The 72089-nt window shown below is 37.2% G+C and overlaps 3 protein-coding genes across 3 annotated transcripts; all 3 read right to left on the reverse strand.

Moving 5' to 3' along the window:
* Positions 1 to 5102: 5102 nt before the first annotated feature.
* On the reverse strand, positions 5103 to 6062 carry LOC103680350 (olfactory receptor 2L2-like). The gene has a single exon (XM_008709888.1). The coding sequence runs from the start codon at positions 6060 to 6062 to the stop codon at positions 5103 to 5105; it is 960 nt and encodes a 319-aa protein (XP_008708110.1).
* Positions 6063 to 23200: 17138 nt separating this feature from the next.
* On the reverse strand, positions 23201 to 25075 carry LOC103680352 (olfactory receptor 2AJ1-like). The gene has a single exon (XM_008709889.2). It carries the CDS (start codon positions 24946 to 24948, stop codon positions 23980 to 23982), a length of 969 nt encoding a protein of 322 aa, XP_008708111.1. The 5' UTR covers positions 24949 to 25075; the 3' UTR covers positions 23201 to 23979.
* A 40301-nt stretch (positions 25076 to 65376) lies between these two features.
* Positions 65377 to 66976, reverse strand: LOC103680327 (olfactory receptor 2M5-like). Its single transcript, XM_008709868.2, is given in 1 exon segment — positions 65377 to 66976. A coding segment is annotated over 1 exon segment (939 nt). The 5' UTR covers positions 66682 to 66976; the 3' UTR covers positions 65377 to 65742.
* Between the last annotated feature and the right edge of the window lie 5113 nt (positions 66977 to 72089).

The raw sequence follows: 72089 nt of genomic DNA on the forward strand, positions 1-72089 counted from the left end.
ATATGGTTGGTTTGATCTTCTAAGCACACCACCACAAGTTTCTCTGTATCAGCAATAAGGCTGTTTTAGTTCCCTATTCATATGTTCACTGGCATAGAACTTTTTTTTTTTTTTAAAGATTTTATTTATTTATTTGACAGAGATAGAGACAGCCAGCGAGAGAGGGAACACAAGCAGGGGGAGTGGGAGAGGAAGAAGCAGGCTCATAGCGGAAGAGCCTGATGTGGGGCTCGATCCCACAACGTCGGGATCACGCCCTGAGCCGAAGGCAGATGCTTAACCGCTGTGCCACCCAGGCGCCCCTGGCATAGAACTTTTAATTTCCTTCAATAACTTTTTGTTTGAATTTACAATTTTTTTTGTTTCAAGAAGCCTAACTTTTGGGGCGCCTGGGTGGCACAGCGGTTAAACATCTGCCTTCGGCTCAGGGCGTGATCCCGGCAATCTGGGATCGAGCCCCATGTCAGGCTCTTCCTCTATGAGCCTGCTTCTTCTTCTCCCACTCCCCCTGCTTGTGTTCCCTCTCTCGCTGGCTGTCTCTATCTCTGTCAAATAAATAAATAAAATCTTTAAAAAAAAAGAAGCCTAACTTTTGGCTTCTCTTGGTTTTCAGTACACCTTCCTTACTAAGCTTAATAATTTCTAGCTCTTGATTTAAAGTGAGAGACATGTGACTCTTCTTTTCACTTGAACACTTAGTGGCCATCATAGGATTATTAATTAGCCTAATTTCAATATTGTCATGTCTCAGGGAATGGTAGGCTCACAGAGAGAGAGATAGGGAACAGATGGCTTTGGAGTAGTCAGAACACACACAACATTTATCAATTAAGTTCACTGTCTTATATAGGTGTCATTTATCACACACCAAAACAATTACAATAGTAATAATAAAATCATTAGTAACAGATTAGTATGACAAATATAATAAAGAAAAGTTTTTAAAGACTCTGATAATTACCAAACTGTGACACAGAGATGCAAAATGAGGTAATACTGTTTGAAAAAATGGTGCCAATAGACTTGTTTGATGCCAGATTTCCACAAACCTTCAATTTGTAGAAAATGCAATATGTGAAGTGCAACAAAGTGAAGTACAGTAAACTAAAGTATCTTACACTCCAAATGCCACTTAGGAAGGATAAACCAAGGAGAAAGTAGTAGGTACTCACCATGATTGTATTGCTATGCCTGATTTATAATGCAGTTTAGTAGGCTAGGGATCTCAAGTGCTTCCTATGTCCGTACTGAAATCTTCATTAGGTGTATCTAAGCAAATATTTTCTGAGTGCCTATTATGTGTCAAGCATTTACCACACCTGAGGATACTACCATAATGAAGAGAAATCTGGTCACCACACTTGGGGAGATTGTATTTTAGCATTACATACAGAAAGTAAACAACTAAGCAAATACATTTTAGTGTGATAAGTACTGTGAAAGAAAGAGTTGAAGTTTTCTGATAAAGAAATGCACCTGTTTTAGGTGAAGTGACCAGGAAATCTTTCTTAGAAAGCATGTGAGCTGGAGGATAACCAAAGGAAGAGAAGGAATGGATTGCCTTCCCATGCAGAGGCATGGCAGTGTGTGATCCGGGCAGAATAAAGAATCAGCTTCATGGCCCCAAAGAAAGGACCATGTGTCTTATGCCAAGTGAGTGGAAGGAATCATAACATTGTTGGGTTTTTCATCAGTTTTCAGCAATATTTAATTAACCTCTTAGGCTTTTTGAAACTCGTGTTTCCTCATCTGGGAAGTAAAAATAACAAAAGTAATAATGGTTAATGATACTATACTCTGATCATATGCTAGTGTTGTCCTCAATGTTTGACAATAAGTTCTCATTTATTATTCATTTTTTGTCATTTTCCATATTATTTAAAGAAAAGAAAAGCTTAAGTGGTGTAAATCACTTATCCAATGACATAGAGCTCTTAACTACAGAGGTAGGATTTGAACAAATGCAGTTTGGCTCCAGAGCCCAAAGTGCCTAACACTCCCCAAATTCCTGCCTCACAGGTGGACTTTAAGACTAAATGAGGTAATGCATATAAAACACTAAGGACAGTGCCTGGTAATAGGTAAACATTCAGTAAATGTAAACAATTATTTTTTATTATAATAATATTTTTTATTATATTATGTTAGTCACCATACAGTACATCCCCGGTTTTTTATGTAAAGTTCCATAATTCATTAGTTGTGTATAACACCCAGTGCACCATGCAATATGTGCCCTCCTTACTACCCATCACTAGCCTATCCCATTCCTCCACCCCCTCCCCTCTGAAGCCCTCAGTTTGTTTGTCAGAGTCCATAGTCTCTCATGCTTCAATCCCCCTTCTGATTATTCCCCTTTTCTTTATCCCTTTCTTCCCCTACTGCTCTTCCTAGTTCTTATGTCCATAGATGAGAGAAACCATATGATAATTGTCTTTCTATTCTTGACTTATTTCACTTAGCATTATCTCTTCCAATGCTGTCCATGTTGCAGAAAATGTTGAAAAATCATTCTTTTTGATAGCTGAGTGGTATTCCATTGTATATATGGACCACATCTTCTTAATCCAGTCATCTGTTGAAGGGCAAAGCTGTGATCACAAAGACAGCACGGTACTGGCACAAAAACAGACACATAGACCAATGGAACAGAAGAGAGAACCCAGAAATGGACCCTTGGCTCTTTAGGCAACTAATCTTTCATAAAGCAGGAAAAAACATCCAGTGAAAAAAGACAGTCTCTTCAATAAATGGTGCTGGGAAAATTGGACAGCTACCCGAAAAAGAATGAATCTTGACCACTCTCTCACACCATGCACAATGATAAACTGCAAATGGATGAAAGACCTGGATGTGAGACAGGAATCCATCAAAATCCTAGAGGAGAACATAGGCAGCTACCTCTATGACATCGGCCACAGCAACATTTTTCATGACACGTCTCCTAAAGCAAAAGAAACAAAAGAAAAAAATGAACTTGTGGGACTTCATCAAGATAAATAGCTTCTGCACAGCCAAGGAAACAGTCAAAAAAACTAAGAGGCAGCCCACAGAATGGTAGAAGATATTTGCAAATGACACTACAGATAAAAGACTGGCATCCAAGATCTACAAAGAACTCCTCAAATTCAATACATGAGAAACAAATAAACAAATCATAAAATGGGCATAAGATATGAACAGACACTTTACCAATGAAGACATACAAATGGCTTACAGACACATGAAAAAATGTAAACAATTATTAATATGCAATATCCTCACTATACTTTGTCAGTACCTGAGAAGTACATCGATATTAAATTTAGTTCCACTTTGTTTAGGACACTCAAAAATTATCACAAATAATGATACACTGTTTTCCAAAGTGGCTGTACCAACTTGCATTCCCACCATCAGTGGAAGAGGGATCCCCTTTCTCCACATCCTCTCCAACAATTGTTGTTTCCTGCCTTGTCAATTTTTGCCATTTAACTGGCGTAAGGTGGTATCTCAGTGTGGTTTTGATTTGAATTTCCCTGATGGCTAATGATTTTGAACATTTTTTCATGTGTCTCCCATTCCATGGGCTGCCTCTTAGTTTTTTTGACTGTTTCCTTGGCTGTGCAGAAGGCTTTTATCTTGATGAAGTCCCACAAGTTCATTTTATCTTTTGTTTCTCTTGCCTTTGGAGATGTGTCATGAATAAGGTTGCTGTGGCCGATGTCGTAGCTGCCTATGTTCTCCTCTAGGATTTTGATGGATTCCTGTCTCACATCGAGGTCTTTCATCCATTTGGAGTTTATCTTTGTGTATGGTGTGAGAGAGTGGTCAAGTTTCATTCTTTTGCATGTAGCTGTCCAATTTTCCCAGCACCATTTAACATCTTGCTTTTAAAATAAATTATAAGAAGCACAACAATTACTCAATGAGTAAAAAAATAATTTAGATTCCTATTGCTGCTAATTTATATGGAAAGATGTAAAGGAGAAGATAGGGTAGCATTAAAAAGGATAAGAAAAAATTTGGAAAAGGAGACAGAGACTGGCTTTGCCAATCAAGTTCAGTAATGGATCCACTAATCAAATACATATTGCAAGCATTTTGCAAGGTACAGGCCATACAGAAGGAGGCATTAGTTCTGGACAGAGATAACTATTACCCAGGCATCCTGGTAGGGAACTGGGGAGGTTGGACAGGATGAGAGGTATTGAATTAAGATCTGTGAAGGGAGTTCATGCAAAGATCATGGACACAAGTGACTTTCTATGCAGAAATAACAGTCTATGTAAAGGTGCAGAGTTTGAAGAGAACATGACACTTGGAGATGATACATGTTGCTGGGCAATGCTGGAGATCAAGCAGAGGGTGGAATTTGTGGGTAGACTTACTAAGACATGTCACACAAGACTTGTCACATAGGAGAATCTGTAACTTAACCCATAGGTATTGGGAAGCCCCTGATGAATGATGAACCCCTGACCCCACAGAAATATCACACTGTTAAGATTGTGGATAAATCATAATGAAGCAATGGGTCAGAGCTGGAACATTTGTTTATGATTATTGTTAGAGTTTAGGGAAAGAAACAGAGAGGGGATAAAAATATCCATGATATTTGGGAGGTTAATGGACATGGTTTATGTGTTACCAGATGGGCAAAAGTGATGATTGTTATGAAGTGCTTGTTTTTGCTTTATTCATTGGCTCAAAAACCTGGAATTAATAGACATTTGGAGGTTTGTTACTAGTGGAATCTAAAGGGAGATGTGATCTCAGAAAAACCTCTGTATTTTCTTCGCGAGCACACTATAATTTTTGTATACTTTTTGCTACATCTAAAAGAAGGAAGAAGGGTTTTCCATTCCAAGTGACACAAATGAAACAAGAGGAGGGGATTAGGTGAAAGCTCATAGTCACATAGAGAATCAGTTGTGATTTTGACCTCTTAAAAATGGTATAGTTGTTTTCCTCTCTGCTCTGAGAATTCATTGGTTTTGTTACTTAAAACTGATATTATCAGGAGATAAGAATAAGGGAGAGGAAATGGGGGCACAGAGAGTCCCATTTTTTCCTCAGACCCTGCTGCCTCCCAGGGATATTTGAACTTTGAAGTTTTCTTTCTAGTCACTGAAACATGGAAACCTATTTTGAATGGGGCACTTCCTCAGTACCTTCTTCATTGAGCCCACAACCTCCCTGTTCCTTAGACTGTAGATTAGAGGGTTCAGCATTGGAGTGAGGATGGTATCAAACATAAAGAGAGCCTGGTTCAGGATGGGGGTGTGGGAAGATCCAGGCCTCATGTATATCAACATGGCTGGGCCGTAGTAAAAGATGACCACAGTCAGATGGGAGGAGCAGGTAGCCAGGGCCTTGCTCCTTCCCTCACGGGAGTTTATTTGCAGGACCTGCAGGAAGATGAGGATGTAGGAAGTCAGGATGAAGCTTATGGGGAGAAGAACCACAATAATGCTGGTCACTACTACTCCTTTCTCATAGGCCGAGATGTCCTCACAAGATAGCTTCAAGATGGCCTTGACCTCACAGAAGAAATGGTGGAGTTCCCGGGGGCCACAGAGGGGAAAGTGCATGGCATAGGCTGTGTGGACCAAGGATGACAAAGTCCCTCCCATCCAGGATCCAATGGCCATTTTCTGGGAGACCTGGTGGCTGATAATAATTGGGTACTTGAGAGGATTGCAGATGGCCACATAGCGGTCATAAGCCATGAAGGTTAAGAGTAGGCACTCAGCAATACCTAAAGTCAAAGTGAAGAAGATCTGGGCCCCACAACCAATCAGGGAAATCTTCCTTTTTCCTGAGAAAAAATTAACCAGCATTTTTGGCACTATGCTAGAGATGAAAGCCAGGTCAATGAGAGAGAGTTGGCTAAGCAGGAAATACATGGAGGTGTGGAGGTGGGGATCTGCCCAGATGAGGAGGATCAAAGTGGTGTTTCCTGTGATAGCGATGGTGTAGATTAGGAGGACAACAGAGACAAGGAAGCCAGTATGTCTCATACCAGGAAAAAGGCCCAGGAGAATGAAGTCTGTGCTCAATGTCTCATTTCCTGTCTGCATGCTTTCTCTTTACCAGCTTCACCTGAAAGACAGTGGTGGCTTTCATAACACATATATATGTAACAGGCCCATACTATATAGTAATTGATTGCATAATATGAACCATTTCTGAGGGGAAGTGAAAACAGAATTTCCCTACTTCATAAAGATGCTTAAGTCACAGGACAGGAATTAAACAGAGCATGGAAATGACACAAATTTTTTTCCATCAGTGCTCCAACCCTTTCTATATTTACTTCTTCTAGTTCATCTTTAATTCTCCTCTTTCGATAATCTAAAGAATTCTTAAATTCATGCAGGTGTTTTTGCTTGTTTGTTTGTTTGTTTTTCATATTAACAGTTGCAGTCAAAACAATTTTGGCATAGCATAAGAATGCTTTGATAAAATATTTTTTGTGATTCAGGTATAATATGTCACATGAAGTAAACTATATTTTGGGAAACCCCAATATCATCTATTTAACTTGTTGAAGTTCCTTCAGAACGTGGACCATTGAGTGCTCCAACACACACTCAAGCCTCAATAACATTCAATAAATGGGTTTTGTTAGTCTCCCTTCACCATCTGTATTCAGAGAATCAACAAACAGCAAGCTTAAATTTGATGTCTTTAATAAGGGTGAGAAAAGAACATATCTTTTTTTTTCTTCCTTTTTTTTTTTCATTTAATTATATTTGGTAGACGATGTTACAGGACCTTACCATATACAACATACTTAATGGACAACTTGATAGGTTATGCTAGTTTCACCACAAGTGTAGCTATCATCTGTAATCATACAAAGCTATTTCAATACCATTGACTATAGTCTCTATGCTGTACCTGGAAGCCTGTACCTCCCACTCCCCTTCACACATTTTTTCCCATCCCTGCCACCCTCTTCCCCTCCAGCCACGACCAGTTTCTTCTATGTATTTATGGATCCGTTTCAACTTTGTTTTGTTTTTTCATCTGTTTTATTTTTTAGATTCAACATATAAGTGATAGTATATGACATATGTCATTCTCTGTCTGACTTATTTTAGTTAGCATAATACCTTCCAGGTTCAACCATGTCATAAATGGCAATATGACAAGAAAAATAAGTAAGACACCCAGATTGGTATGGAAAAAGTAAAACTGCCACTATTGCAAATGACATAATACTATACATAAAAACAACTAAAGACTCTACCAGGAAACTATTAAAAGTAATAAATGTATTCAGTAAAGTTTCAGAATACAAAATTAATAAACAGAAATCTTGCATCTCTCTGCACTAATAACAAAGCACCTGGAAGAGAAATTAAGAAAACAATTACATTTAGAATATCACCAAAAATGAATAAAATACCTAGGAGTAAATTTAACCAAGGAATTGAAAGAAATATATACTAAAAATTATAGAACATTGTTGAAAGAAATTGAAGAAGAAATAAAAAATGGAAAGATAGTCCATGCTCATGGACAGGAAGAATTAATATTCATAAATGCCCATACTACACAAAGCAATTTACAGATTCAGTGCAAGCCCTCTCAAAATACCAATAGCATTTTTCACAAAACTAGAATAAATAATGTTAAAATTGGTAAGGAATCATAAAAGACCCCAAAGAGCCAAAGCAATCCTGAGAAATGACAAAGAGAAAGTTATCACAACCCCACATTTCAAAATATACTACAAAGATATAATAATCAAAACAATGTGGTTCTAGCACATAAATAGACACTTAGATTAATGGAACAGGATGGAGAGGCCAGAAATAACCCCACACTTATATTGTTAATTAATCTATGAGAAAGGAGGTAAGGATATGCAATGGGAAAGAAACACTCTACCAGATAAGTGGGTCTAAAAAAACTGGACATCCAAATGCATTGGAGCACTTTCTTACACAATACATGAAAATAAACTAAAAATGAATTAAAGACTTGAATTAGTGACCCCAAACCATAAAACACCTAGAAGAAAACATAGGTAGTAATTTCAATGACATTGGTCTTAGCAACATTATTCTAGATGTGTCTCCTCAAGCAAAGGAAACAAAAACAAAAATAAACTTCTGGGACTACACCAAAATAAAAATATATTGCACAGTGAAGAGAATCATTAATGAAACAAAAATGCAACCTAGTGATGGGGAAAATTACTTCTACATTATATGTCTTATAAGACATAAATACTTAAAATATATAAAGAACTTACATGACTTAACACCAAAACAAACAAACAAACAAACAAATAAATAAATAAATAATAAAATAGGCCAATACCTGCACATATAATAGTGAAACTTGCAAATCTCAGGACACTATATCATCCTTGAAAGGTCTGTCCAACAAGATCTAAAAATTGTAAATATTTATGCCCCTAACATGGGAGCAGTCAGTTATATAAATCAATGCTGACAAAATTAAAGAAACACATTGATAATAATGCAATAATAATAGGGGACTTAACACACCAGTCACAAAAATGGACAGATCATCTAAGTAGAAGATCGACAAGGAAAGAAGGGCTTTGAATGACACACTGGACCAGATGGACTTCACAGATATACACAGAGCATTCCATCCTAAAGCAACAGAATACACATTCTTCTCAAGTGCTAATGAAACATTCTCCAGAATAGGTTACATTCTGGGTCACAAATTAGGTCTCGAATGGTACAAAAATACTGGGATCATTCTGTGCATATTTTCAGACCAAAATGTTTTGAAACTTGAACTCAGTCATAAGAGGAAATTTGGAAAGAACTCAAATACAAGGAGGCTAAAGACAATCCTACTAAATAATAAATGGGTCAACCAGGAAATTAAAGAAGAATTTTTTTTAAAATCATGGAAACAAATAAAAATAAAAACACAACTGTTTAAAACCTTTGGGATGAAGTAAAGGCAGTCTGAAAAGGGACATATATAGTAACGCAAACCTTTCTCAGAAACAAGAAAGGTCTCAAAAACACAACCTAACCTTACACCTAAAGGAGCTGGAGAAAAAACAGCAAATAAAGCCTAAAACAAGCAGGAGAAAGAAATAATAAAAATCAGCAGAAATCAATGAAATAGAAACAACAACAACAACAAAAACAAAAAACCTGTAGAACAGATCAACAAAAGTAGGAGATAGCTATTTGAAAGAATTAATAAGATTGATAAACATCTGGCCTGAATTATCAAAAAGAGAGAGGCAGAGAGAGAGAGAGAGGGAGAGAAAGGACCCAAATTAATAAAATCATGAATGAAAGAGGAGACATCACAACCAACACCATAAAATACAATTATAAGAACATATTATGAGCAGCCATGTGCCAACAAATTACATAATCTGGAAGAAAATGATGCATGCCTAGAGACATATAAACTACCAAAACTGAAACAGGAAGAAATAGAAAATCTGAACAGACCCACAACCAACAATGAAATTGAAGCAGTAATTAAAAAAATCTCTCAACAAACAAGAGTCCAGGGCCAGATGGCTTCCCAGCAGAATTCTACCAAGCATTTAAAGAATTAATATCTATTCCTCTGAAGCTGTTTCAAAAAATGGAAATGGAAGCACAACTTCTACTCATTCTATGAGGTCAGCATTAACTTGATCCCCAAACCAAAGACCCAATCAAAAAGGAGAATTACAGACCAATATCCATGATGAACATGGATGCCAAAATGCTCACCAAGACACTACCCAATAGGATCCAATGGTACATAAGAAGGATTATTCACCACCACCAAGTGGAATATATTCCTGGGCTGCAATGGTGGTTCAACATCCATAAATCAATCAATGTGATACACTACATTACTAAAAGAAAGGACAAGAATCATATGATCTTCTTAATTGATGCAGAAAAAAAAATTGGCAAAGTACAACATCCTTTCCTGATTAAAACTCTTCAAAGTATAAGGATAGAGGGAACATACCTCAATATCGTAAAATCCATCTATGAAAAGCCCACAGTGAATATCATTCTAAATGGGGAAAAACTGAAAGCTTTTCCCCTAAGGTCAGGAACATGACAAGGATGTCTACTTTCACCACTGTTGTTCAACATATTACTAGAAGTCCTAGCCTCAGGAATCAGACAACAAAAAGAAATAAAATACATCTGAATTGACAAAGAAGTGAAACTCTCACTCTTTGCAGAAGACATGATAATCTATGTAAAAAAGCCCAAAGACTCCACCCCAATATTGCTAGAACTCATACAGGAATTCAGCAAAGTGGCAGGATATAAAATCAATGCACAGAAATCAGTTGCATTTCTACACACTAACAATGAGACAGAAGAAAGAGAAATTAAGGAGTTGATCCCATTTACAATTGCTCCAAAATCCATGAGATACCTAGGAATAAACAGAATCAAAAAGGTAAAGGATCTGTACTCAGGAAACTATAGAACACTCATGAAGTAAATTGAGGAAGACACAAAGAAATGGGAAAAAAAGTTCCTTGCTCATGGATTAGAAGAACAAACATTGTTAAAATGTCTATTCTACCTGTAGCAATCTATACATTCAATGCAATACCTATCAAAATATCATCAATTCTTCTCACAGAGCTGGAACAAATTATCTAAAATATCTGTGGAACCAGAAAAGACCCTGAATCCCCAGGGGAATGATGGAAAAGAAAACCAAAACTGGGGATATCACAATGCCTGACTTCAAGCTGTATTACAAAGTTATGATCATCAAGACAGCATGATTCTGGCACAAAAACAGACACATAGGTCAATGGAACAGGATATAGAACACAGAAATGGACCCTTAACTCTATGGCCAACTAATCTTCAACAAAGCAAGAAAGAATATCCAATGGGAAAAAAGGAAAGAAAAGTCTCTTCAACAAATGGTGTTGGGAAAAGTGGACAGCCACATGCAGAAGAATGAAACTGGGCAATTTTCTTACACCATACACTAAAATAGACTCAAAATGGATAAAAGACCTAAATCTAAGACAACAATCTATTAAAATCTTAGCAACCTCTGTGACCTCAGCCACAGTAACTTCTTGCTAGACACATCTCCAAAGGCAAAGGAAACAAAGGCAAAAATGAACTATTGGGACTTCATCAAGATAAAAAGCTTTTGCACAGCAAAGGAAACAGTCAACAAAACCAAAGACAACTGAGAGAATGGGAGAAGATATTTGAAAATGTCTCATCAGATAAAGGGCTAGTATTCAAAATCTACAAAGGCCTTATGAAACTCAATATTCAAAGAACAAACAAACCAATTAAGAAATGGACAGAAGACACAGACGTTTCTGCAAGAACACATAGAAATGATCAACATACATCTGAAAAAATGCTCAACATCACTGGGAATAAGGTAACTACAAATCAAAACCACAATGAGATACCATCTCACACTGATCATAATGGGGAAAAAAAATTAACCAGTTCAGGAAACAACAGATATTGGCGAGTATGTGGAGAAGGGGGAACCCTCTTACACTGCTGGTGTGAATGCAAACTGGTGCAGCCACTCTAGAAAATAGTATGGAAATTCCTCAGAAAGTTGAAAATAGAATTACTATTTTCTGGGCAATCACTATGGCCCAGCAATTTTACTACTAGGTATTTACCCTAAAGATATAAAGGTAGGGACAGCTGAAGGGACAGCTGCACCCCAATATTTATGACAGCAATGTCTACAATATCCAAACTATGGAAAGAGATCGTATGCCCATCAACAGATCAATGGGTAAAGAAGTTTGGAAATGGAATACTACTCAGCCATCAAAAATGAAATCTTGCCATTTGGAATGACATGGATGGAACTCGAGGGTATTATGTTAAGTGAAATAAGTCAATCAGAGAAAGACAATTATATGCTTTCACTCATATGTGGAATTTAAGAAACAAACCAGGGGATCAGAGGGAAAGGGAGGGAAAAATAAAACAAGATGAAATCAGAGAGGGAGACAAACCATAAGAGACTCTTAATCATAGGAAACAAACTGAGGGTTCCTAGAGGGGAGGGGTTGGGGGATGGGGTAACTGGATGATGGACATTAAGGAGGGCACATGATGTAATGAGCACTGGACATTATATAAGACTGTTGAATCACTGATCTCTACCTTGGAAATGAATAATATATTTTATGTTAGTCAATCTAATTTAAACAAAAGCAAACAAACAAATGTTTAGTAGAATTATCCTGGGTGAGAACCCAAATAGGTATTTTCCAAAGAAACTGTACATATGGCCAACAGATACATGAGAAGATGCTTATCATCCTTACCATCAGGGAAAAGCAAATCAAATCCAAAATGACTTATCACCTTACACTTATCAGAATGTCTAGCATAAAAAAGAAAAAAATAACAAGTGTTGGCAAGATTGTGAAGGAAAAGGAACCCTCATGCTGTATTGGCAGGAATGTAACTTCTTGGTCCAGCCAGTGTGGAAGACACTATAAAGGTCCCTTAAAAAGTGAATAGAAATACCATGCTATCCACTAATCTCACTATGGAGTGTTACCAGAAATTGAAAACACTAAATTGAAAATATATGTGCACCCCTATTATTATTGCAGCATTATTTATAATAGCCAAGATATGGAAGCAACCTAAATGTCCATTAATAGATACAAGGATAAAGAAGATGTGGTTACCCAGCCATCAAAAGGACACCATTTAAAATGGGTATTAAGGACGGCACGTATTGCATGGTGCACTGGGTGTTATATGCAAGTAATGAATCATGGAACTTTACATAAAAAACTAGGGATGTACTGTGTGGTGACTAACATAATATAATAAAAAATATTATTAAAAAAATAAAGTTGCTTTACATCCTCACTGTATTTAAAGTCAACTTAGATTAATTTTTATTTCACTTACACAGAGAGAAATATAAATTACCTCAAGGATTTTATGGCTTCTACTCAACTGACCTTTGCATCTATGCCAGCTTGATCCACCAGAAAAAGGACTATGGGCATCCAAGAGAAGTATCTCTGTCAGTTTTTGGAGTATTTCATGCAGACAAAATTTTTATCAAGCCTCTGTGAACATCAGTAACTTCTGCACTGCAGTCAGAAGAGTCCCTTAGCCAGCAGGGGTCTTTCTACTGTTTTTTTCTACTCTTTCTACTTGGCTTCTTGAACCCCTTTGCTCTCTAATTCATGACTCTCAGATGTTACTGTGAAGTAGAACTACATGGTATACTTGCTAAAATGAAGATTCCAGGCCCTACACCCAGATAATTGAATGCTTAGGTCTAGGATGAGACACTGAAATCTACATCTCCAAGAAGAGCTCAAAGGATTCTGATGTTGGTGACACTGACCACATGTCCTGGCCAAGTTCTGGAGCCCTTAGTTAGAAATGACATCTGTGCACTGTGTTACATTATTTTCTTAGCCACACAGACACGTGAATTAATTGTCTTCCATACCTCTCTTAGTCATAACTAACCAAATTGGCTGACATCTTTGGATAATTTTGGATAACTATAGAGCTCTGAACATGTGACCCCCAACAGTAGTGGAATAATTGCCATTGTTCTGTGTCATGTCAGATTGATTGACTGAAGTCTATAAATCTGATAAAATACTTTATACATCCTGCTGTACATATATTTCATAGATGCCAAGTGATTAATATGTTCTGTATTTTCTGTTTAAGATTAAACATTTATTATTTTCAGTAGTGTTTGATTCTGAGTTAAATATAGCCATCAAGATGAATACCAGCTTGATTTCTTTGCATGAAAACTTAAGAAATGATCTATTCCAAAACAATTTATTTCTTCAGTGAGCCATCTTAATAAACTAAGTAAAACTAGTTGCTTGATGTAATTCAATAGTTTTTTCACAATTACAAACTTTCTAATCAGTAGGAACGTTGGATCATGGTATGAATTTTACTACTCCTTTCTATAAACCTACCTAACCCAACCATAGTGTGCGTGCATGTGTGTGTGACTTGAAGATCACAGAAGTGGCCAATGATGTATTGAGGAGAGAAAGAGTTTGCTCTTTTCCCCATGTTCCCACTAACACTGCAAAAAAATTAAAAGAAAACAAGTTATCAAGTTCAGGAAAAAATCTGCCAATACTACTGACATTTATTAACCAAATTATGTATGAACAGGCAGGCTCACAAGAAATGTCTTGGGACCTGATCTTTGAGCTAATTAAATCATTGTCCTCCTAGATGTTCTCACTACATCTCACATAAAAAATTCACTTTGGGGGAAAAATCAGATAAGAGAGGCAGGCTATGTCATCCAGAAAGCCAGTGTTGGGCAAAGAGAATCCGAAGCTTACAGCTGGATATGGCCTGGCTGGGCAGCTTAGTTTAGACTCTCATATCTAAAGGCAAAGGATGCCTACCATCCTGCCTTCTGCCTGAGTGGAGGATGAAAACTTAAAACATTTTTTAAGCTAATCCACATATTTGGGTTACATTGAACTTTAGTTATAGAAGTCAATTTATACTATTTACTATATTAAAAAACAAGACAGTATTTTCACCAATAAAATCAATTCCAATTTTGTCATTTTGTCACTATTTAGATAGTGGCTATCCATTGTTCCTTAAGCAAAACATTTAAAAACTACTGGTATAGAACCTAAGATTTCCTCTAGTGAAATATTCTACAATCTTAAGATAATTCAGTGTCAAACCTAATTAATTAAATACTTTCACGTTTCAGCTGGTAACCTTGTTGATTTTTTTTTCTCTTTGTTCTAAGTTTACCATTATTTTGGTATTGTGACATCACATTTCTTTTTTTAAATTTTTTTTAAATTTAAATAATCAAATCAAAAAAATGGGCAGAAGATATGACTTTTGCAATGAAGACATACAAACGGCTAACAGACACATGAAAAAATGTTCAAAATCATTAGCCATTAGGGAATTTCAAATCAAAACCACACTGAGATACCACCTTATGCCAGTGGGAATGGCAAAAATTGACAAGGCAGTAAACAACAAATGTTGGAGAGGATGTGGAGAAAGGGAATCCCTCTTACATTGTTGGTGGGAATGCAAGTTGGTACAGCCACTCTGGAAAACAGTCTGAAGGTCCCTTAAAAAGTTAAAAATTGAGCTATCCCTATGATCCAGCCATTGCACTACTGGGTATTTACCCCAAAGATACAGACATAGTGAAGAGAAGGGCCATATGCACCCCAATGTTCATAGCAGCATTGTCCACAATAGCTAAATCATGGAAGGAGCCGAGATGCCCTTCAACAGATGACTGAATTAAGATGTGGTCCATATATACAATGGAATGTTACTCAGCCATCAAAAAGAACAATTTCTCAACATTTGCTGCAACATGGATGGCACTGGAGGAGATAATGTTAAGCGAAATAAGTCAAGCAGAGAAAGACAATTATCATATGGTTTCACTCATTTATGGAACATAAGAAGTAGGAAGATCAGTAGGGGAAGAAAGGGAAGAAGAAAGGGGGGGTAAACAGAAGGGGGAATGAACCATGAGAGACGATGGAATATGGGAAACAAACTGAGGGCTTCAGAGGGGAGGAGGGTGGGGGAATGGGATAGGCTGGTGATGGGTATTAAGGAGGGCATGTATTGCATGGTGCACTGGGTGTTATACATAAGTAATGAATCATGGAACTTTGCATCTAAAACTAGGAATGTACTGTATGGTGACTAACATAATAAAAATATTATAAAAATTAAAAATTATTAGTAATATTTTAAATAAATAAATAAATAAATAATAAATATTAAATTCCATTAGCCAACATATCCTCAGTTTCAGGCGTAGTGTTCAATAATTTATCAGTTGCATAAAGCACCCAGGGCTCATCACATCACGTACCCTCCCCAATGTCCATCCTCTTACCACCTCCCCTTTAGCAACCTTCAGTTTGTTTACTATAGTTAAGGTTCTCTCATGGTTTTTCTCCCTCTCTGATGACTTCCCATTTAGTTTTCTCTCCCTTATCCTATGACCCTCTGCACTGTCTCTTATAATTCACATATAAATGAAACCATACAGTAATTTAAAAAAAATTGAAATATGATTTCAGACCAGTGTATGAGATACCACCTTTCACATGTCTGACATCACATCTCAATGTTTTTTTTTTTTTAATTGACACATGAGTTGGTTGATAGTGTAAATGAAATCTAATATGTCATACCTTTACTCTGATCCTTGGAGCACAGACTCTTCAGGAAAATATATCTCTTCCTTTTTAGATTCCAAACTGGATGGAGTGGCAAGATGAGGAACAAAAATTCTAGTGTTACTGCTCAGTGAGCCACATGGATGGAGCATGAATATCCTTGGAATACTGGCTGGCTAGATCAAATATGATACTTCCAGGAACAAGCAAAGACATATTGTATGATGACTCTTCTCCAAGGGGCAGTAAAGAAGTGGGAATTCAGATATCTACCCAGCTAAAATTTTTTGTTTGTAATTTATTTTGTTGGTCTATTAAAGTATAGTCCAACTCACTCACCGGATGATAACGTTTACACTCATTTTAATTGTACAGTGTAGTTGGCATAACAGAAGTACATGCTTTAGTTCAAGGAGGGATTGATAGAGATCTACTTGAGAGAAATAAGCACTTACAAGATGAGGCTTAGTCTATATATATAATTGAACACATATATAACCTGACAGTTTCCAAACATTATCTAGTTGGAACAGCCATTACAACTCCTGGAATAGAGGTAACAAATATATATTTTTTTGTCTTTACATTATAGATGCAGAAATTTATATTCAAGAAATTAAGTGAGCTGATGGTCAAAAAACAGATACTGGAATATATTGAATCTCGGTCAAGTGTATCTTATTCTTAGACTACAGTCACCTGTGCAGGCAAGATGATAGAACTACAGTTATTTTTATCCTCTGTTGAAATCAAATGTCTCTATAATGAACACCAAAATACCTTTTGATCCACAAAAGGAAATTAGATATCTTGGCTTATTCAGGCAGATAAAGAGAATACCAAGAAAAAACTTAGAGAACTGGGAATAAAATTTTTATTCCTAGTTCATTTCTAAACATGTGGTTTGGCATTAAATAAATGTTTGTAGTAGGGGGCTGGTGAATGTAAGTGAAATTCCAAGATAAGGGTAGAGTGTGAAAAGGAAGCATGGATGGCTTTTGTCCAAAGGTATCACAGCAGAATATATCTGTGAGCAATTAGCTAAATCTAGAGGATGGAAGGTGTGGTTATCCTGCACCTCACAAACAAAGTACCCATAGATCATAGTCTTATCTTAAAAAATAACCAAAAATTCTTCCAGGACAATGGAAATGTTGATGAAGGAAATGCAGAAGATAGGCTGGAAAGAAATTGCTAAGAAGAGCAAAGCAGGATATGGGATAGAAAAAGCAGAGATGAAAAGGAATTAGGACCAAACATTTGGAATGTGTTTTGTTTGTGGGAATGTTTCACATAAGCATGGGTTATTTTCTGTAGATGACAGAAAAGTATGTACAGACGTGTTTAAGACATTGTTTTTTGAAACGAAATTATGTAGATTCCCATCTCTTTGTGTGTGTGTGTGTGTGTGTGTGTGTATAAACAGGCATGTATATTTGAAATGATTCATTTACTCATATTTACGTTAGATGGTCTTCCAAGCCTTTATATTCCAGTAAGTTATTTGGCGCTCACTGTTTAACAAAAAAAGAACAACAAAAATTTTTGTATACCGTGTTTGACTGGAGAAGATTAATGTTTTTCATTTAGCATTATAAAACCAAAGACCGTTTTTTAAAAACATTTTTGTAAAACACTTACATGTAGTGGATTCTGTCTTTAACTACAGAAGTACATTGATTCTTTTAAATATTTTTAAACCTGGGCAAGCAAATTTGACTTTCACTAGATGTAGAGTTTTCTATTTCTTTGCATTTCAGGATTTTTTACTCTCTGTGGAAGAAGTGGGAGCATTCCAATTATATGAAAGGTAGATCAAAGGAACAACTGTTACAAGCCCAGCTCAGAATGATATCAGATAGTAAAAAATTCTTTATAGAAAATGTATACAGGGAGACTCTTTCTGCTCTCCATGGGTTATAGATGTAATATAATACTCAATGAGGTCAAAATAGAAAACAAAAAAAATTCTAATACTAGTATGAATTTTCAAGAAGTATCCCTACCAATACTGTCATTTGTGCTCAGTCTTGCCTGAAATCCTTAGGTTTCTTTTATGGTATTCATTGCAGCTCTAGCATTGGTGGCATTTGAGTGCCTGGCCTGGCCTTCATGAAGATCACATATTTGACTTCTCCTTGAGGCTAATCATTGCACTGTGACCCACCAACATTAAATAATAAGATTATGGATTAAACAGAGAACTTCTGTCATCAAATCCTTGTTAGAAACTGAAAAAGAACCCAGCCTCTTAGAAGAAGGATCTAAAAAAAAAAATCCAATTAGTGCCTTAATTATTTTGAACTCAGAATTGAGAGTTGCTGTGCTGTTCCTCCCACAGCCAGTGTCACTTGGTAAAAATAGCCCAGATTATTCCTGTGATTTATTTTCTGGAAAATTGTCTCCCCATTCCAATTGTAGAAATAATCTGAGGATTATGAAAACACAGGGATCTCAGGACAAGTGAATCTAAAATGCCAGGGATTGGTACATGTATTCCTTTGAATTACTGTTTTGTTTTGTTTTGTTTTGTTTTGTTTTGTTTTGTTTTGTTTTGTTTTGTTTTGTTTTTGGTGGGGGGATACCCAGTAGTGCAATTCCTGGATTACCAGAGTAGCATTATTTATAATAGCCAAATTATGGAAGCAGCCCAGGTGTCCATTGTTTGATGAATGAATGAAGAATATGTGGTACACACACACGCACATACACACACACACACACACACACACACACACACACACACTGGAATACTATTCAGCCATACAAAATAATGAGATCTTGCCATTTGTGACAACATGGCTGGAGCTAGAGAGTATAATGCAAAGTGACATATATCAGTCAGAGAAAAACAAATACTGTATGATTTCCTTCATATGTGGAATTTAAGAAACAAAACAAATGGACAAAAAAAGAGAAAGAGCGGGGGAGAGAAACCAAGAAACAGACACTTAACTATAGAGAACAAACTGATGCTTACCAGAGAGGAGGTGGGTGGAAGGATGGGTTAAACAGGTGATGGGGATTAAGGAGTGTGCTTGTTATGATGAGCACTGAGTGATATATGGAAATGTTGAATCACTATATTGTACAGTTCAAACTACTATAACACTGTATGCTAACTATACTGGAATTAAAATTAAAAACTTAATAATGTCAAGAATGAGCTGGGAATGTTTATCAAGGTCTCAGGTTTTTATCCTTACCACCAGGCAAGTGTGGAAAACAATGAATAAAGAATTGTTTCACTGATCATCAAATAGTGGTAGCTGATGATAGGACTCCCGGCGGTGGATCATAATAATAGCTGCACATGGAAATTATCTTCCTCATCCAAGAACAGGGTGGTGTAACCTTGCCATCTGTAATTTCACCTTTCTCCCCACCCTTGCTCTAATATGTAGTTAATGTGGAGAAACACTGTTTCTCTTTCCCCTGAATAAATAATTAAATCTGTTATCAGGAATCAGGCAGGGCAAAAATAAGCAGGCAGATCTCCAGGTGTATGTCCATCATGCTGGAGGAGATATGGATACAGACAGAGCTTTTATTCACAGTCTTAACTGTATATGTGCAAAGTAATGGTTGTTAACTCAGTATTCCCATTAGCTCAGGGCTTGCAGGAACAGTACCTTTCAGTATGGTTATTGAGTAGTCTCAATTGCCTCTGGGGATTGGATCAGCAGGTTCCAAGTGCCAGATGCCCCAGAAACAGTCTTAGATCCCAGTGACACTGGCTCAGTCTTTTGAAATTTTCTTTTGCATTTTCCTGCTTGTGTATTAGATATTAGACTGAGTAAGCCAATAAGATGATGCCATCTCGAAAGAGTCTTATTGGAGCTTTGTCTCATTTGTAATAAGAAAAGTAGATTGTTTGATTTCAAGATGGAAATTTCATGAATTAATAGATCACAATCATTTGGATCCTTAGTTTTGTTTGTTTGTTTGTTTGTTTGTTTTGTTTTCCTCATACCTTTATGGCAATAATGACTCCATTCATGAGTTGCTATGAGAATTAATGTGAAAATGCTTTATAAACCTGTAACTTTTTTCTGGCTTTTTTGAAGTTTAATTGATAAATAAAAGTTATAAATATTTAGGTTGTGCAATGTGGTGTTTTGTTATACATATATTGGGGAATGATTATAAAAACAAGCTAATTAACATATCTATCATTGAACCCATGTCCTGTATGGTTAATGAGGTTGAAACTAGCCAAAGTTTAAAACGTATTTCTCAGAAAACTGTTTACCCCTAATTATCTATTGTCTTTTCAGACTCCACTAACAAACTCACCAGCTGTCTCTGAAGAAGCCTGGACTGCAAGTCATCCCATATGGTTTCAGCCTGTGAACAAGCTAGGCCCTTCATTCCTCCTGGTGATAACAAGCTTAATGACCAATCCAGTTTATACCAGCTCAACAAGCCCCTATCTCCTTCTCCTTGTCTTAAAATAACTTCTGGACATCAGGGGCCGAATTTTGCCTTGTTCTGGTGTTAAGTCTCCATGTTCACTCAAGTGAACACAGGATGCATGTTAAATACATGTTTACTTAATGCTTATGCACCATCTTTCCTCATAAATAGTCATAAGTTTCTCAGCCCTTTCTATCAAAATATACATAATCTCAACCTCTATGATTATAAATATGTATTCTCTCCCCATTCAAGGAAGCAGATTTGAGTCTTGCCCTCCCGTCCCCTTGTTTGACTTCCTCTTGAATAAACTATTTTCCTTCTGCATACCTCATTTCTCAGTGATTAAATTATATGTACATTGAGCAATGGACTTGGGTTAAATACATCACCTCATATAGTTAGTGGTAACTGCCATTCTACTCTCCATTACTATATATTTAGCTTTTTTTTCTAGTTTTATAAGGATATAATTGATGTATATCTATATATACATGTTTAGTCAATGCTTATGCACCATCTTTCCTCATAAATAGTCATAATTTTCTCTGCCCTTTTCATCAATATAATCTCAGCCCTTATGATTACGAAATATGTATTTTTATGAATAAAAATATATACATAAATAGATGGAATATTGGATCATATATATGTACATGGAGGTATATGTGTGTATATATATGTATATATGAGTGTATATATATGCATATATGTGTATATATATATATATCCACATATTAATCCACTCATCTACTGATGAACACTTAGATTGCTCCATTCCTTGCTTAAATAGCCATTAGTGGAATTTTTTGATCATATAGCATTTCTATTTTTATTTTTTGTTTTATATTTTTCTATTTAAATTCAATTACAGTATAGTGCCTCATTGGTTTTTGATATAATGTTCAATGATTCATTAGTTCAGTCTAACACCTGGTGCTCATCATATCACACACCCTCTTTAATACCCATCAACCAGTTACCCCATCCCCCACCCAATTCCCTTTCTGCAACCCTCAGTTTGTTTCCCAGTGTTGAGTCTCACATGGTTTGTCTCCCTCTCTGATTTCTTCTCATTCAGTTTCCCATCACCCCTATTTTCCTCTGCATTATTCCTTATGTTCCACATATGAGTAAAACTGTATGATAATTGCCTTTCTCTGATTTACTTATTTCACTTAGCATAATAAACTCCAGTTCCATCCATGTCCATGTAAGTAGTATGTATTCATCCTTTCTGATGGCTGAGTAATATTCCATTGTATATATGGACCAAATAATCTTCATCCATTCATCTCTTGAAGGACATCTTGGATTCTTCCACAGTTTGGCTATTGTGGACATTGCTGCTATGAACATTGGGGTGTATGTGCTCCTTCTTTTCACTACATCTGTATCTTCGGGGTAAATACCCAATAGTGCAATTGCTGGGTGATAGGGTAGCTCTATTTTTAACTTTTTGAGGTACCTCCATACTGTTATCAGCTTGCATTCCCACCAACAGTGTAAGAGGGTTCCTCTTTCTCCACATCCTTTCAACATTTGTTGTTTCCTGTCTTATTAGTTTTAGCCATTCTGATTGATGTAAGGTGGTATCTCATTGTGGTTTTGATTAGTATCTCCCTGATGGCAAGTGATGCGGAGCATTTTCTTCATATGTCTATTGGCTATTTGTATGTCTTATTTGTTTTTTATATAAATTTTATTTTATTTTATTTTTTAATAATAATTTTTTTTATTGTTATGTTAGTCACCATACAGTATAGCCTTAGTTTTTGATGTAGTGTTCCATGATTCATTATGTCTTCTTTGGAGAAGTATCTGTTCATGTCTTCTGCCCGCTTTTTGACTGGATTCTTTGTTTTTTGTGTGTTGTGTTTGAGAAATTCTTTATAGATCTTGGATACCAGCCCTTTATCTGTAATGTCATTTGCAAATATCTTCTCCCATTCTGTAAGTTGACTTTTAGTTTTGTTGATTTTTTCCTTTGCTGTGCAGAAGCCTTTTATCTTGGTGAAGTCCCATCCCCATAGCTCATTTTTGCTTTTGTTTCCCTTGCCTTTAGAGACGTGTCTTGAAAGAAGTTGCTGTGGCCAATGTCGAAGAGGTTACTGCCTATGTTCTCCTCTAGGATTTTGATGGGAACTAAGGACAGAATTTGTAATGAGCACCAGGTGTTGTATGGAAATGCTGAATCACTATATTGTACACCTGAAACTAATATTATATTGTATGTTAACTAACTGTAATTTGAATTTAAAAAATTTTAAAAACCTCTAGTTTTTGTTTTGTTGTTTTTTTTTTTTAGCTCATGTCATCTACAAAGAGAATTAATTTTACTTCTTTTCCAATTTATAAGTATCTTATTTATTTTCCTTGACTAATGGCTCTGGCTAGGATTTCCAATACTGTTTTGAAAGTAAATGGTTGAGTGTGGGCATCCATATTTTGTTCCTAGTCTTGGAGAAAAACTTTTAGTCTTTCACCATTGAGTATGATGCTCCACTCTTGGATTTTCATATATGGCCTTTATTATATTGAGGTTGATTCCTTCTAGTCCTAGTTTGTTGAGTGTTTTTATCATGATAGCTTGTTAAATTCTGTCAAATGATTTTTTTCTACATCCACTGAGGTATTCATGTAATCACCCCCTTATTCTGTGGTGTATCATGTAGATTGATATTTATATATTGAACCATCCCTATGTTCAGGGGAAATCTCACTTGATCAAATTGTATAATTCTCTTAATGAGATATTGAATTTAGTTTGCTAGAATTTGTGGAGGTAACATTGGTCCTCTTTCCTTTTTTTTTTTCTTTTTCCCCAAAGAAAACTGAAAATTTGCTGAGGCCAAGAGAAAGGAGGCAGGTTTACTCTTTGTTCCTCATGAAAAAAAAAATAGTGACTACTGGGTTGCAGGTGTGTGAGCTTTTGGCAACCTGAAAGCTGACTTTCATAATTCAAGGGAGATCAGATTATTTTAATGCCATAACAGTTGAATCCTGTTGTTAGAAGTTATGTTTCCTCAGCCAACCCTGAAATTCTGAATTCTCTCATTGTTCTTAGGAGCAGCTCATACCTTCTTATTCATAAGTATGTTTAGGCAGATGAGTACATTTGTCACTTGGGTACATATGAGCAAAAATGAGTCTCTGTGTTATCTAGAAAAACACTGCAATTTCAGGATTTTTTTGTTGGAAGAATTTGATCTTTGGGTGGTTTTCAGAGGACATCAATAAGTTATTTTATATTTCACTTTATTTTTTTAATTTTCACACAATAAAGGCATTGAAACAAATGACCTCTCATATATCCATGATTCTCATAACCAAAATTGTCATGTCCTAAAGTCTCTTAAAACAATTCAAAGAAATGTGCTAACATATGATTATAATTAGGTATGGCAACCTAGGTGGCTTTTCACCTTTTTCAGGAAGCATCTACTGATCACTATACTCTTCATAGCTGCTATGACATCCTTGTTTCTCAGGCTATAGATGAGGGGGTTGAGCATAGGGGTAAGAATGGCATTAAACATAAAGAGGGACTGGTTTATTTTGGGGGTTTTAGAAGATCCTGGCCTCATGTAGACTAATATGGCAGGGCCAAAGTAGAGAGTGACCACACAGAGGTGGGAGAAACATGTGCCCAAGGCCTTGTTCTTGCCATCAGGGGAGTTCATGCGAAGGACAGCAAGGAATATGTGGATGTAGGAAGCCAATATAAGACTCAGAGGGATGAGGACCACCAGAAAGCTTGAGACCACCACTGACTTCACATAGGCTGAAATGTCCTCACAGGTGAGCTTCAGGAGTGCCATGACCTCACACAAGAAGTGTGGGATCTCTCGAGGATGACAGATTGGTAAGTGCATGACATAGGCTGTATGAACTAGGGAAGTTATTGCCCCTCCTACCCAGGACCCAATGACCATCTGTTTACAGATGGTATGGCTCATCAAGACTGAGTAACGCAGTGGATTGCAGATGGCAATGTAGCGGTCATAGGACATAAAGGTCAGCAGAAGGCACTCAGAAATTCCCAAGGTTAAGCTGAATAAGATCTGGGCTCCACAGCCTATCTTTGATATGGTTCTTTTCCCTGAGAAGAAGTTTGTGACCATTTTGGGGACAGTAGTTGAGATTAAGGCCACATCAATAAGGGAGAGCTGGCTGAGCAGGAAGTACATAGGAGAGTGGAGTCGAGAATCCAGCCAGATGAGGAGAATGAGAACAAAATTGCCCATTATAGCCATAAGGTAGACCAGAAGAATGAGGCAGATAAGGATCACAAGGTGGCTAAGCTCAGGCCAGAGCCCCAAGAGAATAAAATCGTTGGTGACTGTATTATTATTTCTCTCCATGGCTGAACCTCATCACCCAGAAAACAATGTTAAGAACACTACTCCATCCAATGTGTTATTGTACATCTGGTCTAATGTTCTTACTTCCAGGAGTCCTCTGAATATGTTCATGCTCACTTCATTCCTTGTTGCTATCTCTTTAGTATTATAAATAACTTCTTGACATATCAAATTTTCATTAATTATATCTCATGAATTTCTCAATAAACTACTATTTACACACTGTAGCTACTGTTACAAACTGTAATCACTAACAGTAACCAAATAAGAACACAGGTATATTTAATGTCATATCAACTAAAAGCTAATCAACTTGATGAAAATGTATCATGTGTATTTCTTAAAGCTCTTACACATGCATCACCTTGAGGTCTTGTGCAAATATAACTTCAACAGAAGAGTTATGATCATTTTAGATTTATAAAAGTTAACATTTTTACTCAGTCTTGGGAAACTTCAGGGAAAATGAAGAAGATTCTCTTGAAGATGGAAAGAGAAGGCTTTGATAACATTAGGACAGAAAAACATTTTCAGAATTGAGTGTTTGTGCTTACATTTCTCTCCCACATAGGGCATTTTCCCATTTGCCCATGAGTCCTCCTTGCTCTAATCCCAACTCAAGTATCTCTTAAGTCAGGTAAACTAGAAAAGAATTTCTATTTATGGCACCATTATTTAAGAAGAGACCTTATAAAAATGGTTGTTGCAGGTTCACAGAAATTTTCCTATTCTGCATGAAGTTTGCTTCTGTCATCAAGGTAATTCAAAGTACTAGCTGATGTTGTACAAAAGTAAGACAGAAGGTCATGATGGAGGAGATTACTAGGGTCCATTTTACAAAATGTGCTTTATTTTAAAAGGTAGAATATCTAATTTAGCAAAGGTTTGGCTGGACATATAAACTTTAGAAGCAGATTCAGTATTATAGACCAGTTAAAAACACAGTCTCCAGAGGATCAGTACCAGAGTTTGAAGCTCCCTACATCAAATCACCACATTTACCTGCCTGACGGTCTTGGTATAATTGGATCATCCCTCTATGTCTGTCTTTCTTCTTTTATAAAATTAGATTGAAACATAACCACACCACAGGAGTGATATACAGATTGAAAGAATTAATGAACATAGAGATTCTAGAACATTGTCTGGACAACAGGTTTAAATGCCTATATTAGCCATACTTTGAAGTTTACTTTGCATAAATGGCAAAATAAGTACCCTCAGGTTCCTTAGCAGTCCCAGAGATGTGCATATGTGCATAGCCAGTCAGAGTGAGTCCACTGTTTCTTGCAGTTTTCACTGTACCTGTAGGTACAATTAAAAATAATGTTAAGGACAAGAATTTATAGCACATGTATGAGTCTGATGCGGGAAGGGTTGTGAATAATACATAAGTTTGAGACATATATTTTTCAAAAACTAGTAAGTAGAGAAAAAGCAATTCAGTTTTACTTTAAGTGCTGAAGTGTATTACCCACTTTCAACATCCAAGCTCAAATGCTGTCCTCCTCTGTGGTCCTGAGACATGGTTTCACCTCTCCTCATATCTTCTATATTCATCAATGTCTCATAGTATATATTGCATTCTGCCTTATACCATAGTTATTAATGGACAAATGTCTTTTCCCTGAACCCTGTAGTTTCATAATATTTCCCCTCAGAAGAGGGGTTCTGGGGGCACCTGGGTGGCTCAGTCGTTAAGCGTCTGCCTTTGGCTCAGGGAGTGATCCTGGCGTTCTGGGATCAAGCCCCACATCGGGCTCCTCCCCTGGGAGCCTGCTTCTTCCTCTCCCACTCCCCCTGCTTGTGTTCCCTCTCTGGCTGGCTGTCTCTCTCTCTGTCAAATAAATAAATAAAATCTTTAAAAAAAGAAGAAGAGGGGTTCTGTTATTTTTGTTTCATTTTGTTTTTCCTTCTTTCCTTCAAGCCTACCTAGGCCTGTAACTTGAAGACATAGGTTATCAATAATTGTGTGATAATAAACTTTGTTTGCATATTTCTACTTTATAGTTTCTAAAAAGTTAATAATGCATCTGATTTTCAGCTTCACAAGGCTTATGAAATAGAATATTACAGTTACTGAAAGTTGCCTGTATCCTTCTCCAGACCTATTGAATCATATTCTACATGCAGTTCTTATAATTAGACCAGACAGAGGAATATGGATGTAGTACAATATTTATATTATATAAACAAGGAAATTATACTTATTGAAATTAAGTGACTTGGCCAAGTTGACGCAGTGTCATGCAATAATTGATAGTTCACAGAGTAAGTCAAGTAAGACACGAAATCCTATAAGATTTTTTTTCAGCTACATACAGTACTGTATTGTAAATTATTTACAGAACAACAAAAATCTTATTTTTCCCCATTTCTCAGTGTACATCTGAGATTATACATTCCCATAAAATCATGATTTTTTCTGCTAGATTTAAATAATATTTATGCTAAAGTAAATGAATTGGAGATTTATGTATTGACAGGTTTATAACTTAATACCTCACTCTTTCTATAACTCATTTCACTGATTGACTCAGTTATTCTTTCACTTTACCCACATCTGTTGAGTTCTGTGTCTGTGCTGGGGAAACTCTAGTTTAGACTATAAGGTTTCAAAGATATGTGAACATCACCTCTGGCATCAGTAAGTTTGAGGGAAACAACCATTATAATAAAACGTGATACTGGTTTTAAAAGAAATTGTTCAAATGTTACAAAGAAATAAGGGAAGGCTTTGTGCTGGAGATAATATTTTAATTACATCTTAAAAATGTGAAGGAGCTTTCCCATTTGAAAAAAGGCATTCCAGGTGTCAGGAGCATGGTGCATAAAGAAGCAGAAGGACAGCAGAGAATAACATAGAAAGTTCTTCAGAGCTATGGCTTAGACTCTCTGGATAAAAGTGAGAGGAATGAGAAGTAATATTAGAAGTAAATTGCAAATGGAAAGGGGAAAACTGGGCATTGATATAGTTATGATGGAGAGGAGATACAGTGGAAAGGTTAATGGCTTTAATAATATTTTATTAATCCAAAATTTGACCAAATTCTGGAAATTTGCAGATACTCAGTTCTCAATGCATATTTCCTGAATGCTGGTTTTTATAAGTGTCAGGAAGGCAGATCATGTGCTGTGCTGCTGGTGAGGATTCACAGTACTCTCTGTGGAATTGTCATAATAAGGCACCCTACTTAGTTTGTCAGAGACATATAAACAATGGTTCATATAGCATTTGGACAAAAAAAAAAAAAGTTTAGTTGTTGCCCGCTATCTTAGAACTGTTGTACTCTGTGTGTGAGAGAGCTGTAACAACATTGCCATTTTCACCATAAAGACTGGTCTGCAGGAATCACAGGGGATACAGGGAGGGCAAGAACTCATTTGTTTATGATGATATATATATATATATATATATATATATATATATATATATAAAGAGTGAGATCAATGAATTTTACCTTATACCATAGTTATTTTCCTAACTTAAGCCAAATTATGAACAAGACTGTCACCTTCTTTACTTGAATCCTTTCTCAGATGATTTCCCTGGCCCATTTCTTATACTCAACATTCTCAGGTTTTCTGATATTTTCAGGTATGCTCCCAGTAATTGATCTGCTGTGTATATTTTTCCAATGTTTAATCTGTTTGGGTGATGCAGAGACTTTTTTTTTTTTTTAGCAGAGGAAAAAGCCTTAAGAAAAAGGAAGGATCTCTAATGCTGGAATCCCAAACATCATCAGAGCAATGGGGGAATTTGGGGGTCTTCTAAGCCTCTGCCAGGTCAAGCTATATATAAGTAGCTGCCCACTCCTCCCACCAATAAGAGTGATACCTTATGGTGTCCTTTTCTCTGCACTGTTCCCATAGTGTTTGATTAGTTTTTACCAATCCTCTTTATTCCACTTAATTTTCTACCTTCTTTCTTTTATCACTTTCATCCATTCTGTCATCTTTTCTTCTCATTCAAAAAATTACCCTCCACAAAACTTTACTTCTGCCCTATTATTCTTTCCCTTATTTATGGGTAAGGTGTGGGTTCAGAGTCAAGCAAGAAGAGCGACAATACTTTTTTCCTGAGATAAATTTTAATCAAGCAATTGCTATTTACTTATAAATGCATTCTGCCCCTCAGAAGTAAGTATTGTGATACGTGAATGTAGGGGACACAGTATTTCTGTTGATGGATCTATTTCTACTCAATTCATTTCAAAGACGTGGGTTTACTTTTTGCACTTGGTCAATGTAAATATATACAAAAATCAATATATAGGGAAACAAAGACATCTTAAGAATATTTAGTAAAGAAACAGAATCCATTGTTTGGAACTAAAACATCATATAGTTATAACAATTAGATTTACCACTTTGAATGCACATTGACATTAAAACACATTTGGGACAACTCATCACCTTAACAACAAAGATAGTAATGATATAATAGTTTCTGATCATTCAACAAACACTAGTTCTTTACATGCAATGATTCATAATATAAAAATTAATTACTATGAATTGAGGAATCTATCCTATTTAAAATTGCACCAAAAGCAAGAAGATACATAGGAATCAACCAAACCAAAGAAGTGAAAGACCTGTTCTCAGAAACTATAACCACTGATGAAAGAAATTGAAGATAACACAAAGAAATTGAAAGACCTTCCATACTCATGGATTTAAAAGAAAAAAATATTAAATGTCTATGCTACTCAAAGCAGTCTATGCATTTAACGCAGTCCTTATCAAAATACCACCAGCATTTTTTTGCAGAGATAGAACAAACAATGCTAACATATGCATGGAAACACAAAAGACCCTAAAGAGCCCAAGCAACACTGAAAAAGAAAGCAAAGCTGGAGGCATCAGATTCTAGACTTCAAGTATTATTACAAAGATATAGTGATCAAAACAGCATGGTACTGGCACCAAAATATACAAATAGATCAAGAGAACAGAATAGAAAAACCGGCAGGGAACCCACAAATATACTGTCAATTAATATTCAACAAAGCAGGAAAAATACACAATGGGAAACAAATGATGTTGGGAAAACTGGTTATCATGCAAAAGAATGAAACTGGACTGCTTTCTTACACCATGCACAAAAATAAATTAAAAATGGATGAAAGACCTAAATATGAGTCATGAAACCACAAAAATCCTAGAAAAGAGCACAGGCAGTAACCTCTTTGACATTGACCATAGCAACTTCTTACTAGATATGTTTCCTCAGGCAAGGGAAACAAAAGCAAAAATAAACTATTTAGACTACAACAAAGTACAAATATTTCTGCATAGTGAAGGAAACAATCAGTAAAACTAAAAGACAACCTATGGGATGGAAGAGGATATTAGCAAATGACATATCTGATAAAGGGTTAGTATACAAAAAATATAAAGAACTTATAAAACTCAACACCCCAAAACTGAATAATCCAATTTAAAAATGGGATGATGACATGAATAGACATTTTTTTCAAGGAAGACATCCCAAAGATGGCCAACACCACATGAAAAGATGTTTAATATCATCAGGGATCATCATGGAAATATAAGTTAAAATTGCAATGCAATATCACATCACACCTGTCAGAATGGCTAAAATCGATAACACAAGAAACAATAGACTTTGGCAAGGATGTGGAGTAAGGGCAACCCTCTTGAACTGTTGGTGAAAATGCAAATTGTTGCAGCCACTGTGGAAAACAGTATGGAGGTTCCTCAAAAAGTTAAACATAGAACTACAATAAACCCAGCAATTGGAGTTCTAGATAATTATCCAAAGAATACAATCCATCAACTGGAGTACTAAGTAATTACCCAAAGAATATAAAAATACTAATTCAAAGGGATACATGCACCCCAATGTTTATAGCAGCATTATCTACAATAGCCAGACTTTTGAAATACCTCAAGTGCACACCGACTGATGAAAGGATAAATATATAATACACACACACACACACACACACACACACACACACACACACACACTGGGATATTACTCAGCCATAAAAAATAATGAAATCTTGCTCTTTATAAGGACATGGATGGATCTAGAGAGTATTATGCTAAGTGGAGTAAGTCAGAGAAAGGCAAATATAATATGATTTCACTCATGTGGAATTTAAGAAACAAAACAAATGAATGAAGGAAGAATAAAATCGAGAGAGACACAAACAGACTCAGCCACAGAAAACAAACTTACAGTTACTGGGGATGATGGGTTAAATAGTGATGGAGATTAAAGGGTGTACTTGTTGTGATGAGCACTGAGTGTTGTATGTAACTGTTGAATCACTATATTGTACACCTGAAGCTAATAATGTGTGTAACTAACTGGACTTTAAATAAAAACTTAAAAAACAAACAAAAGAAGAATGAATTAATACAAATAATTGTACCCCTATATAACCAATAAGAGCAGTGGAGCTGAGAGAGATTGGGTAATTTCCTAATGGCAGAAGAACCATGAGGTAACCCTGGCAATCTGATTCTAGAGCCTGACTTTGATGTACCAAAGAATGTTTCTCAAAGTTATCTGCTCATCAGAATCAGAGAGGACTACTATAAAAAATACAGATTGCTGGGGTGCCTGGGTGGCTCAGTTGGTTAAGTGTCTGAATTCAGCTCTGGTCATGATCTCTTAGTCCTGGGATGAGGCCAGAGTCAGGGTCCCTGCTTAGCAGGGAGTCTGTTTTGCCCACTCCCTCTGCCCCTCCCCCCTGCTTGTGTGCCCCCTCTCTCTCTCAAGAAAGAAAGGAAGAAAGAAAGAAAGAAAAGAAAGAAAGAGAGAAAGAAAGAAAGAAAGAAAGAAAGAAAGAAAGAAAGAAAGAAAGAAAAGGAAAGAAAGAAAGAAAGAAAAGGAAAGAAAGAAATGAAGAAATTCTTAAAAGGCCCCAAAAAACATAAATACAAATTCTTGAAACACACCATACTGGAATGGGGCCTGGAATATTAAGAGGAGCTTCAGTTGAGTCCTAAAAAGCAGAAGAGTAGAAATTCTTCAGGAAACCAAAATGCTTCAGTGGCATGTAACCCAGATATGTTCTCAGAAAATATATTTATATCTTCAGTTACCACAATCCATGCATTGAACTTTTCCTTTGTACGTGTGTTTTCTTCTAGGTGCTTGTCCCTTTACTTGAGATGTTTAGATCAAAGAAACAGGTAGAGTTAAGCACACCTGTGTTGTACCATCTGTCTTGGAATAAATAAACAGCACGGCTTGGCACTTTTAGCCCACGTGGCAATGAGGAGGTGTTTGTTATGGTGTCCAGTAACCCTCATGAGATATCTCCAGTGATTGTAGCCTCTCCCCCAGGGACCCAGCAGAATAGAGAGGGATTGGACACTCCACACCCTAGGTGGCTGTCTGGCTGTCCAGTTCTTACCTCTTTAGAGATCAGTGTTGCCTGTGTTAAGCTTCAAAGCAGTTGTGATAACCCTGAGACAGAGGTGTCATCCATGAGAACAACTCCATCACTCCTTCTGATGTCAAAATAGCTCACTAATTGTGTGGGGGGGTGGAATACTTGTCTGTCACTTCTCCTCACCTCTGATGAGAGAGAAACAGAAAATAAATCAAATCAAATCATGACCCCATCCATGATGGCTTTGGATTAGCATGGCCTTCCACATGTTTTCTGTCAAAAACAAAGAAGTTAGAATAGACACTGTAAATTCTACCTGACTGCCTGATGTGGTGATTCTTATATAACCACACACATACAAACCAACTTTAAAAAAGTACGTTGGATTATATGATAATCATCTATTTTGATTTGTTTTAATATTAACATAGTTTTATTAGTTATAATTTTAAATTAATTCTATTTTTAATGTTTTCACATCAATGTGCTAAACCAGCCAAACAGACAACTAGGGGAAATGTGCAAGGAAATATTACAAAATCACACTGTGTCAATACATATTTTATTGACTAGAGGAAATAAGCCATGAGCTTTCCTTTATTGAATACTAGTTATGCCATGCAGTGTACTCAGCTTTTTACATACTACGCTGTATTCAATCGCAATGATACCACCAATCTGTGTGTTCATCCAGTTTACTGACTTCAAAGTCAATGTGGGGAAACATGAAGTCTTTTCCCAAGACCACTGAGGCAGGTGATAGGGTTGAACTTTTAACCCTATTCTTTTAGACCCTGGAGCCCAGGACCTTAATTACCATCATCAATAAAAGATTTTACACCCAGGATATATTTGACCTTCTCCATTATCTAACTTATGAGGACAAACCATCTTAGAGATGAAAAGTAAGAATAAAATCTAAACATTAAATAAAAACTTATGAAGAATATGAATGAAGATGGATATTATTTATTAAACACTCATAGAGCTATGCTCTTATCTACATTCTCAATATAATTTGACTATTTTACCTGCCTTGTCCATCAGAGTTAATATACACAAATGATACAAAATTATTTTAACAGCCCATAATTATTATCATTAATGCAAATCAACTCTTCCAGTCATAATATTTTTTTTTTAAAGATTTTATTTATTCGACAGAGAGAGACAGCCAGCGAGAGAGGGAACACAAGCAGGGGGAGTGGGAGAGGAAGAAGCAGGCTCATAGTGGAGGAGCCTGATGTGGGGCTCGATCCCAGAACGCTGGGATCACGCCCTGAGCCGAAGGCAGACGCTTAACGACTGCGCCACCCAGGCACCCCATAATATTTTTTTTTTACATACAAGAAAACTTCAGGCACCAAAGTAAATGTTAAAGATGGCTACCTCACAATTTCTGTCATTCACTTTTGTGATTGCTGCCTGGACTCCCAGATTTCGTTGGCGCTGCACTCTGAGTGAGAAGCTGTTGGTTCTCCTTTCCCACGTCTGAACTAAGACTAAGAATTGATTGAGGGTGTGGGTAGATAGAGGCTCAATTTATCTTTTCAGATCAGACTGGCTTAAATCGTATAGTTAATATGAGAAGGGACTATAAGTTAAGGTCCTGGACAGAGACAGGACATATATTACAATATCCAGATCCTTTGCTAATTGAAGACCTCAAGAGGAAATGTCCTAGAAACATTCTGTCCCCAGACTTTAATTAACATGAACTTGAATCATCAGGTCTGAATCTTTACAATTATTCTCTGAAGAAAAATAGCCACCATTCACAAGATAACTAGTCAGGCCACCACAAAACTATTCAACATTTTTGCCTAGCCCTGCCTCTCTTCTACACCATCCCTGGACTCGTCACTGTAGCAAAGGATAGAGAGAGGCTAGGACAAGGGTCTTTTCTGAAAGCTGAATTTAAAACATATTTAACAAAAATAAAACCAAAACAAAAATAAAAACAAACAAACCTGAGAAAATGCATACTTACTAAACCAGAAAATGGAGAAGGGCTAATGGAAATTTTGAGGAAAAGATAGAACTCAGCAAGGTATTCCTAGGTCCTATCATCATGTGAACCTGTATTCTGCAGTCTGTGCTACACATATCTGAATGGACAGTTACCTGAGTAGTTACTACGTTAACAATTGAGTTGATGATACCAAGGTCCAAGGTTAAACTCTATTTAAGCCAATTCAGTCTCTGTGCATATGAAAGCTTTACCAAGTATGCCCTTATTTCATGATCTCATCAAGTTCTCATCAAGGTTCAGGGAACTGTACATTCTCATAAATTGTTGGTGGGAGGGCAGTGTGGTTTGATATTTGCTTTATGTATTTAGTTGTTCCGATGGTGGGTGCATAAATATTTATAAGTATTTTATCCTCTTGCTAAATTAATCTCTTTATTATTATGTAATGCCCTTTTTGTCTTGTGTTACAGTCTTTGTTTTAATGTCTATTTTTTCTGATGTAAGTATTGCTACCCAGCTTTATTTTTTAACTTCCATTTGCACACTGTTTTTCCATCCCTTCACTTATAGTCTGTTATGTGTCTTTAGGGTTGGGGTGAGTCTGTTACAGGCAGCATGAATGGGTCTTGTTTTTTGTTTGTTTATTTGAACCTTGTGATTTTAGCCATTCAGATAGGTAGAAGGTTATATCTCACTGTGATTTTTTTTTAACTTCTTATTTAAATTCCAGGTACTTAACATGTAGTATAATATTAGTTTCAGGTGTACAATATGTGAAACAACACTTACATCAACACCCAGTGCTCATCATAAGAAGTACACTCCTTAATACCTATCACCTATTTAACCCATCCCTCCACCCACCTCCCTTCTGGTAACCATCAGTTTGTTCTCTGTACTTAAGAGTCTGTTTCTTGGTTTGCCTCATTCTCTCTTTTTTCCCTTGTGATCACTTGTTTTGTTTCTTAAATTCCATGTATGAGTGAAATCATATGGTATTTGTCTTTCTCTGACTGATTTATTTCACATAGCAGAGTACTCTTTATCTCTACCCATGTCTTTGCAAATGGCACAAATTCATTATTTTTTATGGCTGAATAATATTTTATTATTATATATATATTCCACATATTCTTTATCCATTCATCAGCCGATGGATACTTGGGCTGCTTCCGTATTATTTTTTCCTATCATAAATAATGCTGTTATAAACATAGGGGTGCATTTATCCCATTGAATTTGTGTTTTTGTGTTCTTTGGGTAAATACCCCGTAGTGGAATTGCTGGATCAGAGAGGTTCTATTTTTACCTTTGTGAGGAATTTCCATATGGTTTTCCAGAGTGGCTGCAGGACTTTGTATTCCCACCAACAGTGCAAGAAATTTCCCCTTTCTCCGCATCTTTACCATACTCCTGTTGTCTCTTGTGTTATTGATTTTTGCCATTCTGGCAGGTGTGAGGTGGTATCTCATTGCAGTTTTGATCTGCATTCCCTGATGATGAGTGATGTTGATTTATATATATATAATAAGGTCTTGCTAGGTCTCATTGAGTTTGTCCACTCTTGTCTCCAGCCCAGTGAGCCACTTCACAACCATTCCTTTAAATTCTTTATCAGGCATATTCCTTATTCCTTATCTCCATTTCACTTAGTAATTTTCCCAAGGTTTCTTTCTTGTTTTTGTTGTTGTTGTTGTTCGTCTGTTTGTTTATTTTTCCTTCCGGACCATGTTCCTCTCTTTTTCCATTTTGCTTTAGTTTCTGTGTTTGTTTCTATAGATTAGGCTGAACAGCTACTTCTCCTAAACTTGAAGGGATGGTCTTGTGCATGGTCATCCCCTACATACACTTTGTGTGCTTTGGTTACTTTTGGTGGCTGACTGGAGCTGTGACAGTGTGGACTGGGAGTACTCAGGTTTTCCTTGTAGCAGGTACCCTGTTGATGAGCTGAAGTGGCTGCAAGTACTCATGTCCCAGAGTTTTATGTTTTGAAGTTACACTAGCAGGAAAGCTGACTCTGAAATGGGTGCAAGTCAGGATGCCCCAAGTGCTCTGTGCAAGGGGCACATTGGTGGAATACCTAGAGCTTATGTGTATGCAGGCTGGGCGGTGTTTGATCTCTCTGTTTATGAAACGTACACTGGCAAGATAGCTGCAACTAAAGTAGGTCAAGTTGTGGACTCAAGGCTCTACACTCAAAGGCAACCTTGGCAGTATAGCTGAAACTGAAATACATTTAAACTGTCATGTTCCAGAACATTCTGGACAGAAGGTGCCCTGGAGGGGTGGCTGGAGCCAAAGCATGGTATAGTTTAGGAGGTCTTGGAACACACTGTACAGTGGTCACCCTGTCAGGACAGCTAATCCTAAAATGGTCATGGGACAGTGTGGTCTCTCTACTCTCCATGAAAACTGTGTCCTTGCAGGACAACGTGGTTGCAAGCCAGGTTATCCTGGAGCTCTCCACACTGGGGGTGACCTGGCTGACACTTGGAGCAAAATCGAGTGCAAGCTCGGGTGTTGTAAGGTGTTTAGCACAGTGGGTGCCCTGGTACAGTGAGAGGAACTGAGGGTGGTGTTCCAGGGTGTTCCACACAGAGAGTGCCCTGGCAGAGTGGCTACAATGGATGTTGTCACAGGCCTTGGATTTCTAGGGCACTTGGCACAGGGGATACCTTCTGGGGGTGGGGGGCAACGAGATCCAAAGCAGGCATCAGCCAGGAGATCCCAGAGCCGTCTGGGGATGCCCTAGCAAGAGTGCCTGATGGTAAAGTGGTGTGGCCTGGAATGTTCTGGGGTACTTTGTGCTTGTGTCACCTTGGTGCAAAGTCTGCAGTGTTAACCTGTAGTAGCCCAGTTTCCACCACCCTGTGGTCCCCTTGGTGGGACAGCTGTGGCTGTTGTGGACTGGGGGTTCAGGGTTGACTGAGGCAGCATGACAGCTAAGGTACATAGAGTATGCACTGGTCTACACTTTCAAGGTGGAGAGAAGTGTTAACCTTGTTGCTGACCATCCCCTCTGACCTGGAAAGAGTTCTAGCAGTTCCTCTACCATTTGGCAGAGTTCAAGGTCTGGATCATTTTTAAACTAGTTTATCTTTTAATCCATGGCATTTTTGTTTTCCTGTGTCCAAGGACAGACAAACCTGCTCTTGATTTTTCCCTTAGTACTATCCCTCCCCATGCAATTTGCAGCAGTGGTGGTAGGGGGTTCCTTTATCACCATGTCTCCATCTCTCTTGACCTTCTATTTTGGCATTCTTTCTTTTCTTGTGCAAAAGATTTTCAGTCAGGCCTCAGTTCTTCTTCAGAAGGAATTGCTCTATTAACAGGTGTAATTTTGTGTGTTCCGTGGAGGACATGGCTCTAGGGAATCCTATGTTGCCATCTTGGACCAGAACCCCCATAAACGTGTATTTATGTTAGTATATTCTGGTAGGACCATGGGAAAAATTGAAAAAGCATTAGGATCAGGGTGTTAACATTGCGTTCCTGAAATGAGCATGAATAAAAGGAATTGGGCAGGTATATTTGGGATTTCTGTTTTTGATGATGTTATAACAAATACTGCTACTATAAATAGTCCCAAATTTTTGCAAATATAACTTCCACATAGAGTTCCATAAGTGGAAATGTTGAGCTGAATGGTAAGTATACAGTTCTGCTTATTATTCTCAAATTCCTCTACATAAAAATTTTATAATGTTGCATTCCTAATACCAGTGTATGAAGGTATCTGTTGTCCCACAGCCTCACCAATAACATACATTGTTAAAATTTTGCAGTTTTGTCAATTTTGTAAGTAAGATGTTGTGATTTTACTATAGCATTATTTTACTTTCTATTATGAGCCAGTTAGTTATTTTATAGTGTTTAAAAGTCATGTGTATTTCATATCCCTGGACCGTCATTTCAAATACTTTACCCTTTTTCTATAGAGTTGGTTATTAATTCCCGTTTTTAAGGAGTTTTTAAAATATTAAAAAAAGCATAATTTCTTTTCTGACATAAGTTAAACATTTTTTTGCAATTTTTCATTTTCATTTGTCATTCTTAAGGATTTTTTTCCTATTTAAGGTTTTTTTTTCCAATGTAAGCAAACTTGTATTTTTTATCTTATAAAAGGTGATGTAGATTGCATTGTGTAAATTTGGTTAATAGTATTCTGTGTGCTGTCTGTCAAGTTTCAATACCAATATTGTATGCATTTAATTACATTTTTCTTCCCTCTCAATGTCCTGAAATAATAAAAATAGTATTAGGATAATCTAATTTTTATTTTTTTAAAGAGTTTATTGATTTATTTGACAGAGAAAAGGAAAGAGAGAGAGAGAGAGAGAGAGAGAGAGAGCACAAGCAGGGGGAGCAGGAGAGGCAGAGGGAGAAGCAGGCTTCCCGTTGAGCAGGGAGCCTGATGCAGGACTCAATTCCAGGACCATGGGATCATGCCCTGAGCTGAAGGCAGGCGCTTAACTGATTGAGCCACACAGGTACCCCAGGATAACCTAATTTTTAAATATTTAGTAGAATTCTCTTACACCTGTGTCTGCTGCTTTTTTTTTCAGAATGCCTTCTACACTTGTACATACTGCTTCTATGAAATTAAATTCTTTACACATTCGCTATTGCTTGTCTCTTTTTTTTATAAATATATCAATTTTAGTGAGTGTTTCAAATTCATTGATTTAACCTTTTAAATATTTTCTATCTTGTTGGTGTATAAGTGTTCCCCTGATAAACAGAATCAATAGGACATGTGTGTGTATACACACATATGCATATGTATCTATGTGTATAAATACACATAGATACATACATTTATAGGAATATGTATGAAGAGGAAGAGAGAAAGAGAGAGGGAGAAGATGCACATATCTTTTAAAAAAGATTTTATGTATTTATGTATTTGTTTGAGAGAGAGAGAGAAAGAGAGAGAGAGAGAGAGAGAGCATGAGCAGTGGGTCTGGAGAGGGAGAAGCAGGAACATCACAGAGCAGGAAGCCCTATGTGGGGCTCCATCCCAGGACACTGGGATCATGTCCTGAGCTGAAGGCAGACACTTAACTGACTGAGCCAGCCAGGCACCACTGCAGATATCTTTTCAAATTAGTGTTTTCATTTCTTTGTTGGGGGAGGGGTAAATATCCAGTAGAGAGGCTCTTGTATCAGATGATATTTATATTTTTTTGAGGAAATCCCCACTGTTTTCCACAGTGATTTCACCAATTAACATTCCCATTAAGAGTGCACAAGTTTTCCCATTTTTCCATGTCTTTGCCAACACTGGTAATTTCTTTTCTTTTTTGATACTAGACATTGTGACTTGTGTGAAATAATATCTCATTTTGGTTTTGATTTGAAATTCTGTGAATTGGAGATGTTGAACATCTTTTCATGTGTCTCTTGGCCATTTGGATGTCTTCTTTGGAAAAATATGTCTATTCAGGTCCTCAGCCAAATGTAATTTTTTAACATACAGGGTTTTATTAGTTTTGCGTGTACAATATAGTGATTCAACAATTGCACACATTACACACTGCTCGTAACAAGTGCACTCATTAATTGCCATCACCCATTTTACCCATCGCCCAATCCCCTACTCTCTGCTAACCATCAGTTTGTTCTCTATAATTAAAAGTCTGTTTATTGATTTTTTTCTCTTTTATCCACTTGTTCTTTTGTTTTGTTTCTTTAAATTCCACCAGTGAGTGAAATCTAATGGTATTTGTCTTTCTCTATTTTTGCTAAGCATTATACTCTCTAGTTCCATCCATGCCATTCCAAATGACAAAATTTCATTAGTTTTATGGCTGAATAATATTCCATTGCATGCATATACCACTTTTTCTGTATCCATTCAACAACCAATGGACATGGGTTTCTTCCATAATTTATCTATTGAGAATACTGTTACAAACATATGCTATCATTTATCCATTTGAGTTAGTGCTTTTGTAGTCTTTTGGGAAATACCCAGTAGTATGAATTGCTGCATCATGGGATAGCTCCATTTTTATTTTTTTCTGGAAGCTCCATACTGTTTTCCAGAGTGTCCGCACTAATTGGTGTTTCTACAAAAAGTGCACAAGTTCACCCTTTCATTCATATCATCACCAAAATCTGTTGTTTCTTGTGTTGTCGATTTTAGCCACTCTGACTCATGTGAGGTGATATGTCATTGTAGTTTTTTTTAATACTGTATGAAATTTTAATACTATAAAATCAAATGTTCTAATAGTATTGCCACATGCTTTTGCATATCAGAAATAGTTTATACATATTTTTAAAACATCTCAATGTACTAAATCTTACCTAGGTATGCAAATGTAATATTCTTTCTATGAAAAACTATATATCTAAAACAGTTCAAGTACTTACTGAATACACCACATGGAAACATACAAGTTCCCTAGAGATGACCCAAATCCTGTTGTACAGGGATAGAGGCTTGAATGGTTATTTTTTTTTATTTTCTTATTTTATTTATTTAATTTTATTTAAATGAAGTTTGTTAACAAATAGTGTGTCATTACTTTCAGACTAATCAGAGTTCAGTAATTCATCAGTTGCCTGTAACACCCAGTGCTCATCACATCACATGCCCTCCTTATTGCCCATCACCCAATTACCCCATCCCCTCACCCACTTCCCTTTCTGCAACCCTCCGTTTGATTCCTAGAGTAACGGGTCTCTTATGGTTTGTCTCCCTCTCTAATTTTGTCTTATATTAGATCATATGCCCTCCCTTCCCTTATGATCCTCTGTTTCATTTGTAGTTTTGATTTGCATTTCCTTAATGAAGAGTGATATTGACCATCTTTATATGTCTCTCTTGACCATCTGTATGTCTTCTCTGGGCAGTGGCTGTTCATTTCTTCTGCCCATTTTTTAATTTTTAAATTAAATTTATTATTATTATTATTATTATTATTATTATTATTATTATTATTATGTTCCATTAGCCAACATATGTACATCAGTTCTTTATGTAACGTTCAATGATTCATTAGTTGCTTTAACATCCAGTGTTCATTACAACATGTGCTCCCCTTAATATGCATCACCTGGTTACCTCATCTCCCCACCCCCTCCCTTCTGTAACCCTCAGTTTGTTTCCTGGAGTCCAGAGTCTCTCAAGGTTTGTCTCCATCTCTGATTTCTTTCCATTCAGTTTTCCCTCCCTTCCCCTGTGGTCTTCTGTGCTACTCCTTATGATCCACATATGAGTGAAACTGTATAATAATTGTCTTTCTCTGCTTGACTTATTTCACTTAGCATAATCCCCTCCAGTTCCATCCATTTTGATGCAAATGGTAAGTATTCATCCTTTCTGATGGCTGAGTAATATTCCGTTGCATATATGAACCACATATTCTATATCCATTCATCTTTGAAGGACATCTCTGCATTTTCCACAGTTTGGCTCTTGTGTACTATGCTGAACATTAGGATGCATGTGCCCATTCATTTCACTACGTCTGTATCTTTTTGGTAAATACTTGGTAGTGCCATTCCTGGGTCATAGGGTAGCTGTGTTTTTAAGGTCTTGAGGAACATCCAAACTCTTTTCTAGCGTGGCTGTACCAACTTGAAATTTCCAACAGTATCAGAAAGTTCCTCGTTCCCCACATCCTTGCCAAAACTTGTTGTTTCCTATCTTGTTAATTTTTGCCATTCTAACTGGTGTAAGGTAGTATCTCATTGTGGTTTTGATTTGTATTCCCCTGATGGCTAGTGGTGTGGAACACTTTTTTTTTTTTTTTACCCCCAGGAGTTAACCATTTGTATACCCTCTTTGAAGAAGTGTATGTTCATGTCTTCTGCCCATTTTTAATTGGATTATCAATTCTGGGGTGTTGAATGATATTAATTCCTCATATTTTTTAATATTAACTATTTATCAAATATGTCATTTTCAAACACCTTCTCTTATTTTGTAGTTTTCCTTTTAGTTTTGTTGATTGTTTCCTTTGCTGTGCAGAACTTTTTATTTTAATGTAGCCCCAATACTTTATTTTTACTTTTGTTTCCCATTCCTCAGGAGACATATCTAGAAAAATAGTGCTATGGTCAATGTCCAATGTGCTGTCAGTCTTAACTTCTAAGATTTTCAGATCTTATATTTAGTACTTTAAACTGTTTTGAATTTATTTTTGTTCATAGTGTAAGAAAGTGGTCATTTCTTTATTTCACATGTTGCTTTCCAATTTTCCCAAGAACATTTGTGGAAGACACTATGTTTTTGCCATTAGATTGTCTTCCTGCTTTGTTGAAATTTAATTGACCTTATAGTTGAGGGTTCATTTCTGAATTTTCTATTCTGTCCTTTTTGTTTTAATTTAAATTCAATTAGCCAACATATTAGTTTCTGATGTAGAATTTAGTAATTCATCAGTTGCATACAACACCCAGGGCTCATCACATCATGTGCCCTCCTTGTTGCCCGTCACCCAGTTACCACATTCCTCCACAGTCCACCCAGCTCCTCTCCAGCAACCCTCAGTTTGTTTCCTATAGTTAAGAGTCTGTCATGGTTTGTTTCCCTCTTTGATTTCTTCCCAGGTTTCTCCTCTCCTTCCCTATGATCCTCTGTGCTATTTCTTAAATTCCACATATAAGTGAAACCACATGATAATTGTCTTTCTATGAATGAGTTTTTTCACTCAGCATAATACCCTCGAATTCCATCCATGTTGATGTAAATGATGAGATTTCATCCTTTTTGATGGCTGGGTAATATTCCTATATCACACACACACACACACACACACACACACACACACACACACACACACCTTTATCCATTCGTCTGTCAATGGACATTTGGGCTCTATTCACAGTTGGCTACTGATCTATAGGGATTGCATGAAATGGGTAGATTGCTATGGGTGGTACAGACATTTTAACAGTATTTGTTCTTCTAATTCATGAGAATGGAATGTCTTTCCATTTATTTGTGTTTTCTTCAATATCTTTCATGAGTGTTTATAGTTTTCAGAGCATAAGTCTTTTACCTTTTTGATTAAGTTTATTTCTAGGTATCTTATTTTTGATGCATTTCTAAATAAGATTATTTTCTTAATTTCTCTTTGTGATGCTTCATTAGTGGTGTGTAGAAACTCAACAGTTTTCTGTAGATTAATTTTGTATAGTGCAACTTTACTGAATTTGTTGATCAGTTCTAGCAGTTTTTTGGTGGAGTCTTGATTTCTATTTGTAGTATTATGTCATGTGCAAATAGTGCAAATTTTTTTCATCCTTACTGATTTGGATGTCTTTTCTATCTTTTTGTTGGTTTATTTGTTTTTGATTGTTCTACCTAGGCCTTCCAGTACTATGTTGAATAAACGTGTTGAGAGTCGACATCCTTATCTTTTTCCTGACCTTAGGGGAAATGTTCTCAGTTTTTCTCCATTGAGGATGATATAGGATGTGGGATATTTTATATATACTGTTTATTATGTTGAGGTTTACTCCCTCTAAACCTACTTTGGTGAGAGATTTTATTCATGAATGGATGTATATACATATATATAAAATGCATTGTTGGATTCAGTTTCCTAGCGCTTTGCTGAGGAGTTTGTATGTATATTCATCAAAGATATTGACCTATAGCTCCCCTTTTACAGTGTCTCTACCTGATTTTGAAGTCAGGTTAATGCCGGCTTCATGGAATGAATTTGGAAGTTTCTTTCCTTTTCCTTTCTTTTCCTCTTTTCTTTTTTGCTTTTCTTTCTTTTCTTTTCTCTTTCTTTCTTTCTTTCTTTCTTTCTTTCTTTTTTTCTTTCTTTTCTTCTTCTTCTTCTTCTTCTTCTTCTTCTTCTTCTTCTTCTTCTTTTCTTCTTTTCTTCTTTTTCTTCTTTTTTTTTAAATAGTTTGAGAAGATGTACTAACTCTCCTTTAAATGCTTAGTAGAATTCCACTGTGAAGTCATCTGACCCTGGGCTTTTGCTTTTAGGGAGGTTTTTGATTACCGATTCAATTTCTTTGCTGAGTTTTGGTCTGTTCAAGTTTTCTATTTCTTTCTGTTTCCTCTTGGGTAGTTTTTGTTTCTAGGAATTTATCCATTTCTTCCAGGTTGTCTGTTTTGTTAGTGTATAGTCTTTAATTATATTCTCTTATAATTGTTTGTATATCTCTGATATTGTTATTTCTCAACTCTCATTTGTGATTTTATTTCCTTGGGGCCTTTATTTTTCTATTTTTTCCTCGTTGATAAGTCTGCCCAGAGATTTATCATTTTTTAAAAATTTTGTCAAAAAACCCAGCTCCTGGTTTCACTGATCTGTTGTGTTGACTTATTAGTTTCTACATCATTTATTTATGGTCTGATCCTCATTACTTCCTTACTTATGCTGGTTTTAGATTCATTTGGTGGTCTTTTTCTGGCTCTGTTGGCTGTAGTATTAGGTTGGTTATTTGAATTTTTTTCTTGCTTCTTATGGGTCAGGCTGTATTGCTATAAATGTCCCTCTTAGAACCATTTTGACAGGATGCCAAAGGTTTGGGACTGTTGTGTTTTCATTTTCTTTTCTTTTTAAAGTACTTTATTTACTATTTATTTGTCAGAAAGAGAGAGAAAGCACAAGCAGAGGGAGTGGCAGGCAGAAGGAGTAGCAGGCTCCCCCACACTGAGCAAGGAGCCCGATGCAGGACTTGATCCCGGGACCCTGGGATCATGACCTGAGCTGAAGGTAGATGCTTAACTGATTGAGCCACTCAGGCATCCCTCATTTTTATTTCATTACATGTAGTTTTTAATTTCTTCTTTTATTGTTTAGTAGCATGTTATTTAAGATCCATATATGTGTGCTCTTTTCAGATGTTTTCTTGTTCAATTGTAGTTTCATAATATTGTGATCAGAAAAGATGCAGGAAATGACTTTATTTATCAGTAGTTTTTGATATGCAGTCATCATTATGTTTGTATAGAACCTCTTCTGCATGAAGCAGTCTATATCAAATTAAAGGTCATTTAATTTTTAGGTATATGCTATTATATTTTACATGTTTTTATTTTGTGAGTCCATGACTGTTCTTGTTTTGTTTTGTTTTTACAGAAATAGTCATTGTTATTGCTTTTGTGTTTCCTCTCTTCATCCTGTCACTTTTGATTTCTCCTTTTATTCAAAGCTTCCCCTTAGAATTTCTCACAGGACTGGCTTAGTTTTCTGGGAAATTCATTATCTTTCTTTCCATACTGAATGACAGCCTTGCTGGATAAAGTATTCTTGGCTGCAGATTTTTCTCATTCAGCATGTTGAATATATCCCTTCTGGTTTACAAATTTTTGGCTGAATAATCCCCTGCTGGTTTTATGGGGTTTCCTTTGTATGTTACTGTAGTCTTTGTCCTACTGCTTTTAACTTTTTTCTTTATTCCTCTATTTTCCCAGTTCAGTGTCAATATTTTGAGGTGTGCATCTTTTTGTTGTTGTTGTTGTTGTTGTTTTGTCTGTGCTTCCTGGATCTGGATATCTGTTTCCTTTACCAGAATAGGGAAGTTTTCAGCAATTATTTATTCAATAAATTATCTGCCCTTTTCCTCTCTTGTTCTGAGCCTCCCATAATATTAATCTTATTATGGTTGTTGGAATCACTGAGTTCCCTAAGTCTCATATTATTTGCATAATTCTTTTTTCCCCTCTCTTTTGTTCAGTTTGATAACTTTCCATTATTCTGTCTTCTAGGTCTTAATTTGTTCCTCTGCTTCTTCCAGCCCACAGTTTAGTCCATCAACCACATTTCATTTCATTGTTTGAGCACTTTATCTTTGCTATATTATCCCTTATCTTTGTGTTAACTGTCTCGCTCATGTATTCCACTATTTTATCAAGTCCGGTGAGTATCCTTGTCATCATTGCTTTAAATATGCATTGGGCATATGACATATATGTTTTGCTTAGGTATCTGGCCATGAGTTTCTTCAGTTCTTTCATTTGGGATAATTTTTTTTCCTGCTTTCTCACTTTGTCAAAATCTGTATGCCTGTTTCTCTGTGTTAGGAAGCTTAGCTACTTCTGTGCTTGAAGGTAATGGTCTTATGACAAAGAGGTTCTAGAGTGCCCTGCTGTGAAGTGTCCCCTGTTCCCTAGGAACTGTTCCTTTGGTGGTCCCCTAGTGTGTGCTGTGTGTATCTTATGTTTTACCCTCATCACTTTATACTTCCAGCCAGTCATTTGCAGAGTCTCTGTTTGTCTCTTATAAGTGGTGTTTTGTCTCTGTCTTGAATGTGGTGTATTTTAACAAGGTGTGCTCTGGTCTGTGTGTGAAATGAGACCTAGTGCCACTTCAGCTGGAACTGAGGCCCTGCATAACCCCCAAGTTGGGAGACACAGTATGAGCAGGGCCTGTCTTTTGGGGAATGGTGACCACCTCACTGGGACTAAAGCAAGTGACAGGGGCAGTTCTACCTGAATGTTGGGGTCTGCAGGGCTTTGTGTAAATGAGTTATACAGCAAGTCTCTGCACTGCATTGGTTCCCACCAGTGGCACTATACTTATGCTGAGGGGGTGGGGAATGGTGCCGTCCAGTTCCTTTGTTCCTGTATGGGTCTCTCCTTGAATATTGCCTCTCTAGGACATGCAACAAAATTAGCAGATATACTCCCCACTGTGTGCCCCAGGAACTCTTCAGACTGCTATCTCCATGCTGTATATCCATGGGTTGTTTGACTGTTTTCAGAACAAGAACAATGCAGTGCCTTCTGGGCTCTATCCCAGTCAAGCCTATTGACCTTTAAAATAGGACGGAAGCCCCACTGGTTGTCATAAGTTATGAAATTTGGCCTGTCTTACTTTCCAAGGCAGGTTCTATAGATATTCATTTTCCTCATGCTCTCCCCTGTTAGTCCTTGTAACCATGACTCCCTCCAACCATGGACTGTAGGATTTAGTTCACTCCTAAGCCATGTCTCCACACTTGCTACCTGCTGTGATGAGGTATCTTTTCTACCTTTAGTTATAGAGATTGTTGTGGAAGTATTTAGGTCAAGTACTGGGATATTCAGAATGATTTGATAATTATCGAATTGTATTCATGAGATAAGACAAGCTTGGGGAACTCTTACTCTGCTACCATTTTCCAACCCCTCTCTTTGTCAAATATTTATTTATTTATTTATTTATTTATTTATTTATTCATTCAATTTTAGTGTTGAGTTGTAGAAATTCTTTATATATTTTGGATCCGAAGTTCTTATTGGTTATATCATTTGCAAATATTGTGTCATCTGTGAAGAATGAGAGTTTGATTTCTTTGCCAATTTTTATGACTTTTATTTCTTTTTGTTGTCTGCTTGTTGAGGCTAGGACTTCCAGTACTATGCTGAATAACAGTGGTGAGAGTGGACATCCCTGCCATGTTACTGACCTTAGGGGAAATACTCTCAGTTTTTCCCAGTGAGAATGATATTTACTGTGGTCTTTGTGTAAATGACTTTTATGATATTGAGGTATGTTCCCTATATCCCTACACCATGTAGATTTTAATCAAGAAATGATTGTTGTACTTTGTCAAAATTTTTTTGTTTCTGTATCAATTAAGAGGATCATATGGTTCTTGCCCTTTCTTTTAGTAATGTAGTGGTGTCATAGAATTGATTTATGGATGTTGAACCACCTTACAGCCCAGGAATAAATCCCACTTGGTTGTGGTAATTAATCCTTTTAATGTACTATTGGATCCTATTGGCTAGTATCTTGGTGAGAATTTTGGCATCCATGTTCATCAGGAATATTAGTCTGCTGGTTATGGGTCTGTTCAGGTTTTCTATTTCTTCCTGTTTCAATTTTGGTAGCTTATATGCTTCTAGGAATGCATCCATATCTTCCAGATTGCTTAATTTGTTGGCATATATTTATTCATAATATGTTCTTATAATTGTAGTTCTTTGGTGTTGGTTGTGATCTCTCTTCTTTTATTCATGATTTTATAATCTTGGTTCCTTTCTTTTTTTTTCTTTCGATTTGTCTGTCCAGGATTTATCAATTTTATTAATTCTTACAAAGAACCAGCTCCTAATTTTGTTGATCTCTTCTACTGTTCTTTTCATTCATGTTTACTCTGATTTTTATTACTCCTAGTCTCCTGCTTGGTTTAGGCTTTATTAGCTCTTATCTCTCCAGCTCCTTTAGGCATATGGTTAGTATGTGTAGTTCAGACTTTTCTTGTTTCTTGAGAAAGGCTTGTACCACTATGTAATTCTCTCTTAGAAATGACTTTGCTCCATTCCAAAGTTTTTGAACAGTAGTATTTTCATTTTCTTTTGTTTCCATAAATTTTTAAAATTCTTCTTTCATTTCCTGGTAGACATATTAATTCTCTAGTAGGATGTTTTTAACCTCCAAGTATTTATGTTCCTTACCAATTTCCTCTGTGAATGAGTTCAACTTTTAAAGCATTGTTATCTGAAAATATGCAGGGAAGAATCGCAATCTTTTGGTACTGGTTGAGATCTGATTTGTGATCCAGTATTTGATCTATTCTGGAGAAAGTTCCCTGTGCACTACAGAGAATGTGTATTTATTTATTTATTTATTTATTTAGTTAGTTAGTTAGTTAGTTATTATTTTATTCATTCATTTTTTCTTTAGGATGGAAATCTCTGTATATATCTGTGAAGTCCGTCTCGTCCAGTGTGTCATTCAAAGCCCTTATTTCCTTTTTGATCTGCTTAGATGATCTGTCCATTGCTGTAAGTGGGGTGTTAAAGTCCCCAATATTATATTATTATCATCAATGTGTTTCTTTAATTTTTATTAATCAGTTTATCAAATTGGCTGTGGGCATAAATATTTATAATTGTTAGATCTTGTTGTTAAATAGACACTTTAAGTATGATATGGTCTTTGTCTTGATCCCTTACTGCAGGCTTTGGTGTAAAATCTAATTTGTCAGATAGAAGGATTGCTACGCCAGCCTCCTTTGAGGTCCATTGGCATGATAAATGGTTCTGCAGCCCCTCACTTTCAATCTGGAGAAGACTTTCAGTCTAAAATGAGTCTCTTGTAGACAACATATGGATGGGGCTTTCTTTTTTATCCAATCTGATACCCTGTGTTTTTTGATTGGTGCATTTATCCATTTATATTCAGAGTAACTATTAAAGATATGAATTTGTTGTCATTTTATTACATGTAAAGTCACTGTTGTATATTGTCTCTGTCCTTTCTTATATATGTTACTTTTGGGCTCTTGTTGCTTCCAGGTTCCCTTTTAATATTTCTTGCAGGACTGGTTTAGTGATCACAAATTCTATTAGTTTCTGTTTGTTCTTTGAGCTTTTTATCTCCCTTTCCATTCCAAATAAAGTATGCATAAAGTATTCTTGGCTGCATCGTTTTTTCTCATTTAATACCCTGAATATATTATGCCAGTTTTTTCTGACCTGCCAGGTCTCCATGCATAGGTTTTCTACCAGTCTAATATTTCTACCCTTGTATATTAAGGACCTCTTGTCCTGAGACCCCTTGTACATTAAGGACCTCAAGCTGCTTTCAGGATTTTGTCCTTATCTCTGAAATTTGCAAGCCTCGGTATTATATGTCAGGGTTTGATGTATTTTTATTGAGTTTGAGGAGGGTTCTCTGTGCCTCCTGGATTGGAAAGCCCATTTCCTTCCACAAATTAGGGAAGATCTCAGCTATGATTTGCTCAAATATATATTCTGTGTTCCCCCTCTTTCCTTTTCCCTGGGACCCTAATCATTCCAGTATCATTTCGCTTTATGGTATTGTTGATTTTTTGAAGCCTCACCTCATGATCCAGTAGTCATTTTTCTTCCTTTTCTTCAGCTTCCTTACTTTCCATCATTTTTCTTCTATGCAACTGACTCTCTCTTCTGCCTCATTTACCCTAGACATTGGAGATTCCATTTTAGGTTTCATCTCAGTTAAAGGATATTTAATTTCTGCCTGACTAGATTTTAGTTCTTTTATTTCTGCACTAAGGGATTCTCTAGGGTCTTTTATGCTTCTTTCAAGCCCAGATAATATACTTACAATCATCATACTGAATTATAGGTCCATCATCTTATTTTTATCCATATCGATTAAGTTTGTAGCAGAGAGTATTGCCTCTTGTTCTTTCTTTTGTTGTATATATCTCCTTCTTGTCATTTTGTAGAAAGGCTAAGTGACTGAGAGAGCAAAATCAAAAATATGAAACTCGACCCCAGTGAAAAATACACTAGCCATATCTGAAGAGATCAGAAACCCAAAAATAAAAATAAATATGGTTAAAGAAAGAGAATATAATCTAACAGGTGAACGAACTAGTGTAATGCTTTTAGTCCTTGGTGTATTTTTATCTGTTAGAAGACACTAGATTCAAAAATTATAAAGAAAGAAAAACGTATATGTACAAAAATACAACTTAATGTAGTGAAAGGAGGCCAAAAATCAAGAATACATGTATAAAATGTAAATGTAAAATTGAAAATTAACAAAAGGACTTAAAAAAAGAGTTGATAAAATAAGAAACAAGTTGAAAAGGAAAAGAAAAAGAGAAAGAAAGAGAAAAATTTTAAAGTACATGTCTAAAGACTCATGAGAAAAAAACCTAAATTCTTTGTATAATTTTTCCCTAGAGCAGATTTCAGTTTTGTGTAATCCATAAACTTGGTATTAGCCTGATATTCCTGCTGGTCTTCTGGGGGAGAGGCCTATTGCATTGATTCTCAGGTGTCTTTGCTTGGGCAGAGCTGCACTGCCCCTTCTCAGGGCACCAGGTTCAATGCAAGAAGCTTTTATTTGCTCTATGTGGCTCTTGTTCCCTGAAAGATTTCCACAAAGGTTTTAGAGGATTAAAAGAAATGAAAATAAAAATTGTGACCCCCTGATCTCCAGCCCCAGAGCTGATAAATCACAGTCCCAACTCTTCAGTGCACCTTCAGTGAAAAGCAGTCAATAATTTTGTGTGCACCAAAATCTGTGGAGTCCTGCAGTGCACACCTGTGCCAATCTATCCCTTGGGGATAGATGGGTGCCTCACTGTGATTCTGCCACTTTCTGGGCCCCTGCTCAAAGAGATAGCCTCACTGCGCCACATTTCATTTTTTATGGCAACAGCAAGCTGAGATACGAATAGTAGCTTATTGATTATTGCTCACTTCCCTGATCCAATGTTTGGGATCTCTGCCACACTCAGGCACCTCCATTCTTTCTGTGACCCTGGGGATCCTGAGGCCATAGTGTCCCACCTAGGATTCTGCCCCTCTTGGACACCTGAGCACCTTTCAGGCAGGGATGTCCCTCAGAGAAGCAGACATCTAAAAGTTCTGATCTTGGGCTCCATTACTGTATTAATTTATCTTGGTCAGCTCATGGAGACTCCCTCCTGCCATGGTTTATCTTCTGATTTATGCTTTCAGGTTCTCTTTTCCTATTATTTTCAAAAAGATTTTATATATTTATATGAGAGAGAGAGAGAGAGAACAAGCAGAATAGAGGTTCAAAGAGAGAGGGAGAAGCAGACTCCATGCCAAGCAGGAAGCCCTACACAGGGCTCATCCCAGGACCCCAAGATCATAACCTGAACCAAAGTCAGCTGCTTAATGGATTGAGCCACCCAGGCACCACAAGTCATAGCTTTTCTATTTGTAGAATTGTTGCAATTCTTTTCTTAGATCTCAGATTGAATTCACTGGTGTTCAAAATGATTTGATAGATATCCAGCTGAATTCAAGGGACCAGATGAAATGAGGATCCCCTAGTCTTCTGCAATCTTCTCCTCCCCTCCTACCCTTTTTTTTTTCACCTTCTCTCTAATTAACTGTGGCCAGTTCATTCTACCAGTCCTTAGGTCATTTTCAGAGTTATTTTATAGATTTAGCTGTTACTTCAGTATGTTTTCAGGATGAGGTGATCTAAGGATTCTCCTACTCCATCATCTTCAGTCAAACTGATGCTCCTCTAAAATAAGTAACTTTTGGTCTCATTGTTCTTCTTTTTTTTCTGTTTCATTGTTTCATGATATTTTTTGGTTCATTTTTTTCTACTTTGCTTTTGATTGACTCTTAACTTCCTATTTCAAAGACTCTATTTTTCTCTTTAAGCAATACGTTTGTTTAGGCACATACGTTTTGATAAGATGTTTTCATTAGCCTTCAGGTAAAGATGTTTCTACTTTTACTTATGCTTTCTTTTTGATTCATCGGTTATAAAAATGTTAATTTTCATATAATTGGGGATTGTCTTTAAACTTTTTAAATAATTTTTATTTCAATGTCCTGTAGAGTTAGAATTTTTAATTTTTTTATTTCGTTACATTAGTCATCATACAGTACATCATTTGTTTTTGATGTAAAGTTCCATGATTCATTGTTTGCCTTTAGCACCCAGTGCTCCACGCAACATGTGCCCTCCCTAATACCCATCTCCATCCTATCCCAATCCCCCACCCCCACCCCTCTGAAACCCTCAGTTTGTTTCCCAGAGTTCATCATCTCTCGTGGTTCATTCCCCCTTCTGTTTATCACCCCTTCATTCTTCCCCTCTTTCTCCTACTGATCTACCTGCTATTTCTTATGGTCCATAAATGAGTGAAACCATGTGATAATTGCCTTTCTCTGCTTGACTTATTTCACTTAGATTTTTAAATGGTTATTGAGACCTGTTTACCCAGCACATGTTATGTCTTAGGATTTGTTCCTTATGCAATTTTTTTAAATGTGCATTTTAAATTTCAGGGAGTAGTATTCTCTGCATGTCAATTAGGTAAAGGTGATGGATGTTTTTCAAGGACTCTATAGCCCTATTGATCTTCTGAATACTCATTCTAAGAATTACGGAGCAACAGGTATGAATTTCTTTCTCTCCTTTCAGTTGTTCAGTTTTTGTTTCATGCCTTTTAAACTCTGTAATTAATAAATACACATTAAGGATTGTTACGCTGTTTCATGAATTGGCCCTTTAAACACTGTGAAATATATGCTTTATTTCTGGGAACATTTCCTTATTATGTTTTTCCCCATCATGTTGTGTTTTTTTCTAGAGTTGTTCAAGGTTCACCACCAGACTTCACACCAGTTTCTCATATGATTTCTTCACTGTCTGATGTTCGTATTGAGTAGGCTTATAGTCTGAGGATGTTCTCATGACAACAAAAGTCCCTTAAATCTTGTTTAGGAGAAATGGGTTTTCTAAGTCTTTGATAGTTCAAAGATTAGTCTGGTGGTTATAAAATATGTGGGTCATTTTTTTCCCTTTAATTGAATACACTTTTATATTCTCTTCTTTTATGACATATTGCTGTCAAGAAGTCTATTAAAGTATTAAATTTCCTTCATTTTAGGAAAATTAAAATATAGTCAAAATCAGGCATATGAGCTAGTACAGTAACTCCCTTCCTTGTCTGTTGATTCAGTGGCACAGGATCCCAATCTGACCAGGAGGTAGTTTTAACTTCCAGCTTATTGGAATCACTGTTGTGTCTCCTATTGGAAGCATTTATTTGAAACTTTGACCTCTAGGTCAGCAGAACATAAAAACAGGGAAACAGGAAGCAAAAATGTTGCTGGTAAGTAACTAGGGATAATACTGAGCTGTTTCACTTCAATTTGCACTCCTTGATTCCTGTACCAACGAATCCTGGTTATCAGAGAAACAGCACATACATATTTGACACTGATTCAGAGCACATACGATCTTCTGGGGAACCTTCCCCAGTGCTTCAAATGATTGTCACATAGTTGGCACTATATTAAGTCTTCAAAAGGCCATTCCACTGTTCTATTAAGCCAGCTTCCTCATGGTGGTGAGGAATGTGGTAGGAACTGTGAATTCTGTGATAATGGGCCCATTGCCACATGTCTTTTGCTGTGAAGTGTATTTCTTGATCAGAAACAATGCTGTTCCGTGGAATACCATGGCAATGGATAAATCCTTCTGTATGTCCAGAGAGTAGTTTTCACAGTGGCCTTGCCTTGCAGGGAAAGCAAATCTGTATACAGAGGAAGTGTTTATTCAGGAATAAAAGAATAAAATGAAAACAATAAAAGAATAAAAACATTCAAGAAGGAAGAATAAAATGTTGCCCTTTCCATGAAAGAAGCACCCCAATGTAATTAATATTCTTCTATGTGAGTGGATGATTACTCCAGGAAATGATGTCATTTGAGGAACTCAGAGCTGGTCTTTGCTTCTTGTAGATTGGGCACTCAGCATTTTCTGTAGCAAGGTTGCCCTTCGGAGGTGGGAATCAATGTTTCTGAGGTCATGCATAACCTGTCCTTTCCACCATGACCACTTTGTTAATGAGCCCAGTGGATGAAGATAGGGTGACTAAGGAAATTGACTGACTGGCTGGTATCCAGAAAAGGTGTTTTCCTATCCAACTGATTATTAAAAACTTTTGCTGAGGCAACCATTTGGTGACCATTCATAAGGGACACAAATTTTTATATTCTTTCAGAGAGTTCTATCCATATACCTCTTCTCCAAATTGTTTTGTCACCAATTTTCCAATCATGTTCTTTCCAAGTCCTTGACTATATAGCCAATCCATTAGCCACAGTCTCTGAATTGGTATATCATCACAAATCTGACCATTTCTCTCTCCCAGCAAAGTGAACAAGCAGGTCCACTGCCCTAAATGTTTCCTGGTGGGGAATTTTTCCTTTACCATTGTTTCTCAGGGATGTCCATAAGGGAGACTATAGTGCTTTACCTATCCACTGCTGGGTGACACTTGCATATAGTGGAGAGCCATGTGTAAACCAGGCCTGAATCTTCTTCTGTCAGTTGATTGGAAGAAATGCTAATGAGACTGATAGAGGGAAGACAGTATAGCAGGAATGGGGATCATGGTCATTTAGGCCACTTCTACATGTAAACGTCCTTGTGACTTTAGAGATTGTCTGAGTCAATCACATATATACCACTTCTACTTGATAATGAAATGTAGGTGTACATGCCCAACACTATGGCTTGATGAGTTAGAAAACTTCCAGTTCATCATGGGCGGCTCAGATTGCACAGTAACTTGGTAGCTCATGGTCACGTGTTTGGTTTGCAATGAAGCATAGTAACATGTAAATAACTGTTTCTCAAAAAACGAGTAGTCTCCTATAGGTGAAGGCAGAAAATTGCTTCAAAATCCTAAAAACCTTCAGTGTGATTCACTTAAAGAGGTCTATTAAAGGCTCTAAATGTCATCACTGTTTTTCACCAACACTTCAAGAACCACTGGGTCTGGTGGATCCTATGGCCCACATGGTAGAGCAGCTTTTACAGAAGCCTGGGTGTGATACAAACCCTTTTGTTTTGGACCTCATTCAAATGATAAGTGGGCTTGAGTAACACACCAAAATGGGGAATATGTTCTCTCTGAAATCCAAAGAGGCCCATTCAATATCCCGCTGTAAATATTGGATAGAACAGCCAGTCACAATATAATGGGGGGGGGGGGGAAGGAAAGGAAAGCAAAGCAAAGAAAAAAAGACAGAGAGAGATATATAAATAATACAATAAAATAACTAAATATGGCATACATATACAGAACACTCTACCTCTCCCCTCCAAACAACAAACAAACAAGCAAACAAAAAACCAAACATCCATAGGAGAAGGAAGGGAAGAATGAAGGGGGGAGGGTAAACAGAAGGGGGAATAAACCATGAAAGACTATGGACTCTGGAAAACAAACTGAGAGCTTCAGAGAGGAGGGGGTGGGAGATTGGGATAGGCCAGTGATGGGTATTAAGGAGGGCACATGTTGCATGGTGCACTGGGTGTTATACTCAAATAATGAATCATGGAACACTACATCATAAACTAAGGATATACTGTATGGTGACTAACATAACAAAATAAAAAAAATTATTAAAAAAATGACATACACCTTCTTCTCAATGGCAGAAGGGACATTTAGCAGAATTGATCTTACCTTTCAGCAAAGTCTGGCCACTGATTTTGATAAGGTTTATTGCAGGCGGGTCTGGTGCTTGTGTCCATGGTGCAATATCTGGAGCCTGGGTCCATGGGACTGGCCTAGATTCTAGGCCCACCATGGTATGCCTGATTATGAAATGAGCCTGAGGCTTGCTTGGTGCCTCAGGGGAGGTCCTGGAGCCTTGGTCTGTATGGTCCTATTTGGTATTGGGTACCACTTGAGGTCTAGAGCCTGGGTTCATGGGGGTCTATCTGGAACGTAGGTCCATTGGAATTTGCCTGGGTGCCTGGGACCATTGGGGCCCTCCTGGAGACTGAGTTTTCAGGAAGTGGCTTGGGGCCTGGGACTGTGTGGGCCAGGTTGGTGCCAGAGTCCATTGGGGCCAACCTGGCACTAAGGTCCATTGGTATGTGCTTTGAACCTGGTCCAAGAGAGAAAGCCTGAATTCTGGAACTTTAGGCGAACTCCTGCCAATAAGATTTAGTTAGCTGTGTACGGCTTCTGAGTCCATGGAGGGGCTGGTGTGGAGCTTGAATCTGCTGGGGTTGAACAGTACTCGGGTACAAGGAATCAGCATTTTATCGCAATTCATGGGGGAAAACTTGGAGCACAGGTCTACGGGGACCAGCCTGAAATTTTGTTTCATAAGAGCTGACCTGACACTGGGGCAGATCTGGAGCCCACGTCCCTTGAGGACAGCCTGTCATGGGCATTTCCTGATGGGGGGTTGTAGCCTGAGATCTTAAGGGCATCCTTGTGGAATAATTCTGTGAAACCAGCATGGCATCTGAATGTACTGGATTGGGCCTAGAACCAGGTCTTGGTGACAGACTGGAACTTGGTTTTGGGAGAAAGGCTGGAGTCTGGGGTTTCAAGAGACTGTGTTCTAAGCGGCTAGCCTGGCACTGAGGTTTACTGAGGTGGGCCTGATGCTGAGGTCTGCAGTGAAGTTGGGAGCTTAATTCACTCTTTTTTCCTCCTTCTCTTTCTTTCTTTCTTTCTTTCTTTCTTTCTTTCTTTCTTTCTTTCTTTCTTTCTTTCTTTCTCTTTTCTTTCTTTCTTTCCCCTTTCCTTTTCTTTCTCAGCACTGTGCTGCAGGTGCTTTAAGGTGAGTAATGTGGGGACAGAAAAACTGTTTTTCCTATCCCTATCACTGTGTATTTTCTCTTTTCTGTGCTCCACTTTGCTGTTGGAATCTCCCACCTGGATTCTGAAACTCTCCTGAAGAGAGTTTTGTGCATGCATGGCTATCAAATTAGTGATTCCATGAGGGGATGAGGGCTGAGACATCTTACTCCTCCATGTTGTTGATGTCATTCTCTAATAATTTACTGCATTATTATTTTGTATCATGCTTTCATTTTTCTCTTTGAAACTTCTAAGTATATTTATCTTAATGTTTTCTTTAGACTCTTCCATAAAATTAATGCCAGCATGGGGAGTTTGAAGACAGCAGAGTTGAAGGATCCTGAGATCCCCTCTCCACACAGACACACTAAGGCAATAACTGCATCTCTATGCCTGATTCTGAAAGTGACTTGAAGTATGACAGATCAGATCTTTCACAGCTAGTCGTAGATGAAAGCCCCATCAAATATAGTAGGATGGGTGGAGACATGGTGGGGAATCAGACACCCAGCATGACTAACTATGCTTGGGAAGGACATCATAAACATGAAGAAGCCAGAGCATCAGACCTCACACCAGGAACCCATGGCACTGAGAATCTGCGTTGGGAAGATGAAATCCTATAACATCTGGCTTTGAAAACCAGCAGAGCTAAATTCTGGAAGCTTTAAAACTCAGTGAGGCTTAACTCTGGCAGCTTTAAAGGTCTGTGTGCTTAACTCCAAGAGTGCCAGAGTGCAAAAGGATGCAGAGTCCACACCCCTTAAGAACCAGCATGATAAATAACTGAGCTGAGATATAGCATGAAAGCAGAAGTTTGAAAAGTGCTTGGGGTAGACATGAAGATTTATTGACTAATCTAAGTGCATGTGACAAAAGAACAGAGATCAATAGGAAATGTATCCAGGAACAAAAGTTCTGGTGGGTATCATTTCTTTCCCACTCCCTCAGCCTAGATAACAACACTTGAGGGAGTCAGCACTAACACTCTCTATCTACCTTGCTAATGCCTTGTGCACCATCCTTCCATTCTCCATCCCATCTAACCAAGACAGGAATTCTATCAAGGCAGCCCCTTCTCCACCACACCCTACAGATAACCCCAACTGTGCCACTCTGAAGTGACTCCTTCCCTGGGAAGGGGGGATAAATAAACACATTCATCAGCAGTTCCAGCATTGTGATCACTTAGATGGCTGTGCAGGGAGCATGCTTTGTCTTTTGCTGTGCCTACAGGTGTGGCAGAGAGGCTAATTGCAGACAGGTGGACTAAGCACTTGCCCCACCCTCCAAGAAGCCTGCAGCAACCTCAGAAAGACATCTCTGTAGCAGAAGAACCAAATTACCCTGTGCACCCACAGCAGGCAACGTGTATCTTTGCAGTTGGCTGGGCTGAAGGCAATCATTGCTCAGCTATAGTAGGAGAATGCACACAACCCACACAGAAGACACCCCTGGAGCACCTGGTTTTGGTGACCGGGGAGATTGTACTTTAGAGCATCACAGGACCTCTTCTACACACTGTCACTGATTTTAAGACCAGGGGATGTAGCTGACCTATCTAATGCATAGAAACAAACACAAAGACTTATATAAAATGAGATAAGTTACATAAAATGAGGAGATAGATGAGTATGTCCCAAATGAAAAAAACAAGACCAAAATCACAGTAAAAGAGCTAAATAAAATGGATATTTCACACTATGTGTGCTAAAGAATTCAAGGTAATGGTCATACATCCATTTCTGTATCATTTAGGAACAATGTTGGGTTTGAGGTTGGTGTTGAGGGGAATAATTACTGTGACTTTAAGAGTGCTGATAGACTTCAGATGTGAGGCCTTCTGGCCAAGCATCTGTGATTTCATAATATTAGAGCAGTTGCTGTACTCCTGTGGGTTGCAGCTTTCTAAAAGTTTGCTGTGGCTGAAGCCAAGAAAGAAGGCATATGCAGATTTCTACAGAAATTATGACTCCATGGAAGATTGTGAGGACATAAAGAAAGCTGGTATCTTTCAGAGTGCAAAGTGATTTTGCAATGTAAAGAATTAGTTTAGGTTTAGTTCCATGGAGGATTGTCGCTGATCTATGTTCCTGCTCTATGAAACATCAATGTTGGGTTCTGGCATAGTTTTTATTTTTTTAAATATTTTATTTATTTATTTGAGAGAAATAGAGAGAGAGTGATAGAACCAGTGTGAAGGAGAGGAAGAAGCAGGCTCCCTGCTGAGCAGGGAGGCTGACATAGGACTTTGACCAGAGCCTAAGGCAGATGCTTAACCAATATGAGCCACCCAGGTGCCCTGAAATAGTTTTCTTGATAAATAAACAAGTATCAAATAATTTTTAAAAATGGTCATCATGATACTCACAAACTTGAAGAACAAGTGGATAAACTCAGTGAGAACTTCGACAAAGAGATAGGAAATACAAAAAAAGATCAGTTGGAGCTCAAAATTTCAATAACAGAAATTTTTAAAAAATGCATTGAAGGGAATAAAAAACAAATTAGAGGAGCATGTGAACAAATCAGCAACCTTGAAGGCAAGGTGATGGAAAACAAAGCAGCTGAACAGCAAATAAATAAATAAATAAATAATCAGAATTAGTTAAGGGAAGTCAATGTAATAACATTTACATTATAGGGATCTCAGAAGGAGAGGAGAGAGGAGACAAAAACCTTATTTGAAATAATAGCTGGCTGAGTAATATATCTTACTATTCATGACAACATGGGTGGAACTAGAGGGTATTATGTTAAGCCAAATAAGTCAATTGGAGAAAGACAATTATCATATGATTTCACTCATATGTGGAATTTAAGAAACAAAACAGAGAATCATAGGGGAAGGGAGGTAAAAATAAAATAAGACAAAATCAGAGAGGGCAACAAACTATAAGAGACTCTTAACTCTAGGAAACAAACATGTTTGCTTGAGGGGCGGTGGGTGACGGTATAGGGTAACTGGGTGATGAGCATTAATGAAGGCACATGATGTAATGAGCACTGGGTGTTATATGCAACTGATGAATCACTGAATTCTACCTCTGAAATTAATAATACACTATATGTTAATCACCTGAATTCAAATAAAATAATTTTTAAAAATGAAATAATAGCTGCAAATGTACCTAATATGGGGAATAAGAGAGAACCCAGGCCCAGAAAGAACAGAAAGTCCCTAAGATGAATCCAAAAATGTCTACAGCAAGACACATAATAATTAAAATGTTAAAAGTAATAATAGAGAATTTTAAAAGTAACAAGAGGGAAGAAAACAGTTACATACAATGGAAGTATATGAGGCTATCAGATGAACCTTATATCAAAACAACCTTTACAGTCCAGAAGGGATTGGCATAACACATTAAAAGTGCTAATAGAAAAACCCTACAGCCAAGAATACCCTACCTGGCAAGCTTATCATTCACAACAGAAAGTGGGATAAACAGTTTCCTAGTCAAACAAAAATTAATGGAGTTTATCAACACTAAGCCAATATTATAAGAAATGTTTAAGTGAATCTTTTTAGTTGAAAGGAAAGACCTGAAGTAGAAGTATGAAAATTATGAAAAGAAAAAAAAATCACAGGAAAAGCATAGTGTAAAGGTAGGAGATTAACATTTATAAAGCTAGGATAGAGGTTCCAAGGACGAGAGTGTGGATATCTTTGGGGGTCCATTATTCTGCTGCCCATAGTGTTCAACCCAAGTATGATCAAAGAAACAAGGAGTCCATTGGGAACTTCATTTCCTGGATGAAAAGACAGAGACTCTGCTCCTTTTTTTTCCAGCTAGAGACATGAGTATGGGGACAAGATATCTGGAGCAGCTGCAGCAGCCACCTTGTAACAAGGAGACATCAAGAATGAGGACAAAAAGTCCACATACAAAGGGTGGTGGGATTGGCGAGTAGGTAGCACCTGGGTTCTTGATGACAGCTTTGAACAGTAGGACAAATACCAGTGATTGATTTTGTCTGGATGGCTTGTCAGTTGAGGTAAAATAACTATTTTTTTAAAGCAGTCTGTCTAGTTTTCTGTCATTGGCAACTAAAAGCAATTCTGAATGATATGTTACTCCTAGCCTTAATTTCTGGAACTCTACCGTGGGACATATCTCTGCTTTTGCATGCTTAAAATGTAGTATAGACTAAGCTGATTAAATTCATTTATACAGTAATTCATAATAAATGTCTTCAGTCATGGCAAAAAAAATAAAATAAAAAAATAAAACACAAATGCAATAAAATCAATTCAATATAGAAAAATTAATCAAGGGTATAGAAAATAAAATGAGGTAAACAGTGACATCATATGTATAAAATGTGGAGTTGGCAGTACAAATTTTGTGCTTTTAGAATGTCTTTGAACTTAAGCAACCAACTTAATATAGACTGTTATGCACATAAGACATTATGTATGAACCCAATTGCAACCACAAAACAAACAAGAAAAAAACATTAAAAAACAAAAGCAAAAAACTAAAACAAAACACCCTATAATAAATACATAGAGAATAAAGAGGAAGGAATCCAAGCATAACACTAAAGAAAGCCATGAAACCACAGGAAGAGAGCAAAAATGAAAATATAATGTTCAGAAGCAGGGCAGGGTGTGGGAAACAACAGAGAATAAAGCAGCCAAGTGCTAGCAGTGGTAACACTACCTCTCTTTATCTGGAGGGGAGGGAGTGGTATGTACAGAACCAATAGAGCTGCCCAAAGGGTTTATGACCTTGGTGAAGGAATGCAGCCGCTCCCCAAACCCAGCCTGGTTGGAGCAGGACCATAAATACTCTGAACTCTTCCCTCTTTCCTCTGATCTGCAGGTTCCTCTCACAATTCAAATATAACAGGAAGCCAGAATACAAGGGAAATGGGGTAATGAAGCCTGAATAGTGGTCCACACAGGTCAGGAGAGTGACGGGTCAAACATAGACTAACTAGCACAGAACCCATGGCAGTGGCCCACAGCATCCAGGTGCTCCTTCTCTGAGGCCACTGCAGAAGATCTGTCAAGGAGCTGTGAAACAGAAAAAGCTTGCCTTCCTTTTTACTGTTCCTCCTTTACTCATTAAGGTCTCTACTCAAATGCCCCCTTGACAGAGATGTCTTCCCTGACCATACTATATAAAAAAACATCCATCTCTATCTTTCCTCCCTGCTTCATTTTTCTTCATATCACTTATCAACATGTTACATATTGAGTATTTATTATTTCTCATGTTCCCCAACTGAAATATAAGCTCCATGAAAGCACTGATTTTCTTTTTTTCCACTGCTTTAGCTCCAGTGTCTAAAACAGTACCTTCCATATAGTAGATTCTCAGAAAAAAAAAATCTTGAACAAATGAACAAACATGGTCTCTAATGTCATATCCACCTGAACATGCATGAAGAAACTCTGATGCTTTTTCATACCTCAACAAAAAATCATTGAATTGTCACCACAAAACCACTGTCTTCTACCATGATTTTCTCTACTCAAACTTAGAGGTTAGTGAGGCATGCTCAAAAACTGTTGGAAAAAGCAAGACCTTGACCAATTGCTCATGTGCTTTAGGGATTTTAGTTTTCAAGATATTTCATATGAAAATTTGTATGCCTTTGACTTTTTTTGTGCAATTTATTGAGTTGGTGATTACAGTCTAAATGTTCTAAATTGTAAAACAAAACAAAACAAAACAAAATGTCCAGCTAATTTCTTGTGGTGAGATGACTGCCTTAGTTATTTTTATATCCAGCTGACTCAAGTCAGAGAACCATCTGAAAAGTGTTTCTCTTCAAATACTTCTTGTCCCTGTCTTCTCCAATTTCATGTCCATTTTCCATTTGTAGCATCTCAGAGTCTCTGGGCACCTGAAATGGTGGTTATCTTGTCTTTTTCATTAAAGCTTCATTTTCTTTCATCTTATCCCCCATAGAATACTAGTTTTCATCTTAAAGTAATTTATTCAGTTACAAAGTTTTATTTTCATAGTGTATTTATTAATGTGGTTGACTTCTTAAAATATTTTATTTACTTATTAGAGAGACAGAAAGAGAGAGAGCACAAGCGTGAGTGGCGAAAGGACTGAGAGAGAGGAAGAGGGAGGAGCAGACTCCATGCTGAGCAGGGAGCAAGACACAGGGCTTGATCCAGGACCCTGGGATCATGACCTGAGCTGGAGGCAGACACTTAACCCACTGAGCCATCCAGGCAGACCAATATGGATGATTTCTGTAAATATACTGGGTATTGTATTTAACTGATGAATCATTGAACATTATATCAAAAACTAATGATGAACTATAACTTGGCTAATTGAATTAAATTTAATAAAAAATAAATGAGCAAATAAATAAAATATTTATTTATTTATAGAAGCCGCTTAGGTTGTTCTACAACAAAATATATGCATTTTGGAGAGCTGTTACAGTAGAAGATAGACATTTAAAATTATGAATATGAGAATGGAAATAAGGGAAAGGACCACAATTTAATTAGGATTGAATCACAATTCTTCTGAATGATCATGTACTTAATTATTTTAATGATTTCCCTTAAAGGATTAAGTCACATTACGTAATGGTGCTCCTCCAACAAGAGGGTGTCACACACACATAGTCGAAAGTCCAAGATGAGTGCTTTCCTGATCCATCTGGAAAACTATCTGCTGTGAATTTCACAGGGTTAAAATGTTCACTTCCATGAGTTACATATAAAAATAGAACTCTTTATTAAAACCGTCAAACATAAGTAACATGCTTTATGAACACATATTAGTTAACAGAAACTCTTCAATTAGGACTATCTTCTCTCATTGAGTATACCTCCCTTCTTTCCTAGTGTCACCTTCCAAACACAGTCTTATGTGTGGAGTATTTTTGGAGTACCAGAGTGCTGTGGCACCACCAAATGGTGGTAACAGCCCATGCTAGTATCCGTTACGTGACACTCCTCTTATTTGAGATGGCTTAGAGATAATTTTTATTCTTCAGTGAAGTGGTATTTTGACTCAGTTTCAAGGATTCCCTCAGCCTTTCCTCTAGGAATTCTGAAGGGGCCATGTTTAATATTGTTGGCACAGTTGAAATTTGACATAAAATTGCAAGTTTTCCAGAACTCAGCTTTGTTTCTCAGTAATACAATGTCAATTGATGGCTTCTGAGATATTTAAAGGGTGACTTGTTAAGTTGTTGGGGATCCTTCTGAGGGTGTCCTATTCACTGGAAAACTGTTTTTATGTTACTTCAGTTATTTTTTTAAAGATTTGATTTCTTTATTTATTTGATAGAGAGAGAATGCACAGAAGCAAGGGAGTAGTGGGCTCCCTGCTGAGCAGAGAGCACGATGTGGAGCTCAATGGTATATTTTCAATTTTTTTGGAAATATATCAACACTTTGGAAACACCTATAATGCCTCCTGCTTTAAATTTTATTGTGTTATAAATATTTTCTATCATTCATATTTTATATCACAAATATGAGTCTTTTTTTAATTTTTACTTTCCGTTTACTCTGTGCTCAAATGTTTTAAATTATGAACTATTCCAAACATAAAGTTTATTTTCTACTGTCTTAAAAAAAAAGAGCATTAGTTTTTGCTAGCCACCTTGAACTGTTCTATTATATACATTACAAAGGGATCAGGTAACTTTAACACTCAGAAATTATTTTGCAAGGCAGGTGTAGAAAATTAGGTCAATAATTAGATCAGTGGCTTACAAACCTTGGTAAACATGACAATCACTAAACGGACTGCCAGTCAGATTCTTGAGCCCATTTTAACAGATTCTAATTCTGCTAATCTGAGATGGGCACAACAGTGGTATATTTTTTGACATCAGCAAACAATTCTAATGCACATAATCAGAAAACCACTCTTTGGAAGCACTTACATTGAATGAAGACTATTTTTTACAGGAGTAAGAGGAATTAATAGTTCTGTTAGATAGATAGAACAAAGCAACACTGCTAAATTTATCTGATTCCTCATGTATCATCATACCCATTAATTAATTTTAGAGGGAATTATCCTGAGGTATCTATGTGCTTTGTTTGTTTGTGTTTTTGTGTTTTTTTTTGTTTGTTTGTTTTTTCATTCTAGAGATGCAGACACTGACCTTTTTTCATGGAATCAACATGAAACTTTTGGAAATGCTAAAGTGCACATTACCATCAAGTATGAATCATGAAGATAATTGATGTACACAGTTCCTTGTCCTTTTTCAGCACATCATATAGGAAGATCAGAAATAAATTTTAAGATGGAGAAAGGAAACAATAAACTTTTTTTTTTCTTTTCTGCAGATAAACTCAGTAAAGTGAGTGGACTTTCCCAGGATCTTGAAGGGATTATTGTTATTATTTTTTTTAACTGACAAAATGCCCCTTTGCTGATACATCTCTGTTTTGCCTATGAGTGACAGTGGGATTTCTGCCATTTACATGGAGGACTGACACCTCCCCATTAACATTTTCAGTGCACTTAGAACTTCCCTGTTTCTAAGACTGTAGGCAAGAGGGTTTAGGAGTGGAGTGAGGACAGTTCCAAACAGAAAGAGACCCTGATTCAACTTTGGAGTATGGGCAGAACCAGTTCTCATGTAGATGCACATACCTGGACCAAAATAGAGACCCACCACACAGAGATGAGAGGAACAGGTGGCCAGAGCCTTGTTCCTGCCTTCTGGGGAGTTAATTCAGAGTACAGCAAGGAAGATGACAACATAGGAAGCCAAGATGAGAGATAAGGGCAGCAGCAGAACAAGGATGCTTGTTATGACCACTGCCTTCTCATAGACTGAGATATCCTCACAGACGATCCTAAGCACAGCCATGACTTCACAGAAGAAGTGGGGAATCTCTCTGGGGCTACGGATATTAAAATGCAAGGTAAAAGCAGTGTGGCCTAGTGAAGTAAGTGCCCCTCCAGCCCAAGACATGGCAATCATCTGTAAGCAAACCCTAGGGTTGATAATGATTGGGTATCGGAGAGGTTCACATATAGCCACATAACGATCAAAGCACATGAGAGTTATAAGGATGCATTCTGCAATGGCCACACTCAGGGAGAAGAAAATTTGAGTCCCACAAGCCAGGAATGATATGCTCCGCCATCCAGAGAAGAAGTTGGCCATCATCTTGGGGAAAATGCTAGAGATCAATGTTAAGTCCATCAAAGAGAGCTGACTGAGAAAGAAGTACATGGGGGTGTGGAGGTGGGAATACAACCAAATGAGGAGGATCAGAAGAGTGTTGCCAATGAAGGCAGCCGTGTAGATCAGGAGAATGATGGAGACCATGGCTGTGATGTGTTTAAATTCAGGGTAAATACCAAGGAGAATGAAATCTGTGGTTTCTGTCTCATTCCCACTCCTCATGGCTCTGCCTAATGACAATAGAGAGAGAGTGGATTCATTAAAAATATCATAGAAATGAAGCAGTTTCTTGTTAAAGTTTAAGAACAATGGCAAATATAAAAATATTTTGAATCAGTTCTTACTATTTTTTCTATATTCCTTATCCAAGATTTAATGTGCATTTAGAAACCAGAGTGTACATATTAAATGCATTCCATTAACTTTATGTATTAGAGGTGTTTTCATATAAAGGCAAGAAACAACAAATGTTGAAGAGGATGTGGAGGAAGAGTATCCCTCTTACACTGTTGTTGGGAATGCAGGTTGGTACAGCTACTTTGGAAAACACTGTGGATGTCACTCAAAAAGTTAAAAATAGAGCTACCTTATGACCCAGGATTTTCACTACTGGGGTAAATGATACAGACATAGTGAAGAGAAAGGCCATATGCACCCCAGTGTTCACAGCAGCATTGTCCACAATAGCCAAACAGTGGAAGGAGCTGAGATGCCCTTCAACAGATGAATGGATAAAGAATATATGGTCCATATATACAATGGAATATTACTCAGCCACCAGAAAGAATGATTACCCGACATTTGCATCAATAGGGATGGGACTGGGGGAGATTATGCTAAGTTAAATAAGTCAAGCAGAGAAAGACAATTATATATGGTTTCACTCATTTGTGTAACATAATGAATGGCAGGGAGATCAGTAGGAGAAGGAAGGGAAAAATTAAGGGCGTGACTAAACAGAGGGGGAAATGAACCAGGAGAGACTATGGACTCCAGGATATAATCTGAGGGTTTTAGAGGGGAGGGTGGTGGGTGGATCGGCTAGCCCAGTGATGGGTATTAAGGAGGGCATGTATTGCATGGAGCACTGGGTGTTATATGCAAACAGTGAATCATGGAACACTACATCAAAAACTTACGGTGTACTGTATGGTTTTCCAGGTAATTACACAAAGAATATAAAAATACTAATTCAAACGGATACATGCACCCTAATGTTTATAGTAGCATTGTCTACATTAGCCAGACATTTGAAATAGCCCAAGGGCCCATTGACTGATGAATGGATAAAGATGTAATACACACACACACTCACACACACACACACACACACACACAATAGAATATTACTCAGCCACAAAAATTAATGAAATATTGCTCTTTCCAAGGGCATAGATGGATCTGGAGAGTACTATGCTAAGTGGAATAAGTCAGTCAGAGGAAAGCAAATGTCATTTGATTTCACTCATATGTGGAATTTAAGAAACAAAACAAATGAATGAAGGAAAAATAAAAGAGAGAGAGAGCCAAACTAATAAACAGAGTCAGCTATAGAGAACAAATTTATGGTTACCAGGGCTGATGGGGTAAATGGTGATTGGGATTAAAGGGTGCACTTGTTAAGCCGAGCACTGAGTGTTGTATCTAAGAGTTGAATCACTATATTGTACACCTGAAACTAATAATGTATGTTAACTTAGTGGACTTTAAATAAAAACTTAAAAAACAAACAAAAGAAGAATGAATTAATACAAATAATTGTATCCCTATTTTACTAATAAGAGCAGCGGAGCTGAGAGAGATTGGGTAATTTTCCAATGGCAGAAGAACCATGAGGAAACCCTGACAATATGATTCTAGAGCCTACTGATGTACCGAAGAATGTTTCTCAAAGTTGTCTGCTCAACAGAATCAAAGAAGACTACTATAAAAAATACAGATTTCGGGCGCCTGGGTGGCACAGTGGTTACGCGTCTGCCTTCGGCTCAGGGCGTGATCCCGGCGTTCTGGGATCGAGCCCCACGTCAGGCTCCTCCGCTATGAGCCTGCTTCTTCCTCTCCCACTCCCCCTGCCTGTGTTCCCTCTCTCGCTGGCTGTCTCTATCTCTGTCAAATAAATAAATAAAATCTTAAAAAAAAAATACAGATTTCTGGCATGCCTGGGTGGCTCAGTTGGTTAAGTGTCTGCCTTCGGTTCTGGTCATGATCTCTTAGTCCTGGAATGAAGCCCAGAGTCAGGGTCCGTGCTTAGCAGGGAGTCTGCTTTGCCCACTCCCTCTGCCCCTCCCCCCTGCTTGTGTTCTGTCTCTCTGTCTCTCTCTCTCTCAGAAAGAAAGAGAAAGAAAGAAAGAAATTAATTCCTTTTTTTGAAAGAAATTAATTCTTAAAACAAACAAACAAACAAACAAACAAACAAACAAACATAAATGCAAATTCCTGAACACCACCATACTGGAATGGGGCCTGGGAATATTAAGAGGAGCTTCAGTTGTGTCTTAAAAAAACAGAAGAATAGAAATTCTTCAGGAAACCAAAATGCTTCAATGGCATGTAACACAGATATGTTCCCAGAAAATATATTTACATTTTCAATTACTACAATCCATGCATTGAATCTTCCCTTTATACCTGTGTTTTCTTCTGGGTGCTTGTCCCTTTCCTTGAGAGGTTTAGATCAAAGAAACTGGTAGAGTTAAGCACATCTGTATTTTACCATTTGTGTTAGTTAAACAAACAATATGGCTTGGCAACTTTTAGCCCACCTGGCAATGAGGAGGTGCTTGTTATGATGTCCAGAAACCCCCATGATATATCTCCAGTGATTGTAGCCTCTCTCCCAGGGACCCAGCAGAATAGAAAGGGACTGGACACTCCACACCCTGGGTGGCTGTCTGGCTGTCCAGTTCTTACCTCTTCAGAGATCAGCTTTGCCTGTGTTAAGCTTCAGAGCAGTCCTGATAACCCTGAGACAGAGGTGTCATCCATGAGAACAACTCCACCCATCCCTGTGATGCCAAAACAGCTCATTATTTGGGCAGGGGTTGGAATACTTGTGTGTCACTTCTCCTCACCTCTGATGAGAGAGAAACAGAAAATAAATCAAATCATATCATGACCCCATCCATGATGGCTTTGGATTTAGCATGGCCTTCCACATGTTTTCTGTCAAAAAAAGAACAGAGTAGATAGTATAAATTCTAAGTGACTGCCTGATATGGTGATTCTTATATAACTACACATATACAAATCAACTTTTTAAAAAATGTTGGATCATATGATAATTATCTACTTTGATTTCTGTTTTAATATAAATGTGGTTTTGTTGGTTACAATTTTTAATTAATTCTATTTTTAATATTTTCACATCAATGTGCTAAACCAGCCAAATAGACAACTAGGAGAAATGTGCAATGATGATTTATAGATCACACTGTGTCAATACGTATTTTATTGACTAGAGAAAATAAGTCATGAGCTTTCCTTTATTGAATACTGGTTATGCCATGCAGTGTACTCAGCTCTTCACAGACTATGGTGCATTCAATCACAATGATACCTCAGATCTGTGTGCTCGTGCTTCATCCAGTTTACTGACTTCAAAGACAATGTGTGGAGACATGAAGACTTTTCCCAAGACGACTGAGGAAGGTGATAGGGCTGAACGTTTAACCCTATTCTTTTGGACCCTGGAGCCCAGGACCTCAATTATCATCATTAATATAAGATCTTATACCCATGATACATTTGACCTTCTCTATTATCTAACTTATGAGGACAAATCATTTTAGAGATGAAACATTAAAATAAATCCACAATCAGGAATGTAGGTTATGGGAGATTAGACTCAATGAAACGTTCCAGTGTCAGAATCATTGGCATCCCCGAGAGGGTGGAGAAAAACAGAGGTCTAGAAGATATATTCGAACAAATTGTAGCTGAAAACTTTCCTAATCTAGCAAGGTAAACAAACATTCGTGTCCAAGAGGCAGAGAGGACCCCTCCCAAGATCAACCACGACAAACCAATGCCACATCCCGTCATGGTGCAATTCGCAAATATTAGATTCAAGGATACAGTATTAAAAGTGGCCAGGGCAAAGAAATTTCTCACGTACCAAGGCAAAGGTATCAGAATTATGTCAGACCTGTCTACACAGACCTGGAATGAGAGAAAGGGTTGGGGGGCCATTTTTAAAGCTCTTTCAGAGAAAAACACGCAGCCAAGAATCCTTTATCCAGCAAGGCTGTCATTCAGAATTGATGGAGAAATGAAGACCTTCCAGAATCCCCAGTCATTGACCAATTCCATAACCAAGAAACCAGCCCTACAGGAGATATTAAGAGGGGTTCTGTAAAAGTAAAAAGGCCCCAAGAGTGATAACAGAACAGAAAGTCACAATCTATAGAAACAAAGACTTTACAGGCAACATGGCATCATTAAAATCATATCTCTCAATAATCAGTCTCAATGTAAATGGCCTAAATGCTCCCATAAAAGACACAGGGATGCAGATTGGATAAAAAGACATGACCCATCCATTTGCTGTCTACAAGAGACTCATTTTGAACCTTAAGATACATTCAGACTGAAAGTAAAGGATGGAATAACATCTTTCACGCCAATGGACCTCAAAAGAAACCTGGGGTAGCAATTCTCATATCAGACAGACTGGATTTTAAACTAAAGGCTATAGTTAGAGACACAGAAGGGCACTATATTATTCTTAAAGGATGTACCCAAGAAGTGGATATGACAATTATAAATATATATGCCCCCAACAGGGGAGCAGCAAGATACACAAGCCCACCCTTAACCACAATAAAGAGACATATAGACAAAAATACACTAATAGTAGGGGACCACAACACTCCACTATCAGCAGTAGACAGATCACCTAAGCAAGAAATCAGCAAAGAAACAAGAGCTTTGAATGCCATACTCGACGAGTAGGACCTCATATATATATATATATATATATATATATATATATATATATATATATATATATATATATATATATATATATATATAGAACACTACGCCCCAGAACCAAAGAATACACATTCTATTCTAATGCCTATGGAACATTCTCAGGAATAGACGATGTTCTGGGTCACAAAACAGGTGTCAACCAGTACCAAAAGACTCAAATTATTCCCTGCATATTCTCAGACCACAATACTCTGAAATTGAAACTCAACCAAAAGGAAAAGTTTGGAAGAAACGTGAACATTTGGAGACTAAGAACCATCCTGCTCGGGAATGACTCAATAAACCAGGAAATCAAAAATCAATTTAAACAATTTATGGAGACCAACGAGAATGAAAACACAACGGTCCAAAACCTATGGGATACTGCAAAGGCAGTCCTAAGGGGGAAATACATAGCCATCCAAGCCTCACTCAAAAGAATAGAAAAATCTAAAATGCAGTTTTTATATTCTCACCTAAAGAAGCAGGAACAGCAACAGAGGGACAGGCCTAATCCACGCACGAGAAAGCAGTTGACCAAGATTAGAGCAGAAATCACTGAATTAAAAACCAGAAGTACAGTAGAGCAGATCAACAGAACTAGAAGCTGGTTCGTTGAGAGAATCAATAAAATTGACAAACTGCTGGCATGACTTATC

This window comes from Ursus maritimus, unplaced genomic scaffold (genome assembly GCF_017311325.1).
Source record: "Ursus maritimus isolate PB19 unplaced genomic scaffold, ASM1731132v1 scaffold_5, whole genome shotgun sequence".
Lineage (NCBI taxonomy): Eukaryota > Metazoa > Chordata > Mammalia > Carnivora > Ursidae > Ursus > Ursus maritimus.

Excerpts from the sequence above, each read along its gene's own strand:
- LOC103680350 (XM_008709888.1), bottom strand. The coding sequence starts at position 6,062 with ATGCAGACAGGAAATGAGACATTGAGCACAGACTTCATTCTCCTGGGC.
- LOC103680352 (XM_008709889.2), bottom strand. The coding sequence starts at position 24,948 with ATGGAGAGAAATAATAATACAGTCACCAACGATTTTATTCTCTTGGGG.